The sequence below is a fragment of the Miniopterus schreibersii genome (assembly GCF_964146895.1).
Source record: "Miniopterus schreibersii genome assembly, chromosome: 7".
NCBI classification, from domain to species: domain Eukaryota; kingdom Metazoa; phylum Chordata; class Mammalia; order Chiroptera; family Miniopteridae; genus Miniopterus; species Miniopterus schreibersii.
In genome coordinates this window covers 27,834,585-27,906,673 of record NC_138108.1, presented here as the reverse complement: position 1 = coordinate 27,906,673, position 72,089 = coordinate 27,834,585, and positions in this window count along the sequence as shown.

Genomic DNA, 72,089 nt, shown 5'->3' with positions numbered 1-72,089 from the left:
ATATACAGTAAAGAATGATAGATTTAAGCATATTTATAGGAGAGTTGTGGTGGCTAATTGAATAAAAAAAAGATAGGAATACAGAATGACTGACACCAAAACTTTACTTACACTTCTACAAATTAATGGTGTTATGTAATTTATTTTCTGAAAAGAGACAATTTTATGATGAAAATCCTTTACTATTGCATCATATATACTATATGATATGTCAATTCATACTAAAGTCAGAGGCAATTTATTGGTAAGAGTTTAGTTATCCTGTTTTTCTTAAATGCTGAAATATTACCCTGTAGATTTCATTAATCTGTTCACTTACCTCTCATCTCCATTAATAATCTCTTAAACTATTCTATTATATAAGTATCTTATTTTCTTATCTTAACCAACCCTCTTTTTATCCTGAGAATCTAATTATCATTTAATTGAAAGGAAAAAATGGAAATTCAAAAGATAATATGTATTTAACTTTTTTATAAAAAGCTAATTCTTAGTTATTAGAATAAAATGGTATAAAAGATTTCAGGGAATGTGAACATTTATATATATGGATGCCAACTGCAGAATCATTTCAAATAAAATTAATAAAGAAACAAGTATTCTGCATCTGCTCATTTTAACCTGAGTTTGTTTTAAAAGGAAATGATAGCTACTTAAATGCTGTTAGGTCACTGAGTACATTGAAAACAGGGGTCAATGCAGAGCAAACAGCAATTCATTTTTAGATCAAGGTTCTAACACTAGGGAATGTTCCAAGAAGCATTTCATTTTCAAATGAATTCCTTCCACTTGGAGCCAAAGGTCAGCAAGCTAGCATTAGTTAAAGAGGTCTCAGCTGCATCCAAGTTAAATAACAGCCAAAAGTCACCCACCGCAGTGTCTCTCTAATCCATAGATCTGTCCCCAAGGGCGTCAGGCCAAAGAAGAAAACAGGGATTTGTTAAAGGTGCAAACAATAAATGCTGTGATCAGCCAGCATCTTGGTTGGAGAGCTGAGGATAAAAAGCTTTTTTGTTTCCCTCAGAGAGGAAAAAAATTCTGTGTAAGCACAGCTGGCTGTTGAAGTCAATGTATATATTCAGAATTGATCAATCTATATAAACAACATGGCCAATTATAGTAATGCTTAGAATCCAGACATCTCACAGCAAACATAAGAAACTTTATATTCTTTTAAAACGTCTATTGTCGTGATGTAAGAGTCAACCCAATGCATACCTTGCCTTTTAGGTGAGTTTTTATAAAAAGTGAAAAGTCTTTCAGTGAAAAGCTTTTGCATACTGTTGAAAACATCAATACCACAGGCCTGGGTTGGTACTCTGAGAAAGCCAAATATTGATTTCCCTCCTCCGTCCCTTACCAATGGTAGGCAACTGCCTTTATTGCTCTGATTCTCTTATTGTTTTTCAATTCACAGATTCTGTTAGCATTGGATTTTTACTGTTTCATTTTTCTCTCTTCTCAAAAAGACATTTGTGGTTTTTGTGTGTTTTTTTGTTTTTGTTTTTGGTAATAAACCAGACAGAAAAGTAAGGCTGAAATTAATGTAACACTCCTTAGACCATAACTCCCTTGTCAAGAAAGTATGACTTATCTAATTTTGGCCTTACTCTCACTGACTTTGCAAGAATTTATTGAAAACTAGGCTGTTTTTCTATTTCATTCCTTTTAGCAAATCAGACTACAAAATTATGCACATTTATGCAATGATTAATTGAAAGCAGAGGCTGCTCAAAATATTTCATGTGAATGAGTTTTAACATCTCATTATTTACTTGATTACTGACAATTGTTATGTGGTGCTTTGTGTAGACAGGTGCTGTGGCTATAATTAATGTTAACTATCTTTGACAAATTAGCCAATGCAGTCCAATATGTGCATGGACAGTGACTTGACCTATTGGCTTTTTTTTTTTTTTTTATCACCCTTGTATGCAAATCTGACAGAATAGTTCAGAATAAATATTAAAACAATATTGATCTAATTCACTAGACTTTTATTCATTTATATGTCAAAGGGATGAGTTCAGGGATCCATTCAACTGTGAAATGACCCAAAAATTATCCAATCACAGAAAAAAATCAATATACTGTTATGAAAATATTTTTTAAAATATCCAGCTTTAACAATTTTAAAACAGAGACATAAGCACTCTTTATGAAAAAGTTGTTGCCATTCAGTGTAACATTGTAAATAGAAGCCCTCATTTTTTCCCCCCATGAAGAGTGTATCATGGGAGAAATAGAATTACTGAGAAATAATTTTATAACATAATCCTAGAATGATACCTGTGGCTATGGGAACTGAGAGGAAAAGTAGGATTTCACAAGTACTCTCTACAGCTATGAAATCATTTTCTCTATTCATTTGAATATGGAAATAGGATAGGCATAGAATAGACATTTCCATTCCAAAGGGGAGAAATTGGGAAGAAGTGAGGGACCATGGATCCCAAGAGAGTCCAAATCTGAGCAGGGGAAATTCTATTAGATTTTAAGGCTGAAGTATCATTCTTGTCCCGCATTCCTGGGCCCCTGGTGGCAGTGGCAACCTTACAAAGTTCTGAGCTCCTTTGGGGGTTATTCTTCCATTTTCTTGAAGGATAACTCATAGCCAGATCTCTCTATTGGCTAACCTTTGTGAACCCAGGAGTCCAACAGCCTTCCTTCATTTTGTCCCAGGTCTGTCCTCTTCAGGCTAAGCTGGCCAAGTTTCTACTGTTATAAAATTCTTAAAACTTGGTGACTTCCCATGCAAATCACACGGTTCAGACCATCAGACAAAAAGGTTCTCCACTGATCTTTCCTAAGTCACCGGTCTCTATTCCCTGTTGATTGGATCCATGAGCCACACCTATAATCTCTTTAGCCAGTGAGCCAGGCCACAACCTTGGTGTTCTCTTCAGAACATTCTTTCTCCTTGTTTGCAATATGGATGGGCTGCAAATTTTCCAAATCTTCGAGTTCTGGTTCTTTTTGGCTTAGCAATTCTTTATTCAATTTATTTCTCTCCTCTCACCTTTTACTATAAGCAGCAAGGGGAAACCGAGCCATGTCTTCAACACTTTGCTTAAAAATCTCATAGCCACAGACAACGGCATGGTAGTTACCAGATGGATGGGGAGCTGGGGGGTGGTAAGGGGTAAAGGGGGTCAAATACATGGTGAAGGAAAGAGGTTTGACTTTGGGTGTTGGGCACACAATGTAATATACTGACGATGTATCATAGAACTGTATATTGAAAGCCTGCCTAATTTTATTAACCAATGTCACCCTAATAAATTTAATTTAAAAAATTTCAGCTAAGTATCCAATCTCATCACTTATAAATCCTACTTTCCACAAAACACTACAACCCAATTAGGCTCAGTTCTTTTCCACATTATAAGGCAGGTCACCTTCCCTCCAGTTTCCTATGACACATTCATCTACCGAGGGGAGACCTCACCAGAAGGATCTTTAACATTCATATTTCTACCACCTATCTGTTCATGATGTTATGTACATTCTCTACAGCGATAGAAGCATTTTCTATAGTTCCCCTCTTTTCTTTATGAGACTTCCCCAGGATTACTTATACTTTCTATATTTCTACCAGCAGTCTGTTCAAGGCCAGCTAGGCGTTTTCTAACAGGCACCTTCAAACTCTTCTGGCCTTTACTCGTGGTGCAGTTGCAAGTCCGCTTCCACATGTTTAGGCATCTAGCAGCACTTAACTTCCTCCTACCAAAATATGGGTTAGTTTGCTAGGGCTGATGTAACAAAATATCACAGACTATATGGCTTAAACAACAGAAGTTTATTTTCTCCCAATTCTGGAGAGTAGTTATTGTCAGGATTGTGACAATAAGAGTGTCTTGAGGCTGCTCTCCTTGCCTTGCAGGTGGCTGTCTCCTCCCTGTGTCTTCACATCATCTTCTCTCCGCATGTCTGTGTCCAAATCTCCTCATCTTATAAAGATACTAGTCATAGTGGATAAAATATGTATTAGTCTGGGCTCTCCGGAGCAACAGGAGCAAAAAAATTGGTGTGCATGTAATTGTGAAATAATACAATGTATAAATAAAGTAACTATGTTGCTGGCCCAGCAGGCCGCTTTTTGCTTTAGAGTATGGAAAACACACAAATGTGGATGAGATCATTACTTTCAGGGTACTTGTTAGTCATTGTTCAGAATTTATATAGACAATCTCATTTTTTATAATCAATCTGAAAAGTAGATAGTTTTCTTATTTTTCAGGTGAAGAAACTAAAGTTCAATAATTGTATATACTTTTTTCTCAACACCAAAAGAAGGGGGAAAGGCACGGCTGTTAGGCATACAAAACCCACAGTCTCTGTCTGCTAGAGCTGGTAGGTACAAAGATAGAATTTTAACGTATTTGGATAAAAATTCCATTAGAGTTTCACTGAGATTTTTCTCATGGTCAACAACTGCTAATCAGTTTCTTTTCCAGTTGAGAATTAAGAGTTTTGTCTGCTACCCACTGCAGCTCAACTGTTTTCCACAACGAAGTTTTGTTTTCAAAATTGCAGTATAAGTGATATATTCTTACTTTCTGATAGATTCTTACATTATCTTACTTTCAGTCATATAACATAGTGATTCAATATTTGTATATATTGTGAAATGATCACCACAAGTTTAGTCACCATAAAGTTACAATCTTTTTTATTGTGATAAGAACTTTTTAAGATCTACTTAAAGCTATTTTAGCAAGTGTTAAACATGCAATACAGCATTATCAACTGCAGTCACTATCTGTTCTCTGTATGAGTCTTTTCACATTCCACATATAAGTGAGATCATACAGTATTGTCTTTGTCTATTCAGTGAAGATTTGACATCAACATATATTTGAATCTGTTTGACAGTAAGAATCTTAGTCTCTGCAGTAAATGAGATACCAATAGTCATGTGTATATATGTTGATAAGAAAACTAATAGGGTAGTAAATCACTGTGAGAAGAAATTTTCTTTCTAAGAATGCTCTTGACGAGAACATTAACCTTAGTATGTTGTTAGGAAAGCATTCTGATGAAATCCTTAATCACCGAGTATAGTATTTCATTTGAAAAACAGTCCTCAAGATGTCATTGAAAATGAATAATATTTACAATTGTAATTTAATCACCCTATTTCCAATGTTATTCTATCTCCATAACTTTTACTTGAGAAATCTTTTTATAACTCATAAATAGAGATATACCTTGACCTTACATTGTCAGTATAGCTCATGAATAAAGGGTACAAAGTAATGTCATTTCCATTCCAAATTTCCAGAGCCAATATTCTTCTCTCAACATTAGTCCCTCATAATTTCTGTAATCTAGTTTAATTTGATATATGCAATACCATTCACAAGTTTGCAATTATTTTTTCTAATTATTATTAAACTCAGCATGACTGAGAGAGGGGGGATTAAAAACACAAACATTTTCTACACTTAGATCCATTGTTTCCAGTGATATATTTAATAGTCTGTAACATAAGGCATTCTTGATCTCTCCAAATAGTGTTTCTGAAACCACAACTTGCTCTGTCAATATAATTGCTATTATATTCACAGTACATTAGGAACAATGTGAATAGATATAATGGTCTTACTGTTATGGGTTGAATCATGTCCTCCTCAAAAAGATATGTTGGAGTCCTAGTAGAAACTACCTTGACCTAAAGAATATGACTTATTTGAAAACAGGATTTTTGCAGAAATAAGTAGTTAAGATGAGGTCATACTGGAGTAGGGTGGGCACTAATCCAATACGATGGATGTCCTTAAGAAAAAGATAGTCATGTGAAAAAACAGACTCAGGGAGAATGCCATGTGACTATAAGGACAGAAATTGAAATTATGCAGACACAGCCGCCACGGGACATCAAAAATTGCTGGCAAACCAGCCGCAGTTAGAAAGAGGTAAGGAAGAGTTCCTTTACAGGTTTCACAGGGCACATGGCTCTGGTAAAGCTGTGATTTCAGACTTCTAGTCTTCAGAACTATGAGACAATACATATCAGTTGTTTTAAGCTATGCAGTTTGTGGCACATTTTTACAAGAGCCCTCAGATACTAATACACTATTGTAGAGAGCATCAGAGATATTGGACTTAAAGCTCAACCAGACATGGCTCTTTTTAAATGTATTCTTGAAAGGCAATGACTTTCTAGATTCTCAAGTATTAACACTAATAACTGTAGAAGGTTTGTAGTCAGTCTTGGTACAATGTCAATGCTCATCAAAAGTCAAAGGGCGTGTTGAAGCACACATGACATTATATCATAACTTTCCATAAAATCTTTCAATTTATTTATTTATTTTTAGGATCTACTTCCAGCTTATTACCATGGCTTATAAAATTATTCAATTCTTGGCTCTTTTAGTTCTATATTCTCACTTTCTAATATCTTCCTGGGCTGTCCTGTGGTGAGTTCATCAAGTTCCCTTTCAAGCTCTAGCCTTTAAACATTCTATTCTTTCTTGCATAGTCTTTCCTCCCTCTTCACGTGGCTAATACCTGCTAAAGAAAAAGCTATTCAATGATGTTTGTTAACCATAGTGAAGCAGGCTGCATCCAGGACCATCATGGCAGGTATAGAGACCACTACAATGAAATTGCATGGTAGAAAGCAGACATTGGACTCACCTTCGAATCCACCAGGAGCAAGTGGGAATGTATAGTGATGAAACAGGGTGGATGTCAGGGATGGAATTTAACTAAGAGGAAGAGTCAGGGAGCTGTTGCTAAACCAACCTAACAGGATTCTTACTGACGGCCCAGTGCAGTGATCAGACACCCTGGGTGGAGGTGGGTGAAAAGGAACCCGAAGAGATATGGAGGGTGGGGAAAATATGTTGGGGTTTCTGACTGGTATTGCTGAGCAGTGTTCTTGCTACACCCTGATTTTTCAAGGAGTGTACAGATGGGCTTTGGAGAAGGTTCAGAAACTTGACTAAAGTTTGGTCATGCAAAAAATTGTTGTTATACCCGTGCACTCAACAGTCTCTGTTTAAATTTTTTCCCTCAGTGAGGGCTTTCTTAACCACCTTTTTCCTTCCTAACCAGGGGAGGTTGTTCTCTTTTTATATTCTCTTGTTATGTAGCTCTCTTGTAACTTGTTCTTCCTCTCATGACATCCATCACACTTTTCACAGCATATGCATTTCCATGACAAGAGGATATTTTTGGTCTTACTCAGAGATGATAATTTAGTACCTTACAAAGTTCTGGACACATACTTACATGCTCAAAAAATATTTGTCAGTTTAATGAAAATTGTGGTTCTAGGAAGAGATTTTCTTCTAATATCTTTAGGTAAATGTGAAAATCCTTAAATATCTTTTAATAAAAAGAGTCATATGCATGAAAATATCAGTTCTGGCACAACAGTATTATTAAGAACATATATTTATATTTTAACACAATAGATAACATAAAGAAGATTCATAATTATCATAATTATATGAATAATATAAGTAGTAGTTACATACATTTATGTTTATTTAATTTAAATTATAAAAATTATCAGGATCTCAAATGGGCAATAATTTTATAAACCCTCTCCTTCATTAATTTATATATCAACATTAAAACTTAACATACCACACTATCCCCAGTATTAACAAATTTGCAAAATGGCCGTTTGTAAGTATGAAAGAAAAATAATGACTAGACACATTTTTTATTCTGACAGTATGAATGCATATAGTTATGTGACAAACTGCTGACCAATTAATTTTACAAAAATTACCCAAAACACTATTAGAGGATTTTTTTTTTTTTAGTAATGTTTATACTGTATAATTCCCTAAATTATTTTCATATTATTTTTTTAGTCCAGGGGTCAATATATCTTTGGGAGCTAATCTTCATTCCATTTTCTTCAAATACAAATTTTACATGGGTTAAAATATACATTCACTTATTTTAGAGTGTGTTACCTTACTGATTTTATTATACTCAAAGCTGATTCCAGAAACTCAACTAAATCTTGGAGTACCATATCATTTGCAATTTTTTTTTTATGATTCATCTTAGAAAAAAAACCTACCTCAAAACATTAAATAGGAGTACAAATAAAAGAATCAATAAAGTTCTCTTTTTATTTTCTTAGAAAAAAAAAGTAAAAGAACCTGCCATTTTCTTTGCTTAGGGATTCATATTAATTGTAGAACAAAATCTAAAAACTGAACCTCAAAAATGGTTGAAAGTTACATAATGACAGTAAATAACTAAAAGAACATTTGCTTATATAATACTATTTTATTATAGCATTCCCATAATATGTTTAAATCAGCAGCTTGGTGTTTAAGATGCAGTTAGGTTTAGGTTTTATGACTACTTAATCTTGAATGCCCAACATTTTGTCCACTATAAATTGCTTACTCTGTAATTCGGGACCTTCTCATCAAACAAGGGAGCATGCTGCTCTCAAAACCAATGATATGCATTTGAGTTGGTCCTGCACATAAATGAAGCACATATACGGAGAATATCTTTTAATAAAAGGAACCATTTGCATAAAAACATAATTCTGTTTTTAATACAGCACAATAAAGGAAGCCTTGATTTATTTTATTTCTTTAGTATCTAGGAGAGGAAGGAACAGCAAAATGGTGGATAAGAGAACACGCTACACACATAGAATAACCCTACACCAGGAATTAGGAAAATTTATATTATAGTAATTGCCTAAAGTTACTTATAAATGTCTTTAAATTGTGAAATTCCATCAACATTAAAAAATCCCAATATATTCTTTGTATTTAACAGAACGTCTTATTCAAATTAAGGACTAGTCAAACCCAACATTTTTCAAATGTATCTAAAATTTCTTCACTCATTTTAGCTGGTTATTTTATTGGAAACATCAGGAACACATATTCTAAGCAGTGAATTTCAGAGGAAAGAACCGCAAACTTTCAATATTAAATTAAATTAAATTAAATTAAAGCATCAGAACAAGCTAATATAAAACAACAAACATTGCCCTTATGGCATTTCCCTCTCTTTGGACAGAATGGACAGAAAAGGCTTGGGACCTAAAACCTAACAATGATAACCTTCAACACAATGAAACCAAATTCTGGAGATCTGTGGATTACTCTGTTCCTCTTTGCATCTCCTGCTCTTGAAAGAACCATAACAGTAACTCATTTTCTATAAAGTTCAGCATAAATATAAACAAGACAGAGGGATTATTCCATTCTTACTGGAAATGAAACCCAGGCTTCCTCTCCAACCTGTTATAGTATGCTGGTTTATGATTAGCATGTTCTTTAAAAATGAAAATAAATCATTTCTATGGGAGTTGCCCTCATGTTTATTTCAGATGGCAAAATTCTGAGAAGAACGCGATGTGCGGTAATACACTGTGGTTACGTGGCTGAAATTGGGGAAAACTTCCTTTTGTTCAACAGCAAATCACTATTGCATGCATTATTGTATGATTCTCTCTGGTGTATTCCAGTAGCAGAAGATTTGTGTAGTCAGTGTGGTGGGTTAATGAACTAAAGTCTCACATTAAGAGATCAGAGTTCAACTTGGCTGTGCACTGTATATTTTATGTATTAAAGTAAGTAGATAATTGTTCTGTGCTATTAAACTGTCTCTTCATTCTCAGTCAGCTTCCGGGGATGCCTAGCTCTTCAGATTGACATGTTTATCCACATTTAGGCATAATTGAACCTTATCACTTTGAAATTTACAGCCACATTTAAGTATTTGGGAACTTACACTAATGATACTTAGAGAAATGAGGCTTGAAAATAAAAAAGATTATGTTTTAAATGAGATTCTTATGGTCATAAAATGGTTCTGGAAAATAACATTTAGATAAGATTCACATGAGTACATGGGTGAGAAACAAGTAGTCTTTCTTTAAAAGTTCTTTTAATTTAAAGTTAGTGACAAGTGGTTAGGAAATGTTTAAGAATTTGCTTAACATAAATGACTCAAAAATATTTTCAACATTGCTGATGATAAAAATCTTCCACTCACTAACAGATGAAATTGTATATGCATAAATGTATGTGAAGCTAACAAAAATATTACTTCAGTTTGATATTATTATTTCTTCCATGAGAAATTCATTGTCTTTATGTGTGTTTTAATATAAAAAATACTTACACACAGGATGGATGAAAAGAACACAAAGATAAGTTATAGATGATATTCTTAAAAATGATATTCTGTTATAGATGTTAAATAAAGGAGATTCATAGCATTCAAAGGCTATTTTATAAACCCTAGAATTCTGTGTAAGTCAATTTACTAGATTCTGACTACTATAAAACATGCTCTCTACACTTTGGCAGTTACAATCTATGGTACTTTATTGGTGGAGGAAAATGGATTATAAAAGATACAACTGCAAAGAAAAAGTATTCACTTTCTTGGGGTGGAATACTGTTTTCTTACTCAAACATGTAAGCTTCAGATTAACAAGTAAAAACTTAGTACCTACTATGAACATAATACCAGATGAAAGGTAAAAAATATATGCCAAAGGAAATCTGAGGACTCTTATAAGCAATTCACAATCAATTTGAAAATGAAAAATTAAATTAACCAAAACAAAAATAAAAGTTTTATTAAGAAAATGAAAAGCCAAGTCACAGACTGAAAGAAAATATTTACAAATCACATCTGATAAAGGACTTATATCTAAAATGTAAAAAAAAAAATACTCCAACTCAGTATTGGACAAACAACCCAATTTTTAAAATGGTCCAATGTTTTAGTACACATTTCCCTAAATAAATTATATGAATGGTTAATAAACACATGAAATGGTTCTCAATATCATTAATCATTAGGAGAATTCAAAGTAAAAAACAATGAGCTACGATTACAAACCCATTAGAATGTCTGCAATCAAAAAGGCCCATTATATAGTGTGTTAGAGATCCCAAACAAAGTATCACAAACAGGGTGTCTTAAGGAAAAGAGAGATTGTCTCCCAGTTCTGGCTAGGAGTTTGAAATCTGTTTCAACAGGGTTGGTTTCCTTTTATAGCTATGGGAAGATTCTGTTTTAAGCCTCTCCACTCAGCTTTTAGATCTTTGCCTTCATCTGCACATGTGTTCCTGTATGTGTCGGTCTGTGTGTCCAAATTGCCATTTATTAAGGATATCAGTTATATTAGATTAGGGCTCACTCTATAATTTCATTTTAATTATCTCTGTGAAGACCCTATCTCCAAATAATGTCACCTTCTGAGGTGCTGGGGGGTGCTGGGCGTTAGGGCTGCAACATATCTTTTTGAGGGGAACATAATTCAATCCATAAAAGCAATGCTATTAAATACAGTCAGGAACACTTATGTATTTTTGGTTAGAATGTAAATAGTACAGTCACTTTGAAAAATATTTTCTCAATCTGTTAAAAAGTTAAATACAATCTGATCTTATTATCCAGTGATTTCACTTCTAGGAATCTATGCAAGATAATTAGAAACCTATATCCACACAAAGAACTTGCACGTGAATACTCAGAGCAGCATTACTCAAATTACACACAATTTTTTTTAAAGGTTTCTTAAAATTGACTTTTAGAGAAAGGAAAGGAGAGGGGGAGAGAGAGATAAACACTGATGGGAGAGTGAAACATGAATTGGCTGCCTCCTGCACACTTCCTACCGGGATGGAGCCCACAAGCCAGGCACTTGCCCTGGCCAGGAATCAAATCTGTAACCTTTCGGTTTTTATCCCAACCAACTGAGCCACACCCACCAGGGATACGCAAATTTTTATAGCAGCCAAAACTGGATATTATTCAAATGCCCAACCAAAATGTGATATATCTATACAGTGGAATACTATTCACAATAAAAATGAACACAAAACAACATGGAGGAAATTTTAAAACTATGATACATGAAATAAGCCAGACACAAACCTTGTAAATCCATTTATGTTGAAATTCAAAAAAGAAACTAATTTTATAGAAACAGAAAGCAGATCAGAAGTTGGCTGCGTTGAGGTAGGAGTGGGAATAGACTTTAAATAGGCACAAGGGAACCTCATGGAGTGATGGAAATGCTAACTGGATTGTGGTGATGGTTTTAGAACTCTATAAATTCAATAAAAATCAATGAACTATACACTTAAAATGAGTGAATTTTATGCTATGTAAATTATAGCTTCATAAAATAGAAGTAAGTTTATTTTAGTACTCCAGACAAGCAATGAAAGTTGCTTGGACCAGGATATTGACAGGAGAGATGTACAGAAGTGGATACACTTGAAATATATTTTGGAAATAAGATAAATGGAGTTTTCTGAAAGCTAGACATTGGATAGTGATCAAACATGGAACTTGCAGGTGTCTGACTTAAGAAAATGGGTGTAGTGATCTCTTTACAGAGATGGAAAATACTTATGAATTATTTATGTGTTCCTGAGTAAGGAAATGGTATACAGAGAATGTTGTTACCACACTAATGCAAAATATTAGTCGTAGGTGAAACTGAATGACGGGTGTACAATATGCCCAAAGACACATGTGCTACCATTGTAGCTTTTCTGCAAATCTAAAACTACTCTAAAATAAAAAGGTTATTTTAAAACATCTTTATGGACAAAGAAAAAAAGAATTAAAAGACTATGAAAGTAAATTATTTTTCTTACATTGCACAAAAATGCAATGAATTATACCTATCAAGCACAACTAGGGGTTTGAAGTTATTGATAAAGAAAATTTAGTCCTGTCAAATTAAACACTAAATGAGGTAAAGCAAAAATATTCCTGTTTTAAAAACTAAGGGAAAAGGAAATATTCAAAAGAAAGAAACTGACAGTCAATTAAACATAGTATCTAAAAGTAAAAACAAAGTTTAATCTTTCCTGAAAATATTGGGTCACTGTATTAATATCAAACCAACTGAAAGAAAAAGAAATTAAAATAGAACATTTAGACAGATCAAATAATTATTTAAACATAATAATTTTGTTTTATAATTCTCAATCATGGGCCATAAAATAAATATGTCACTAATTACATTCAACTCCAGTATACGACTAATTCACATGTAATGACTGAAAAATCTGAAGCAGATTTTTTAAATTAAATATTAAAAACTGTTTTAAAAGTTTATAATTTTATGTTGGCTAACCTCCTCTATAAGAGCTTATTTATGTTTTGGGTAAGTTGTAAAAGACATTAAACTTCTGGTTTAGTTTAAGTAATAAACATTTATTATTTTAAAATTCCAAAAAGAGAACAAAAATCTGTTATAGGATGTTTACTATTTACTGTAGGGGTGTTTTAGATTAAGGTGGGTGAAAAAAATCAATTCAAAACATCTCAGTGGTGTAACATTTACTGGAAAGTCTTATTATTTCTGTATATAATAATGATTCCTCTACAATTTAAAATGTGTTTAAAGTTAACAGTAAAGTTGACATCAACAGCAAAGTGAGAGTAATTGATATTGAGTGCTAAATGATTATTGAAGTCTTTTTAGTGCACAGATCAGGAAGCCTTTACAATGATAACCTTTTGCCTTTGTAATAAGCCACAAATGCACCAGACAGAATAAGCAAAAATCAATTTAATAATTCAAAATGAGTCAAATATTTTAACCACAGTTCTTATGGGTGCATTAATTGATTTTTTTTAAAAATGGCAAAAACGCAAACTTAAACATTAACCCAAAAGGATCTGAGGTCATTTCCAAGTCAACGTGATAAATGATGTCAGGTCCATCAGTACTTAAATATGCAAACTGGGCACGTTGTGCTACAAAATTAAAAATGCTAAAGCTGTCATATTTTATCTACAATTTTCACTCTTCATTTTGTGCCTGTTTTTATTCTTCCCTTCTTAAATAGTTCAGTGGCTCCCCATAATTCATAGATTGATTTTTCGACTGGGATTCTAAGACCTCTATTGATTCATGGAATTATTCTCAGATCTTCAGGAATTATCAAAATTATTTTTGTTTTTGCATGTGAAAAAATTATTCTACCCCCTGACAAGACACACATCTTATAACTAAGTACAGTATATAATTTGTATGTCTAAATTTACATTCACATTTAAAATCACATTGTCATCAAGTAATATTTCTTTTAATTGGCTAGGATGTTAAAAAATGAACATATATTTAAATACCTGAATGCCATATATAGTTATATATAATTTATTCAACATTATGTTGAATAAAAATTGGTTTGACTGATACATGAATAGGGGAAAGTGATAGTAAAACTGAGGCATGTTAAAAGAATGCAGAAATGTAAGCATTTCAATAGCAAACTACTTACGTATTTTGTTGGACATTTATATTTTAAAAATATATGTCACAGAGACATAGTTCTTGTACTTGTCAATTTGTAAGAGTTCATTAGTTCAGCAACAAAATCTCAATGGAAATTTTTCTACAAATGACTTATTTAATGTACGCTGTTTAGAGATTACCCATTAAAACAATGGCTTTGTTGTTAAGAACAATTTTTTCAGTGATAATCATAATGTGTCTAGTAATAAGCTGAACTGATAGCAATAAAAACATATATTTCTACCTTAAATACAACATTTGTAACTTAGTTTCAATAACTCAACTTCAACTATTAAAATAAATCTATGTTGCTAAATTCTATTTCATATGAAATTTTATTTACCTTTAATTTATGGTATGTTTAGTTTATAGTTATATAAGAACTATATTCATAGAAATTTAAAATAAAAATTTGTATGCATATATTTATGTAAATTAAATACAGTATTATGGCAATATTAGGAAGTCTATATGAAGTACTATTTCACTCACTCAATGACTTATAAAGAAAGGGCCTTTTTTGAAATGTATACTTACTATTGGTTGTATACTTCATTCATGGTTGTTGCAATAATCTCAAAAAGAAAACCAATGAATCCTATTTCCATTCTCCATTCGAGAGCTGTTTTTGTCATCAAGTACCTCATTTTTCATCTACAATTACATGTTTTAAAAGGTTCTTTTTTAATCAAAATTAAATGATGAAAATAATTGTCACACTTTTAGTTTCTATCTTGCTGGGATCTAATTCGTCATTTTGAATGTGTGTGTTCTTTTAAATATATCTTTAATGATTTCAGAGAGAGGAAGGGAGAGAGAGAGAAATAGAAACATTAATGATAGTCACTGATTAGCTGCCTCCTGCACACACCCTATGGGGGATGGACTCTGCAACCCGGGCATGCTGCAACCCGGACAGGGATTTGAACCAACATCTCCTGGATCATAGGTCGATGCTCAACCACTGAGCCATGCTGGCCAGGCAATTAATCATTTTTAAAAATGACCTCTTGTTTAGTTATATATATACAGTGTATTATTTACTTTAAAATGGAAGCTTCTGCTTCTAGCCATAATGGAATAACTAGATTCTACTTATCTTGGTTTTCTCTTTTTTTATGTAAGCAACTTGAAAACATGACAAACTATATGACAAATGTTTTTAGACATTTGATAGCAGGCAGTAAAAATATGTGATAAATGAGAGAAGAGAAACAAATAAGAGCCCTGAGATGACCCCAGTTTTCTGCCTAGAGACAATTTCAGCACTAAGATGCACATAGAGGGAGCACAGGTGATCTCATCCAGTTGAGGAGACAGAATTTAAGTTGAGGGACCTTGATATGCCTGAAAATTAAGGTGTGAGAGCATGGGAAAAAGACTGGGTTCCATGAAAATATCTAACGATTCTTCATGGGGTTGGTTCTCTTAAGTATTCAGCTGAATATTAAACCAGCCATAGGGTAGAATTACGTATTTGGTGAAAAGAATGACCAGATACCTATAAACTTATAAAATAAGCTCTAGAAATCCCACAAGCAAGCTGACACTAGATATTCAAATTCTGACAAAGAGGAGACTCTAGGGCATTTAGTAAGGACTCAAAAATGTTATACCTTAATATAAGGGATAAAATGACCCCAGAGTGAAAGCATCATTAAGTCCACCATATAAAAGCTTAAAAACACATTTTGAAAGGCCCAAACTAATCCATAAGTAAAGTATGCTACATGCCAGAACAAAGCCCACTCCTCTTTGAAGGACAACAATGGAATCCATCCCACAAAAAATAAAACACACAACGTCCAGCATGCAATAAAAATAAAGCATTGCACATTTCAATAATCAGGAACAAGGGAAAAATATCTAGAAAAGTCAGTCAATTAAAAATACTCATAAATGATAGAGATGATTGAATTAGCAAAGATTCTAAAAATAGATTTAATATAAATTTGCTTAAGGAATTATAATAAAATGTATACAATGAAAAGATATATGTGTATTAATCATATTTTTGTTTTCTATATATTTTGATGTTTTGATATCATAAAGCAATCTTTCTGGCTGGGGAGAGAATGCCCTTCAAAGAGCTAGCCACTTCTTAGACATAGCAAAATGCCCCGCCCAGAGTAAGTCTCAGCTACAGACAACTCAATCTAGAGCTGTGCTTCCTCTATCTTGCCTTACACCCCAGGAGGCAACATTCCTGTGACTTAATCATTCCAGGGCCAGGGCCCCGGCAAGCAGGGCTCTCCCCTCTGGCCTAAAGCCCACTGAAATTATCATCCTGCCCTGTTTTGCCTTTCCCTTGAAAACCTCAGTAAAGGCTGTGGCCTAAAATTATCAGTTGTTCCAGCTTCTGCTTCCTGACCAAAACCCGATGTGTCCCCTGTGTGGGCAGCCTCTTGTTTCTAGAGGAACTGGGAGTAACATTAAACTTTTCATTCAGTGACACTGAACATTTTGTGTCATCACTAAGTCACCTTTATAAATTAAGATCTGAACACAGAACAGAGTGAAATATGTAAAAAATCTAAATGAAATGTGAGTGGTGACCCCCCAAACATATGCGGAAAACAATAGCAAAAAGACTTTACAGTTTAATGAATGGATTTTTTTTTGAATAAATGAAGAAAGCATAAAAATCATTTTGTCTTGTTTTACAACTTTTGGGGCAAGTTTCTGTGAATCTAATTATTTATATCTGCAGAGTGTAAGGGCTTAAATTGCAAACATACTATAACAACTACAATTTTGTTAAACACTGCTTTAATTCTTGCTGCTTGTCTACATGCTCCAGAGGAAAGAGAATGTATTTTCTTCTTTATTATAATTAGGGAAATGCTCAAGTAAGGTTACTGATGATAATGGTGAGCAAATTGAAGACGTACACAATCCCATTGCCAGAAGTTTCCTCTTTTTTATTAACCACTATAGATTCCCAGTGTCCAGTGTTTATTGCTTCAAGTAAATTTTATCTATTACCAAAAAAAAAAAAAAAAAAGAACTTTAGCTAGAGAAATATGAACTATAATAGCTGAAATATTTTGCCAATGTTTTATTTTAAAAATCCTATTTACATAATCTCACATGTATTATTTAAAGTACACTTTCATGTAATAACCAATATTTTTCACTAGCTGGCATACCTACCTAATTAAAACATGTGGCAACTTCTTCACCTCCGTCAGAAAAATAAATCAATTAAATAGCAAACCAGTGAGATATGAATTTCACAACAACATTGTTTATTAACTAAATCCATAAGCAAGCAGAACTGCCAAGGCTTTATATTTTTTTTGGTCCCATAAGCATATTGAAATAATAATTACTTCAAATTTCCAAAATTATACTGAAGTTTTCTGTAGGTTATTTTAAATATGGCATAACCATTAGAACTGCTCAGCAGTGGCTGAAGACAGTATTTTCTCTCCCTTTTCCTTCTGTTTCCCTGAACCAAGGATATTAGATGCTGTTTTAGTGGGTGGAACCTGCAAAGGAGTTCAGCAATGAGGAAACGCTTTGATCTCTAACTTACGAGACAGGAGTGATATATGGGCTGCACTGTTCTCTCCCCTTCCATGTCCTCTGTTGGCACTTGCATGTAGCTGGTGAGACTGTATGCTGACTCTTAGCAGCAGGTATCCCCCTCCACAGGCTTTCCTCAGGTGAGAATGCGACATCTGAAATTATGAACAGATCAGTTTGAAGTTGTGAAAAATGGACTTCCATTTCCTTTTATTGTGGGTCACTTGGGCTTGAACAAACTAGGCAAAAGTTCTTCAGGTTGTTAACCATGTGCACTTGACTACTACATTGGGGACTGGGGATAAATTTCCCCCGAGTAGTAACTGCTTTCTCCTTTGTAGTTATTTGCCTTATAGATCCTGAAGACATGAACTGTGAATGGGTATTCAACTGTAGGACCAGCTATTTCTGGGTTCATAGTACTAAAAGTTACCCTAGCACCATTCCCAATATCAGGGAGTCTGAACAACTAGAGGAAGATGCAAAACAACTAGGGTGTGGAATCCCCACAAAAAAGAAAAATAGTTTTTCTCATTGCAAAGCATATCATAATGCTTAAACCTTCAATGGCGTGTGTCCAGCTAGCAAAAATGTAAAATTGAATTCATTATGAGGACCAGGGAAGCTTGTTTGGAACTTGAATTTACCATTCACAGAACCTATATAAATCACTATAAATTCCGTATGAAGTAAAAAGGGAAACAGGACATGCTACTTGGGCTTTGGGGTAGGTGCTAGCAGGCAGGGGGTAACTGATTGCCATTCTCTTCGCCTTGTCATTCTCTTGACCTAGTCACTTAACTTCAATAAACTCTTAATTTGTTTTCAGAATGATCTTTATTTACTTCCCTTTCCACTTCCATATACACACAAATTTCAAGTAACAAAAAAGCTCCCTGTGCCAATGCAGCCTGTATTAATCACCATCATCAATCCCTTTAGACATCCCAAATAATTTTAAATTCTCAGGGAGTAACAAATGCACTATTCATGCACACCCAAGCTTATGGCAGAACCCCTAACCCCTACTTTGAACAAGCCAGTCACCTCTAGATACATCCTTCCCAGAAAGTTTGGAACTGTCAGTACATGGAGCAGCTAACCTTTGAGGACCTGCGTGACTTTTCCACACTTCAGAAGTGATACCTTCCTGTGCTTTTAGGTTGGACTGGAAATATTATATCCATTTGAATTTGAACCTTGTTTGTAAATAATCAGAGAACAAGATCATAGATTTTTCTGTAGAGAACTAAAATAGTTCATCATTAAACAAACAAGCAAGATAGGAGTTGACCTCTACAATGGTTGTATTATTGCCTTGTGTCGAGATGAAACAAATTTTCTAGATCTACAATTGGTAAAGTATGCCCTTAGGATATCCTGTGTCTAGTAATCCAGCTCATTAGAAAACATGGGAAAAATACAGTGAAAGGTAAATGGCTTTGTAGTTTATTGTGTAAACAGAAGGAACTATTTCTTGATTTTTCTGAAGGAAATTTCTGAATCTTGGGAATGTGAGATCAGTCTAAAGACTGATTGATCTTGTCATCAAATAAAACTGTGGGGGGGAAAAAAAAACTTTTAAAAAGATAAAGACACCCAGAGTCAGCCAACAGTAATTGTGTATGTAGAGTTAGAGAAGGAAAGCCTTTAACTTTTGCAGTACAATGTAGTTTTAACACCTCGGGTCATCCTAGTTGGAAAGAGTAGGATAAAGGAATTGAAATTCTAAATCAGTACTGATCAAAATTTAATGTGAATATGAATCACCTGGCGTCATGCTAAAATGTTTATTTTGATGCAGAGCTTGATATTCTATATTTCTAATAAGCTCTCAGAAGATGGGGATGCTGCTGGCTCCCAGATAACCCTTTTAGTAGCAAAACACCTGAGGAGATACAGAAAAATGGTCAGTGAACAGAATGTAAACAACTATTACCCAAGGTCTTAAGGCTTCAAAAGGGAGAAATGGTATGGTTTTGAGGATGACTAGCCAAGTGAGGATCTATTAAACTCCGGGGTGCCCTAAAGCAGAGGCTTTTAGATTCATTCACCAGAATAAGTACCACTTCTGTGACTTTTCTGTTTTAAATATACTGTATTAGTAGATTTGAGATATAGAAAGGCCAAGAGATCAGGAGACTATTACCATCGAAGAGACAGTTTGTTACTCACAATTTCCAAGAGGAGGTGCATGTGTTATTTTAAGTCTTCCCTTTGCCATAGCTCAAGAAGCATGAATAATTAACAGAAAATTATGGTCGCTGCTGTTCAATAACTTCTCCAAAGCAGCATTTTTATTATTATCTTACTACATCAAAAAAGCAGTAAATTTACTTTTAAAACATTTTATAGACAATGGAAGAGAAACAGTGAAGTTAGATAAATTTAGCCATGTCAAAAGACGTATTATTAGCAGATCTACACTCTGAGCAAAAATACAGGGTATGGCAAAAGTAGGTTTACAGTTGTTATATGTGAAAGGTTATTTTTGTATTATTATTTATTAATTATTATACTATTTTCCATACAAACAACTGTAAACCTACTTTTGCCCCACCCTATTGTCTAGTCAATTTCCGAGTGATAGACTGAATGCTAAGGATTTTTGGCTCCTATATTTGATATCATAAGTATCAGGAAAGCTTTAATTACTTTCTCATGGTAAAATATCTTTAATAGGACAGATCATATGTAAAGTTAAATATATACCAGAGAAGACTTGACAAGTAAAAGACCTCTTTTTGTTTTGGGTTGTTTTTGGTTGTTTTTGTTTTGTTTTGTTTTATTTGTCTAACTATAATGAAGTTGGGTTGATATTCTTATTACTGGATGTTTTAAGATTTATCACAGATAAGTTTGCTTCTTTTAATCTCCAAATAATATACATTCTAGCTTTATAATTTGGATAAAGTGAATTATTTGTTGAAATATTTCATCTATAAGAATAGATTTGAAAATTATTTAAATACATAAAATTGCTTGTTAGGGGTTTTAACCCATTTTGCTTTATTGAAAAATAATAATAAACTATTTTAGTCTCCCTCCAAAGTCCTATAAAGTGAATAGTCAGAAATTTCCCAAGAGTATCCTATGTCATATCCAATCCTTATCTTTTATTAAGTAAAATGCCTGTTTGCTATGTCTTAAATAGTAAGAATATAATCAAACTATTTTGTTCTTACTAAAGTGATTGGGTCATTATAGTTTAAAATTATATGAATAATTATGTTATTTGAAATAATTAGTAAACAGACTTTTCACTACAGAATCAGAGATGAAGTATCCAATGTTAAAAAGTAAAAATTTAGCAACACCAGAATATTTTAAGTTAGTTAAACAAAATTGTCATCCCTTGTCTTTTACCATTTTGATTCTGTGTATAGGAACTTGTCACACAGAAATAATATGAAAAATAGGAAAAGCCATATGTATGTTCATCATGTCCTTGTTTATACCAACAAAATCCAGTGATATAGAAGTAGTTACTTAGAAATATAGAAATGCATCCAATAACTAAAACAGTTAAGCAATATTTTTTAAAGCAAGATACAAATGTGTAAGTAGAAATTATAACTATAAAGAAAATATGCATACATGTTAGTAAAAATCAGAAGAAATTAAGCAAAAAAAAGAAAAATAAATAAAAGTGATCTTTCATGGAAGGAGGTTGGAGATATTTTACCCAATATACTTTCATATTTTTCTTATATATGTTGTATTATGTTATAATTTTGAGGAGGATATTCCTGTTATTTTTAAGATTTAAAAACATGCATTTTATAAAATAGTAAGTATACAATATATTGAAAATATATATAGGAAAATATATTTACTCTTTCCACAAATACTTCCCACAAATACAAAATAAACTGCATTTTCTTTCATTGAAATTAGCCATTGAAAATATGAAGGACTAGTCAATCCATCTCTCCCTGCCCCAAAACCCCCACAAGATTTATTCAATTATCTCAAGAGAAAGTGGAAGAAAAAAAGATAAAAAGAAACATCTTGAGCTCCATTACTAAATATGCCTGGAGTATGGAAGAAACTGAAGGTCTTTTTGATTAATTTTTAAGCAATGTACCCATACAAATGTGGGAGAATGCAAAGGAAAAACCAGCAGACAGTGACAGAGAACCTATTCACCACTAATTCACACACCCAATTATTGAAGGAACACAACCTCACAGAGCACTGACTATTTAGTAAGATTGGGAGGTAAAACAGGGGAATAAATCAATACTTATTGAGTATTTATTGAGTTCCTCCTTGACAGAGTAACGCTCTTGGTTTTCCTAACACCCCTTTAGTGCAATAATCAACCTTTGTCCATTTATTCCTTCTTATGATAGTTTATTCAACAGATCTTTAAAGAGTACCAGCTCTGTGCGAGCCACTGTCCTGGGCAATGGGTGCACTGCAGGGCCTGAGTTAGATATGCTACCTGTGTGTCCTGAAAAAGTTTACATTTTTTATTGGAGAAGAAAGGCAATAAGTAAGTAAATAAATAAATATAATATAGTTGTTGATTCATATGATTTAGGAGGGAAGGTGAAATAAAAGTAACTGAAGTACGTGGGGAGGGTTCAGTCAAGTCTCAAGGCATACAGCATTTAAACTAAGGCATGAAGGATTTTCCTACGGTTCCAGAGAAATCTTAATTGAATTAAGCCACCTTCGCTTGTGCAAGCACTTAAAGCCACACATGTATTAGACCTACAAATAATGTGTTTTTTATTTATAAGTTACCCTATAACAATGTCTAGATCAGACAGGAAGCACACTTGCCATTTTTTACAGTAAAACTTCAGGGGAGAGACCAAAAGAAAAGTAGGAATGCCTCTTCATCTATAGATATTCAACATAGACTTGAAATGACAATATCAGATATAACCAGCCAGAGTCCGGCATTGCACACCTTGTCACTTTTATTACTTAACTGACGATCTCCTGAGATCCCCCTCCCACATTTATGCTAGCAAGCATTGTAATAATCTTAAAAGTCAACTAAACTCCTCTCTTTTATAAACCCGGTCCCGAATCTCAGATTGTTGGGCTCCTTTCAGTAAACATTGGGTGTCCTAGAGATATATTGTGCCCCAGGCAGAAGACTTGTACTTAAGCCTCACTAAGAGACTACCATATCCCTTCCCGTACCCCACACACACATACCACAGACCTCCCGGACATGACCTGGGAGTAGGAGAAAGGGAAAAACCTCCCAGGTTGTGAATTTTCAGTATAATAGGCAAGGCATCATTGCTTCTTCCCCCCTGAAAAACCCAAGTGAACAGGAATCCAAGTGTCTCTAACAATCTGAGGTATTTCACATTTCATTTTCTAGCTGGACAGTTTCTAGAAAGCAAAATCATCGATCTGTCTGCTTACCTGAAAAAAGAAGAGAGAACTGAGGAGAGATGCTGAGAAAAGAGACGGGGTGGTACATGAACAGTCTCCACTCCCACAGCTCAGAGCAACAGAGATGAGCAAATTTCCCAAAGATTAAGTGGACCAAACGTGAGTTATACTTGCACAGCACTGCCATTCCGAAAGGGGCCTTCGGCAGCAGGCGCCCAGGGGGCCTTGCTGAAACAGGACGGCTGAGTGAAGAGCCTAGAACTGGTGCTGTGTTTTTCACATGCAGTCACCATTCAATGACAGCACTATTGCAGAATCTATACGAGACACCCATTGGAGACACCCAAAGTCACCCATTGACTTTTTGTTTATCCACAGGCAAAGACGAGCAGGCGATGGTCTGATCAGCAGCAACTATTGAAAGGTTAACTATTAAAGCGCAAATTAAACCGGAGGTGTCTGTCTTCTTTCCACGCCCTTCCTGCAGTAAGCAGCGACCCCGAATCAGCGGAAGGGTGGGGACACCTCCCCACGGTCTCACCAGTCCTCCTTCCCACGCTTTGACAGGAGGGCAGGGTGAGATATGGGAGGAAGACCATATCCCATTTCATTTCATTAGAAAAAGCTTCTTATAAAAGGGAATTTAACATTCCTTGGCTCCAGCAGAGCAAGATTCTGGATACAAGTATGACAGGATCAGCTTTGAGCCAGTCTGAGGTTCAACACATCTCTAAAAAGGAAAGCCCTTTCTGGACTGCTGAGAAATCAACAGGTCATACGTTGAAAAGAATACTGAAGGAGTGATCAATCACCTGCAGCGGCAGAGTAGTTAAACAGTATAGATAGTTTGAAATAACTTAGAGGTTATAGCAAAAACTACAAACTTGCCAAAAATGTAGAGAAAGACTTAAGGAAGTGATAGCCTGGCTTCTAATTTTCAATATAATTCCACTATTTTCTTTCTTTTTTCTAAAAATGTCATTTATTATATAAGTACAATTTCTGATGACAGAGGCACATTCTGAGTTTCCCAAAACAAGCTCAGTAAGATTTTTTTAGAGCAATAAAATGAAATGAAGGTTGAGCCCTAAATGTGGAAAAATGCTAAAAGAAAATATTATTTTGGTCATGGTAACCTTTTCTTGTTGGTAAATTTTAAATTGGAAAGAAGAAAAATAAATACAAATAACTAAAGCCAAAGTAAATATTTTACTCAAACCTTCAAATGTAAGCATTTTAAAAAATTCTCTGTGCAATATACAACATAATTATTATTTCTTTATAAAGAAATACTAATCTTTGTTTAACAACAAAAGCATACAAATTAAATATTTTGAACATTGAGCACGTATGGATATACAATGATATACATTTTTACAGTGTAGAATATTGGGGTATTTTGTATCTGTCTAATGTTTTAATGATCAAACTATATTGTAACTGCATCAGAAGAGTCTCCAATAATTAATTTATTCACTCATTTCACAAATGTTTTTTAATCACTTCCATGGTTTCAAGCATTTGCTGTACTGAGCACTGAGAGTAGAATGGTGAGGAAAACAGATTAACTCCTTTCCCTTGTGAAGCTGACATTTACTGGATATAAAAATGTATCAAGTCAATAAATTGTTTTAATAGTAGTATATGTGTGTGATAAGGGATTACTGCACTCCATTCTCACTTCCCTTAACAAAAACTCCTCAAAATAGTTAAATATATTCCTGTCCTACTCTTTTTCAAGTTCAATTGTTTTTCTCAAGGCAGGTCAGACAGGCTTTAAACCCTGCTCCACTGAAACTGTTTCAGTTTCACTCATCACCTTTTATAGTATTTCATCTACAAAGCCCTGCAAAGATTTTTCTGAGGGTTAACTTTGTGTTAGGATAGTTTAAGTTATGGATTAGTTATAGCTGTTATACAGATTTATTCCTACCTTCCTCCAAATTTTTTGTTGTTTACAGAAATTGTCTATAAGAAAATAGCAGTGATGTATGAGGGGAGGGAGAGGGAGTTTCCAGCAGGGAAATGAGAAGTGGCCGATGCCAGAGTTGGGAGAAGCATGCGGAGTGTGAACATTAGAATTAACTGCCCGGTGAGCCGTTGGGGAATGACTCTGAGACAAATTACCCAATGGACTATCAGGTGCTCTTAAATGGGGTGACTGCAAGGGACATATGGGTGACTGATGGTTATATGCATATTTAGATAGTGCCTATATATGCTCAAGTTTACAAAAATTTTTAACAATTCTTGCTCTAGAAATCTCTTACACAGAATATTCACTTGTCAAATCTCAGCTCCCTTAATGAAAACCAGTAACACTTTCACTTGCTCACATAGCCCAACTTTTATATCCTAGTCATAGGGTCCATCACTTGACAATATATATTACAACCTGTCCATGTTGTAATTTATGAGCTTCATAGAACAGGAAACTTTCCATTCACAGTTAAATTTCTTAGTAAAAATATCTTCATATATCGACAAAGGCAAATATTAGCTTACTCAAGGTCTAATATTTAATTTTTGAATCCCAAGAGATAATACACTACCTAGCATAGTAAATTTTTCACTAACTTATGCTGAATGAAACAGAAGGAATTGGCATTTTATAACTAATAAAAATAAAATTATGTGATCATAATCTTTTATTCATACTATTTTTAGTTAGAATCTCAGAAACCTTTGATTCATAGGATTTTGAAAACATTTGAGTTACTTGTTACTCTTAGACAACTAACTATGTTGTATCACCCCTTGATACTGCAGATGATTTTATTTGAAACTTTTGCTTAGAAGGAGCTTGGATCATCAGCCTCAGAGACCTGGTACATCAACACAGTGGAACATTATCTGTAATAAACAACAAGGGAGATGTTTATATAATAATATGGAATAACCTCAAGTATATATTTGTCTGTGTAAAAAAGCAAATTACATAACACTATGTGTAATATTTTACCATTTTAAGAACAAAGATGACACTATGAGTGTGTATATTTATAGAGAAATGTGTGTGTATTTATTTTACTTACAAAAAAATGAAAAGAAAACCACCAAATTTTAGTAAATGTATACTTATTAGAAGAAAAAGAACTGGGTGAAAAGTACAGGGATAAAAGCCTAACATCTCCAAATATATTTTGATATATATCTTACTTTGTAATCACATATTTTAAAATGCAAAATGTAAAATTAAAATAAAAAATAATCTCAAAATATTGATAATAAACTAAAATTAATGAATTTCATTGTGCATCAAATTACTGACATAACCACACTGAAAAAATAATTCTTTCTAATGATTTTAGATATAATTTTAACTATATATCTTAATAAATATATATATTCAAATACAAATATAGCTGCAAAATATTTTAAATTTTAATTTATTAGTCTGATCATTAGAAACATTATTAACATTAATATTTCAAAAATATTTTATAAACTAGGGGAAGTATAAATAAATAATTATACTTGATAGGGACTAACACATTTTCAGTAAAAAATGAAAAATGTAGACATAATGAATAAAAACTAAGAAATAGTCTACTGTTAAATTTGAATTAGAAATATCACATAAGAATTCATTAGTTGTTTTCTTTTTAAAAGTACTTATCTTTTAATTTTATCAAATGAAAGAGTCTAGCAATGGGAACATAATAAAATGTGCACACTTAACATAGAGATTGTTTTCTCTATTACTTCCCTTTAAAATGAACTAAGACAGAAAGAAGATAACCTAATCCAGGCTGGGGCAGGAAAGATACAAAAGACCCAGAGATATTTTTCTGTAGGAGAAAAAAATAAAGCAAGCAAAGACTAATGGTGTCATATACAAAACGAGTGAATTTGAAGCCTCTCATCAACCAAAGGTGTAAAAAATAGAGCATCAAAAATTAACAATAATGAATTGATCAAAATGCACTGAATAAGAAAAAAACCCCATGAGTTCATATCAATACACGTAGAAGAGAAATCCAAAAATCCAAACACCACCTAGTTGAGGAGCAAAAACCTTCCTTTATAAATGCACTCTAACTGATAAATAGAGAAGGCATAATTAAATTAGAAAATCAACATCTTACAGCCCTTGATACAATAATAGATTTTGGTAATGCCTATCAGTGTGTGAAGTTACTAGAAGGAAGCTGAATGGGAAATTTTGCAATGGATGAAAATGGATGTGGCCACTTCAGCTCACTGATCAACTTTTACCAAAAGTGGGACAAGACACTGTGTGTCCCTGAGGAGGATACAATAGGAAGTATACGGCATGAATTATTCTCGCCCAGTGGGACCCAACTCTGATGAGGCCTTTGGAACAAACGCCCAGAGTGAGAGAGGTACACTAAAGTACGCTCCAGGAAAATGACAACCTGGACACTGGACGATTCAGCCGCAGCAGGGAGGGAACGGGAAGAACAGACAAGAGGGAGAGGGGAGAGAGAAGCCCGACAAAGCGACAGTCGATGAATTTAGGGGGTGGGTGTTGGGAGTTACTGCACAAATCTCCCTAATTTATAGTATGTTCGGAGTACTTCATAATTAAAAAAAAAATAGCGAGCACTCTGAGAGTAAAGGAAGCCGTTTTGTGTTACAGAGTATGGGCGGGATATGAGATTTTCTTTTAGAAATGATGACTGTGAGATTTCAGCAGAGTTTGGAGTAATGTCAAGTGAAAAGACTGAAAAAGTTCAGCTGAAGCTTATCAGTGAGTTTGAATCTTGGCAAGTAAATAAATAAATAGAAAAGAAAAGGAACTGTCCTAGGTGGCCAGCACTTTGTTTGGAACTGGGTTGATATAAATCTAAAAGTTCCTGTTGGATATAGGGATAGAGATATGGAAGCCTTCTCACAGAAATCAGAGTTAAGCATTTTCTAGTCCTTGACATTTTTTCTTTTCTTTTTTTAATTTGTTGTTTTTGCATTTCAGTAAATGTCTGAATAAATGATTGTTCCGTAATTAACTCAAACTATTGAAAGTATTTTCTTGATTTGCCTCTAATGTCACTTTATATAATAAATGTATATATAATATCACTTTATAAAGAATTCCTTGAAAATATATTTTGCTTTTTATCCAATGGTCACAGAATACTGAGCTAATACTTTCATGATAGTGAACCCATATTTCGCATCCCTTAAATAACCAGATATAAAATGAACTCATATTTTTCTGAAACAGACTTCAAAAAATTCTTGTCAAACAGAATAGAAATAATGATATAGAGGAAACCAGATGGCGGCAAAGGTACCAGCTGCACCCGCCGCCTCCCGCAACCACATCAAAATCACAACTAAAATAGAGAACCACCATCACTCAGAGCCTCCTGAGACCCGGCTGAGCAGAAGCCCCACAGCCAGGGACCTGAAGCAGCACCGAGACCCGGAGGAGGGGGAGACGCGGGCGGGTCGGGGCTGGATCCCCGGGAGTAGGCCACGGGCCCACACCCGGTGCCGCGGGGTAAACCCCGGAGGGAATCTCGGCGGTGGGGGTTTCCTGGAGGAGGGAGGGGTCCCAGCCCCACAGCAGGCCCCCAGCCCAGGGCTCCAGGCTGGGAAGAGACGTCCCCACAACTCCGGGCTATGAAACCAGCGGGGACTGTCCCCGAGGGTCGCGGGGGCTGCGGGAGCCCCAGCAGCTCCTCTAAAGGGCCCGGCACAGACTCACTCAGACGCTCCCTCTGAGACCAGCGCCGGGCAGCAGCCTGAAAGGACCCGGGACACTCGGGGAGGAACTAACCTGCCTGGAATCCGGGCGAGAGCTGGAGGGGCGGCTTCCTCCCGGGCAGAAGGGCTGGCGGAGGCCATGGCTCCTGTGGCGAGTCCTCCCCGCACCTGACTCGCACCTTTGGCCCCGCCCCGTGATTCCCGGAGGCCCCGCCCCTCCCCACCTGCAGCTCATCCAGGCCATTTCCAGGGGCTTTTCTGTGCAAGTGGCCTCTCGAGCCCCATGCTTAGGACTTTCCTAAAATCTCTCAAACAAGCAGCAGCGGGCCCCATATGGCTTGATAAGTGGCCCTAGGCCTGGCACTAGCGGCAGCTGCATTGGGTCATAGCCTGGCCTCTCCTGGGCACCTCCAAGCCCAACACAAGCAGCAGCCAACTACTGTTTGCTGTGTAGCTCATGCTGGGTGGCCCTGGGCAAGGCACTGGCACAGGCTGACTCTGCACCTCCCGGGAGGCCCCAGAGACAGTGCATCTAGTGGTCAGACTCAACCACACTGGATTACAACCCTACAACAACCATGAGTGACACACTCAAGGGGCGCACTTGGTGAACACCAAAGCCCCACTGAAGTAAATCCTGCTCCATAGGGGTGTCTCCAGCACAGCAGCTCTTTGGCTGTAGTTGCAGCTGGTCCTCACAGCTGATTGGCCTGGGGGTCAGTTCCCCCCAGGGATGCCAACAACAACCAAGGCTCAACTACAACAGGACAGTGCACACAGCCCACACAGGGGAACACCTAGAAGGCCCAGCTCAGGGGACTGGGGAGGCTGAGCCACTGGACCCTACAGGACACCTACTACACAAAGCCACTCTACAAATTCCAGGAGACACAGCAGCTCTACCTAATACACAGAAACAAACACCTGGAAGCAGCCAAAATGTGGAGGCAAAGAAACATGTCACAAAGGAAAGAACAGAAGAAATCTCCAGAAGAGGAACTAAATGAAATAGATCCAAGCAAGCTAACAGATACAGAGTTCAGAATCTTGTTTATAAGAATGTTTGAGCATGTTATTATGAAAACAACTGAGAAAATCGATGACATAATAAAGTACCAATTTGAAATGAAGGCTACATAAACTGAAATGAAGAAGAATTTACAGGGAATCAACAGTAGAGTAGAGGACACTGAGAATCAAATCAGCAATTTGGAACATGAGGAAACAAAAAACACCCAACCAGAAGAGCAAAAAGAAAAAAGAATCCAGAAATATGAAGATAGTATAAGGAGCCTCTGGGACAACTTCAAGAGGCCCAACATTAGTATTATTGTGGTGCCAGAAGGGGGAGAAAGAGAGCAAGAAATTGAAAACCTATTTGAAAAAATAATGACAGAAAACTTCCCCTACCTGGGGAAAGAAACAGACTTACAAGTCCAGGAAGCACAGAGGGTCCCAAAAAAGAGAAACCCAAAGAGGCACAAACAAGACACATCATAATTAAAATGCCAAAGGTTATAGACAAAGAGAGAATCTTAAAAGCAGCAAGAGCCCTGACAGGCATGGCTCAGCAGTTGAGAGTCAACCTAGGATCCAGGTGATCGGGGTTCGATTCCTGATCAGGGCACATGCCCGGGTTGTGGGCTCGATCAATGACTCTCTCATCATTGATGTTTCTCTCTCTCTCTCTCTCTCTCTCTCTCTCTCTCTCTCCTTTCCTCTCTCTTAAATCAATAAAGATATATTTAAAAAGTAAAATAAAATAAAATAAAATAAAATAAAATAAAATAAATTAAAATAAAATAAAATAAAAAATTAAAAGCAGCAAGAGAAAAGCAATTAGTTACCTACAAGGGAGCACCCATATGACTCTCAGCTGATTTCTCAACAGAAACTTTGCAGGCCAGAAGGGAGTGGCAAGAAATAGTCAAAGTGATGAAAGAGAAGAGCCTACAACCAAGGTTGCTCTACCCAGCAAAGCCATCATTTAGAATTGAAGGTCAGATAAAGAGCTTCTCAGACAAGGAAAAGCTAAAGGAGTTCATCGCCACCAGACCAGCACTACAGGAAAAGTTGAAGGGTCTTCTTTAAGAAGAAGCTAATGAACAAAAGAATCTGATGAACTAAATAGATCCAGAGACATTGACACATGCAACAGATGATCATATTTCAGAGGGAAGAGGGAAGGGGGGTGGAGGGTGGGAAGAGATTAACCAAAGATTTTATAGGCATATATGCATAACCCGTGGACACAGACAATAACGGGGTGAAGGCCTAGGGATGGGGTGGGAGAGAAGTGGAGGGGGTCAATTGTGGGGAAAAATGGGACACCTGTAATACTTTCAACAATAAAGATAAATTTAAAAAAAAACTAATATAAAAGCCTAAAGTGATATAATGAATGACCATCGTCATTCTTGCCCTTTACAGAATGCATTTCATTATACTTACAGATATAGAAATCTGTCTGTTACTTAGGTATCTAATCAAATTGACATTTATTTTCTTTAGGATCTGCATGGATAGCAAAATAGATGCAGCCGTTGCATCAGCATTCTAATAGTTGCTGAAACTAGACTTCTGAGTGACACTTCATAAAGGGTAAGCCTAGATTGCAGTCCAAGGAGGTAACTATCAAACTGTACTGTGGTCAAACTGTAATTGCTAAAAGGATGTCAGAGGAAATATAATGGAGAAAAAGAAAGCAAGCATTATTTCCATATGGATTTAGTTTCTTCAATTTATTTTAAATGGAACTATTCAAAATATAGGCAAATCAATGAGCATTAATTGCCAACAATAAAGACTCAAGTGACAATCATTTTAAAGTAAAATCTATACTTCTGTTTAAAATATCCTGTAACCTTTAAAGCCTTTCAATTGACTGAATTTTGTACTATGTAATATAGTACATTAATGATATAATTTAAAAAATTAAATTAAAAAAACAAAAGCAAAATAAAATCCATTATTGCCATTATGAGTGCAAATTCTCACAGGTGAAACTATTCCATGTCAATATGCAACAGAGAAGAGAAAATTTTATCCACTGAGCAGTTGTATTTTCAAAGTTGTGTATTTTAAGCCATTGAAAATGTTAGCAATATTTATACCAACTACATAGTGAGTTTTACTGCCACAAAGTTCACTGCATTTGAATTATATATGTCCTCTAGGTTTATATATTTTTAATTCACCCTGCAAAGTTTTTACTCAATTCTGCATAGAAAACCTCAAACCAAGACTATTACTGAAAGGTAATTAAAGTTTTCAGTATGTTGTTTAAGAGCATGGTGTATGTTCACAAATCCTCATTTACAAAGGTTTATATTCCATATTGATCTCTCGAGCAAAAATTGGAAACTTTTTTTTCTGCAAAGGACCAGATAGTAAATATTTTAGGCTTTGTGGGCCATATAGTTTTTGTCATAACTCTGCCATTGCCGAGTGCATAGACAGTAAGTAAATGAATGGGTGTGGCTGTTGCAATACAAGCTTATTTACAAAATTAGACTGCAGCCTGGATTTGCCCAGCTGGCTGTAGTTTGCCAGCGCTGCACTGGAAGAAGGAAGAGTGCTATAATGTGATCATGAGTATTAAACACTTAAAGTTCCTCCCAAGATGGGGGTTGTCCAACATAATCAATTTCAAAGATCACAAGGTATTTCACAATTTTTCATATATTCACACAGGGGAAGCATTACCTAAAACAAAATGTACAAAGTTAAATATACCCAATAATTTCTATGAAGAAAAGAAATCACATAAACTAAAAGGAATGTTGATTTTATAAATATGTATTCAATTATTTTAAATAATTCTGATATCAGTAAAAATTATATTTAAAATATGTTGTAATCACATTTAATAATTGTCCAACATAATATATGATATATGGTGTGTGATATATCACATATTATATATTCCATGATTCATCCACAACATCATACACTTTTACTAAATTCACAAAATAAAGTATAGAGCTTAAAATCAGAGTCATTTTTTGTATACTGATCTGTGTTTGTGTGCGTAAGTTAAAAAATCTGTTGGGGCCCTTATGATAGTAGTGGCATTTACTTTTTTTCAGATAGTGCATATACCTGCTTTAGATTCCCAATTTCTTTGGAGAAAAATACAGTACCTAGTGGACACCTGGTGGCTCCAGAAAGCAAAAACAGCTGCAGCAAAACTGAACATTACTTTATCTTACCCCTTGGTTCTCTGACTTTAAGCTGTCAATGGCATCTTTCTCAAAAAATGGAGTCCTGCTAGGGTAGAGAAAACAGCAGCCTCGCCATAACAGAAATATCTTATTCTTAACATTTTTGTCACCATTTCAGCAAAACTAGTGCTATAATCAATAGTCTTTTTCTTAAGAAACTGTTTAAAGGTTGGAATCTCCTGATTCTTGACTGAAATTCATAGCCAGTAAGACATGCACATCTGAGGGGAAATTCACTGATAGGCTGTTCTCAGTGAACAATCTGCTTCTAGTTTTCTCATTACCAAGAAAGCCTGTAACTTACATTAATTTAAAACAATTTTTACAGTGCATAGAAAAAATAAAATTTTGAAAACAAAAATGCACACACAAAAATATCTGAGAAGGGAAATCCAAACATTAAAAGACTACAGTATAATATTTACCGAGCAACTATTTATTGAATAGCTAAAGGAAATGTACTGAGGAAGCTAGAAGATGAATTGCCAAAATCTATTTGATTCCCACTACAGTTGACCCTTGAAGAACATGGGGAGTTAAAGGGGCCAACCCCTTGCACAGGCAAAAAATCTGTGTATAACTTTTCACTTACCAAAAACTCAACTAATAGCCCACTGTTGACCTTATGAATAACATAAACAGTTGATTAACACACATTTTGTATGTTATATACTACATACTGCATTCTTATAACAAAGTAAGCTAGAGAAAAAAAAACGTTATTAAGAAAATCACAAGGAACTAAAAGTATATTTTATAGTATTTATTGAAAAAATATGCATATAAATGCACCTGTTCAGTTCAAATTTGTGTTATTCAAAGGTCAACGGTATTTCTATTACTATTCTGTCAAGAGATCCCACCTGTAGTCTCAGGTTTGTTTTAATTTCTAAGACAACTTTGACAAAAGCAGGAAGTACTTAGGTCTCCTTAGACCTGATGCAATATGGCTTAGTATTAAATAAACCCTTTGGGAAGAGGGCTTCCAGTAACAGTGAGGTCTTGGGTTATGCATGATTTACCATCAAGAAGTGCACTGTTCTGATAACAGAGTTTCTGTACCCCAAATCTTTAATTTATCTTTCCAATTTGTGACCATATATATAAGATTAGCATCTACCCTCTGAACCACAAAATAGTGCCTTGAGTTTTGGTTCTGTCTTTTGTGAACAGATGTCTCCTATGCTCTCCTGGACTTACTCTGTTGAATTTCTTTAAGGAATCCAGTTTATTATTACCTTACACCCCAATGCTGACTCTTTTTAAGCTCCCTTAGACACTGTGTCATGTCTTTACAATTGACTTGCAATAGCTTCAATCTTGCAGTGTAGGAGCAAATCCTGGGTTAGGTGTCAGGTCAATGTCAGCCTTAACCCTTGCTTCTCTCCACTCATGCCAACTTTACCAACAGATTCCTAGACTGAGCAGATTGTTGCTTACTAAGGCAAAATAATTTATCTGAAGTATTCTGATTGCAAGTAAAAAATATATATAACTTAAGCATAATAAAAAGAAATTACTGGAAAAAATTGGGGGCTCCCAAATAATTGAACCAAGAGTTGTATAAATAATGGAGCAGGAAGGTGCTTAGGTAAATATACAAATGACTATTATTTCACATTCTAGTAAGCTCGGTGACATAATAGAGTTTATATGAATTGAAGGCAAGAGCAATTACACTAAAAAGTAAATAAAGAAGAGAGAAGCCTGAATGGGATTTCCATAGGTTAAGATGATATATTCATGATCAAGGTCCATGGCGTGCTTTGGGAGGGTAAAGATACAAATAGTCAAATTTGCCTACAGTGAATGGAATGCCTGGACACCCAGATTGGACCTTATGGTGGAGGATCATGATTATTAAACTAAGAATGCTCTTTTCAATTTGCTAATCATGAAGAACCAATGATGTTTTTTATTATGAGAAGTGATCTCATCAGAACTGTATTTTAGGCCACTGTAAGTGTGATAATTTGGAACAGAAGAAGTAGATGACTCAGGGCAAACAGAGTTACTGCAACAATTTAAGCAAAAACTAAGACCAAACTTGGATACTGTCAATGGAATTTTTAAGGTGCAAAAAAAATCTGAAGTGTGAATGCAACTGACCGAGTAAAAAAAGAGGAAAAATGATCACAGATGATTCTAGGCTGGAATTGTACTACATACACATGTGAGATATGTCACCTCACAGTACCACAGGGAGAAAAAAGGTGAGTGCAGTTAGATATTTGAGAGGAAGACCACGTTTACATAACTTTTATTAGAGTATGTTGTTAGAATTGTTCTATTTTGTTATTGTTAATCTCTTACTGTACCTAATTTATAAACTTATCATATATGTATGTATGTATAGGAAAAACATAGTGTATATAGGGTTTGATCCTTGGGAAAAAGAGAGGGATTCTGTCTTTTCTTTCCCCTAAACAGTACCATCCCAAGTTATTATTGGGTTTATGGGAAAAAAGAAAAGAAAAAGAAAAAATATTAAATATCAAGAAAATGAATAAGGCAAAGAAATTCAGTCACAAAATATTTTGAAGTTCAATATATAATTATTTTGAATTTGGTTATTAAATATGTAATGAAAGGAATAGTTTATATAACTCTGGCATCTAAAGTTGAATCTTTACACTGTATAAGTACTTTATAAGAAACTAATACATTAATGAAGTGCAATTACACAAATATACACTAATGAATGCAGATGATAACAAATCAGCTTGTGATAGTGTAATAAAAGGAGATAATTTTTCCAATGCAATAATAATATTTGCAAATACATTAATGATTTTTCTACTACATCATGATTTTGAAGTTACTAATATAATAAAGCCCATAATGTCCAAAGCAATTAATATATTTATTAATTAGCTACTGATGCAATAAAATTATAAGGGAAAACATAGTTAAATAAAATGACACGTTATTATTTAAGAATATTTTAAAAATAAAGTATCTAAATAACTTTATAAGGGTAAACAAATGCTTTCTCACATTTAACTCAATATTCGACCAGATTCATTTCCATTTAGCAATTTTACAGTTTTGTTTTCAATGTAGCTACAATTATTATTCTATATCTTCAGCACCTGAAACACTGATTAGTACATCATGGATGGTACACAACAAATTCTGTTGGAAAAACATGAATGAATAAAGAACTAGAAAATCAACTCCATTTCCTTCCCATTCCCTTGGTTTCACAGCGCTACCTTGTACCGCTTTTCTTTCTTTCTCAGTCTTTCCTCCCCTTTCACTATTAATTTATTTTCTGAGGACTCATCCTTACAGATACTGCTTTAAATTGCTCTAATTGGTCTAATGTAACCATTGGTCTAATGTAAGCAATTGGTTAAATTGCTTTTAATTGTTCTAATGTAACAATTTCTACCATGTTTTTATTTTAGTCATTTCTAACAGAGGAATCTGATCAGTGCACCTTCTGTGGCTCCTTGTCATTTAAGAGTAAGCTTGACCAAGTCAATTAATTTTTCTGTGCTTGATCATTTCTACTGGTAAATTTAAACTATACTTGCTCTATCTATGTTGCTGCACTCCTTGGATCCATAACCAATAACTATTATAATTTAATAATATGAAGAAAAAAAGCCCTGGAAGTTCCAATATTATTTTTAAAAAGAATTCAACATGTTAATTTAAGAGTTTGTACTACTCAAGTCTTAAGTTCAGATATGTTATTAAATCGTATAATTATATCGTATACTTATTTATATATCTACATGTAGGCATTTCCATATCTTTCCTTTAGTTTATGACTGCTAATGCCCTCCTGGTTTTGTAAATATGCTTGCTTGTTATTTTATACCTTTCCTTCCCTTTTTCAGATTGTTCTTGACTATGATTAGGTTTGCCAAGCTTAGAGATTCTCACTATGGCTTTTTAGTTAAAACCTCTAACATGTTTATCCTTGGTTTTTCTCCTACTTTTTGGTTAGAAAGTGTGCTAACGTCTTTTGAATGACTGAATGAGTGAGTGCACACATACTGGTAAGTCCTGTCAGTATCCGGCAACCCTGTCATGACTGATAAGAAATGAATCATAGACGTACAGCGATATGAGGGCAAAGCTCCACTTTAGAAGCAAACCCTTTCTGCTGTGTATATTGGGTTTCTGAACAACAGAACTAAATCACATCAGCAAGATGTTTCAGAGTAACAGTGTGTTTAGGCTGGTGGATGAGAGAAGGTACCCACCAGCTCATAAAAGGTTTATAAGTCATAGGATGATAAAGAAATATTTTGTAAAAGAAACTTTTTTTTTTTTTACCATTTGGACTGAAGTGGTATGTGGCTGAGACACAGTGAAGTGCAGTAGAAAGGACTGGCCATAAAAACTGCTTACCAATCTTTTCAGTATATTTCAACTGGTCAGTAGTTTGTTGAGTCAGTTCAAAGGGGGAAAGTATATAGAAAGTCCACGAGTATAACAGTGGCCAGTCAACCTTGAACTGCGGGCACACACTTTTGTCCCAGCTCCAGGGAAGCTTCTTTCTCACTGCACCACAGAGGAGTAATTGTCATTACAAGGCCCCTTCTCAACTTGGGAGCCCAACAATAACAGGGTCTCTTTGGACTAAGTCTATCATTCTACGTTTTCTCGTTAAGAGACTTTACCACCAAAGTTTTTCCTATTAAACTTTCAGTAATACAATTGAATCTCCACCAGCACCACACTCATTTCATTCTAAAATATACGGGTTCAGTGGTAGCCATGAAGACAATGAAGTTGACTGAAGCCTAACTTTAATTTCAGCTAAAAGGACTCTGCGTGTATGTGTGTGCATGCGCACATGTGTATGTGCGGTTTGCATTCCTATATGTTTTTTAGTTCACACAGCTGAAACAGAAAGAATACAAACACAGGATACTAAAGGCTTTAAGATAACTATAAGTGACTTTGCCCTGTAGCATGGCCTCCTATTATCTGGGGCAACTTAAATACAGTATAAGTAGTGCTGTTAGTTTCAGGATATTTTTGGTTTTACTTGGTGTCATCTTGCCCCTAAGAAGTCCACTGAAGAGCAACAGCAAACAACTCTAAGGGGCCTGCTCACTCAGAACCTTGCAGACACCAGCTTACCCTCCACCCCCAGAGGTTCAAACATTTCAAATGCTGAGGGGAATGCGCATGCTTACAGTTTCCCTATGCCATTTGTGGGTGCGATTGTGTGCATTTCCTTTTCTTCAATTTGCTTATATTTAGTGACAAGTCAATTTCCAAGACAAGAATTAATTTGGTTTGGCTTCAGATGCATTAATCCATTCACTCATTAAGAGCAATTTACCTTCTATTGTTAAAGAATCTCTTAAGACCAAACTTTTTCTCCATTTTGTGTCTGTGATTTAGGGAGTTTGTTTTATAAAAGACAGGACATTCTTATTGGAGAACTCAGCTTAGATAAGTGAGTCTACAATTATTTCAAAATAAAAAAGTTTTTTAAAAAGTACTAAGATTAATAGTTCTATTATCTCCATTGTGATAATTTGTCATTTAGTTCAATCTACTATTTAGTTATTTTATCTTGCTTTTTTTCTCTTGGATTCTGGAATATAACCTTAGCAGTCATTAAATTGCTACCACTTATTTTTTCTAATATTTACCTCATTTCAAACACAGAAATAATAACTAATTATTATTTACTAAAGCCTTTTCTGGTTACATTGCTTTGATATACCTTTTTTCTTTATATGATTGTTTTAATAACTTTCTGATCCATTTCACTGATGACAATACTGAGGCTCAAGGTGAAAAGGGGCTATATGCAAGGTCGCATAACTGGTTAAATGAGGTAATCTAGATTCAAATTTCTGTTTTTGAAATGTACATTGCCAGCTCTATTTTCTGCATAAAAATAGAAAGGATGTTAGTGATCATTAAGGCCAAACATCTCATTATAATGTAGAAGAAACTGAGGTTCAAAGAGATCAAGTGACTGGACACTGGGAGGCTTGAAGCATAGCTTGAAAAGTCAACTAGCTGCCTCCCAGTCATTAATTGTAATAATTACTGCATGAATTAGTATGAATGCAGTGTAATTCATTTTTTCTCTCCTCATACTTGTATTCCTCGGCCAATCTCATCTTTCATAAAACATCAGTGTTCTCCGTTATGGTGGAGAGCAAACCCTCTTAGCATAAAGTTTCTAGAGACATGTGTGTGAAAGAAAATTCAGAGAGTAAACATTAGGAAGAAGTAAAAAATTAAGTCCAGAAAGTTTAACAGAAGTACAAAGGATGAGGGCTTTGCATTTGGTAGTAATACAATCTTTAGGCATGTCATTCTATCAGGGAAGCACAGAAAGGAACGAAATCATTGAAATGGGTAAAGAGTCCAGCAGTTTCCCCTTCTCCACAGGGGACACCTTCCAAGACCCCCCGTGGGTGCCTGAAACCATGGAAAGTACCGAACCTGATATATAGTAAGTGTTTTTTCCTATATATACATACCTATCATAAAGTTTAATGCCTTGCCATCTTAACTGAGCACTTAGCACACACTGTGGTCATAACTTTTGCAGTTTGAGGTGAAACAACATAACTAGCATGATTTCTTGTTTCTTTTCACAGTTTCACAGATAGATTTGTTCTTACCATAAATCTCAGCAACCTCAACCTATAATAGCTTATTTTTTTCTACTGCCAATTTTTTTTTTTTTTTATATTTAGTATTTCAAATGGCATAATAATATTCATGATTGTTGTCCTGTGTCTGGAAATTTAGGTTGATTTCTATTGTTTTGGTCTTGGTACTCTTAGGTTTCTTTTTTAGCTGCTATATTTAATCCTAAAACTAACACACTTGTTCATATAACTATTGCTTGGCTTTGAGTCTTTTGTTCCCAACATTCATGCCACATTTTAAATAAGTGCTAGTTTATATGACTTAATATTCTAAAACATATACCTTGCTTATGTTGCAAAAAATATTTTTTCTCCTTAAATAAATGTAATGTGAATACTTCATGGTAGCAGCAGATCTTGTAGCAAAGTTTTGATGCTAAATCCAATTAATTCTTTGCCCTTACTTGTTTATACGCAGACATAATTGTTGCTCTACAGTTTGGTATTATGTGCATCCAGACCAAATGCTTCACTTTAAAATCATATTTTAAATGCAAAATATATTAGGTATACTTCAGATGCCATATAGACTTGAAAAATGTAGGAAGTGTATTAATTCAATCTACGTTTTTTAAACAGGAGAAATGGTGTAATACTTGTCTTTTCAACCATATACTTTATTTCATTTGTATCTTCAATAGCCTCTATAATTTATAGATACATACACATAAATATACATATATTTGATATGTATGTATTATATTATGTGGGGAGCATGACATTTTTTATATTAAAATTCCTTTTTATCTAATTTTTTGTCACACTGTGCCAAATGGATTTTTATTCCCAAAAGAGACTGTGTTTGGAAAGAATAAAAAAATTTATGGCAGTGTATATTGGAATCCTTACTAACAATGCCACTTTCTATACAAATACATTCCTATTAAGCAGCAATTAACCAGTCAAAGCCCAAGAATGATGAACTATTTCTTATGTATTTTTGTTTTTGTGATGCTTTATAACAGATGGAATTTTATGTCATGTTCCATTAGTATACTGTTGAATTTTAATTTCAATGAATAATCATTACACTTTTCTTTTATACACACAAGGGATATTTTAGGCATTTACTTCCCTTCTAATTAGTTTTTATTGCTAAATTCATTCTGAACCAGGAAGTCATTTGATTTTGAAATATTCACTGCTGAATTTACTTATGCCCTAATAAAGTTAATTAGGGCTTTAAACAAAATATTGTGAAGTTTATATTTTCACCAATCTAGTGTTGAATTGATGATATAGTGATAGACCTATACCTAGAGTTGATGATAGATGGACAGATGGATGGATAGATAGACATGCAATATTCCTCTAAAAAACTCTAGTATATTATCTGACATGACTAGAATGTTCCATAGAATTTGTTGGAAATTTGTTTACTACCATTCCTATTGGCTGTGTGTATGAAAAACCTCTCAATATTCACTGAGAATATAATGTGCTTTCATATTTTTGGAAAAGTATTATTTTTTTTTCTTTAGCAAACTCCTAACAACTCCTCCAAACCCACTTCTAATAGCCTTTTCAAATGAAAGTTTTATAAAAAACAAAACCATTATATTCGATATTTGATGATGTAAATCTCTTAAGATTCTAAATTTCATTGGTAGGAAGTGAAATATAGATAGAATAAATAAAAATCAAGTTAGTTTAAAATCTAAACTTATGGAACAGTTTAAATAAAATAAAGTAGCATTCTTTTTAAATAAAATAATCACTTCAACTATGCTAATAAAATTTTCATATGTAATGCATTTGCAAAATGCAGATCCACCATTAAAAACTAATAAAAATATTAAGAAACATTGTGGGGTGTTTTTTATTGTTTTTTGATTCTTTGTTTTTTCAAAATTTAGTTTCTTGGCCCTACAGCTTGAAATCTGAACCCAGTGTCTAAAGAATCTGCACTTGATAATACCTCTCCTAATAATTCTAATCTCCAGTCATATTTAGAAACAAGTTTTCTGAGACATTTTTAAATGAATACATAATAAATATATATGTTAGTTAAAAGGTAATCAGCCTATAAATGAATTTCCAAAGAAGTACTTTTATACGGTTTGAATTACTTGAAAAGATTCCTTATCTTAATATTTCTAAGACTTGCTCCAAATTATTATATATATCAATTTCCTTTTTTATTATTCAAGTATTCATTATACATTTACAGTTCTGGGTCCTTAAGATACCAAAAGTGAAAAAGAAAGAGAGGAACAAACACAAAACAACTGCCCCTGGAATTTCATATTCTGGAAGTGTGTGGAAGGCAAAGACGACACACTGAAAGCCCTTTGTGATGAGCCGGGTGGTGAGGTCAGTGTCATGCAGCAGGTATTCCTCTAGCTACCCCTGTTCCCTCTCCCTGCCAGCTTCGTGTGCAGACAGCGGGCTGGGACCGTCACAGAGCTCCTGCCCGCAGCAGTTACAGCAACCGGGTGATTCTCATGACAGGGGAAGAGTTTCGATAAGGAAAAGTGTAAGTGCCTTATAACCAGAAACAAGGGGCAGGAATCAAACTCAGAAGAGAGCCTGGGCCTGGGCCTCGGCTGCACATAGGACAGTTCACGGACCATGTGGAGGCCTCAGAGCCCGGGCTGCAGCCGAACCAGGCAGATCAGGGGCTTCCAGGCACCAGGCGTGTGGAGGTCCAGGGGCTTCCAGGCACCAGTCGTGTGGAGGTCCAGGTGCTTCCAGGCACCAGTCAGGTGGAGGTCCAGGGGCTTCCAGGCACCAGGCGTGTGGAGGTCCAGGGGCTTCCAGGCACCAGGCGTGTGGAGGTCCAGGTGCTTCCAGGCACCAGGCGTGTGGAGGTCCAGGTGCTTCCAGGCACCAGGCGTGTGGAGGTCCAGGGGCTTCCAGGCACCAGTCGTGTGGAGGTCCAGGTGCTTCCAGGCACCAGTCAGGTGGAGGTCCAGGGGCTTCCAGGCACCAGGCGTGTGGAGGTCCAGGGGCTTCCAGGCACCAGGCGTGTGGAGGTCCAGGGGCTTCCAGGCACCAGGCGTGTGGAGGTCCAGGGGCTTCCAGGCACCAGGCGTGTGGAGGTCCAGGTGCTTCCAGGCACCAGGCGTGTGGAGGTCCAGGTGCTTCCAGGCACCAGGCGTGTGGAGGTCCAGGGGCTTCCAGGCACCAGTCGTGTGGAGGTCCAGGTGCTTCCAGGCACCAGTCAGGTGGAGGTCCAGGGGCTTCCAGGCACCAGGCGTGTGGAGGTCCAGGGGCTTCCAGGCACCAGGCGTGTGGAGGTCCAGGGGCTTCCAGGCACCAGGCGTGTGGAGGTCCAGGGGCTTCCAGGCACCAGGCGTGTGGAGGTCCAGGTGCTTCCAGGCACCAGGCGTGTGGAGGTCCAGGGGCTTCCAGGCACCAGGCGTGTGGAGGTCCAGGGGCTTCCAGGCACCAGTCGTGTGGAGGTCCAGGTGCTTCCAGGCACCAGTCAGGTGGAGGTCCAGGGGCTTCCAGGCACCAGGCGTGTGGAGGTCCAGGGGCTTCCAGGCACCAGGCGTGTGGAGGTCCAGGGGCTTCCAGGCACCAGGCGTGTGGAGGTCCAGGGGCTTCCAGGCACCAGGCGTGTGGAGGTCCAGGTGCTTCCAGGCACCAGGCGTGTGGAGGTCCAGGGGCTTCCAGGCACCAGGCGTGTGGAGGTCCAGGGGCTTCCAGGCACCAGGCGTGTGGAGGTCCAGGGGCTTCCAGGCACCAGGCGTGTGGAGGTCCAGGTGCTTCCAGGCACCAGGCGTGTGGAGGTCCAGGGGCTTCCAGGCACCAGGCGTGTGGAGGTCCAGGGGCTTCCAGGCACCAGGCGTGTGGAGGTCCAGGGGCTTCCAGGCACCAGGCGTGTGGAGGTCCAGGTGCTTCCAAGGACAGCAAAGCACGAAGCCTGCTGGCTAGGGGCGAGGGGCGGCATTCTGGAGGCCGCCTGTCTGTCCGCCTCTGTCCACAGGTGAGCGGCCAGCTGAACCACGGTCAAGATGAAGGTGGGGAGTGGGGGGCAGGACCTCTGCCAGGAGGAGGGAAAACGCCGCACCAGGAGCGAGTCTGAAAGTGGAAAGGTGCCGGCTGAGAGTGACAGGCACGAGTCTGCTGTGGATGCAGGAAAAAGAGAATAGACGACCTAAAAAATGGCTCTTCAGTGTATAAATTTGTCTCCAAGTCAGTGGTTCTTGAGTGTTTCTGTGCTTAGGAATCACTTTGGGAAGCTTTTTAAACATGCAGATTTCTGGATTCCTCTCCCCGGAGATTTTTATTCCTTAGCTATGGAATGCGGCCCAGGAGTGTCAACGTAACCTAAACATTCCTATATCATTTTCATGTATGTCGTGTGGCAATACATTTAGAGGAAAAGGGAGAAGGGCGTATTTTAGGTCTGCTTTTTAGGAAGACTTCAGGGGAAAGAATGGATTTGAGAAACAACACTAGGCTGGGTGGGCAAGAGGGGACTGAGGCTTGGGTTCGACTGGTAGCAATGGAGAGAGAGCAGATTTCACCTTTAGTTACTTTTTTTTTTTTTTAATCTTTTTAATTTTTTTTTTTTTAAGAATTGACATTTTTAATGAAAACAATTTAAATACCAAACATTTTCTTTGGTGTTATGTATTAGTTTTTGTTTTTTTCTTTACTGTGAAGATACTCAATCCTTTAGTTTCTTTTAAGGTCAGCTCTTAATTATTCAGGAGTTAATTGCATTGCTAATTCGTTACCAGGTCCTATGCTACTTGTACATCAGCAGTCCTTAGAATGTCTGAATTTGGCTGGATATGGAAAGAAAACAATATGAATTGCACATTAACAGATGACTTTTTTGCTCTCCCTATAACTTGACACAATAGAGAGAAGTAATGCTAAATGATAGTTACTAGTTGTTTTTGTTTTGATTAGAACTAACAGTTTCATTATCACATCCAACAGTTCATTCTAAGAAGAAATCTTAATTAGATTTTAATTTTTATTCTGTTTATCCCGGCTTCTACTTTAGTTCTTCATCAACCATTTAATGTTCTAAAAGTTAGCACTTAAGTGCACAATAACGTATAATGTAAACACTCAATATTTTTGTAGAGCTTAAGTGATGATAAATGTTATTAAATACTTCCGTAGTAAGATGTAATTTTCATGTGTTTGATCCTACATATCCTACAATTTTAATAGGGAGGAAGAGTAAAACTTAATAAAATAAACTTTCACCCATTTGTTTTATATAACTGAAGCTCTTTTCTATAGTCACAAATAATTGCCTATCTCTATGCCTAATTTAACTTCTTACACATTTCTTTTCAGGATCCTGTGCTAGCAGCAATTTATTTTAACTTTGGTTCTCCAATGCTGTCCATAAATTCTTGTACCACATTGACATAATCATCTTTGTGATTTCCCATACCTAATCCTCTTAGAAATTTCACCCCTTATTCAAATCATCTTCCAGGTTACTCTTTCATGTTGTATTTTTTGGGGTATAGTTTATTTCCTTGCCCTTATTATTACATCTTAGAAACTGCTAGCTTCCAATTTTGCTATAGACATTCTGTCAATGTGTTCTTTCCTACCAGTTGTGTGAGCTTGCTGATACATACATTTTTAAAGTCCATTTTCTTGGTTCTTTCATTCCCTTCCAATTTATGATTATTATCTCCTAAATTGCCTTGCACTATTACATTTTCAGCATGTGAAATATAGGTGATGAAAAACGTTGCTAGCATTTGGTCATCTATTTTGAAATTTAGTGTCCTTAGAAAAGTTTTAAAAGCTAAATGTATTCTTCTTTTTATAATTTGACAATTTATTTTAAAACGAAGTGATTGGTGGTTCAAAATATGTTCAACTAGTTTAAAGGTGATCCATTTACTTAGCGACATTTCTTTTCGAGTGCTTGAATTTGCTGAAATATCACCTTATTTGGGATTTCTTACGAAAACTGCCCAATCTAGATTGGATATTTCAGTATATGTTAAAAAAAACCAAACTGATGTTAATTTTTATCAGTTTGCCTTGGGTCAGTGTTTGCTCTCACTTATATATATATATTTTTCTGAAATGAATTTTGTGCTTATCAACCAATTGTATCACTTGTTTGTATTTAAATCTAATAGTTATTCACTATGATTACCTAGCAGTTTACAGGATAACTGTGCTCTACAAAAGTGATATTGGTATATATGGCTATTGATAGTGACGAGGTATTCACTTATGAATTTTGATAAGTGAACTAACTTTTCATTAAAGTCTGGATTTCACACCACAGATATCTTTCATAAATCATCTACTGGAATACTACAATAAGAACAAAAATATTTGTTCAATAAACATCTCTATTTTTTTCATATCTAAAATAGGCCTCTACATCAACATACATTTATACTATTAGTGACTTTATTTTAACCTTATTTCCAGCTGCCACATGCATTTTCAAAGCATTATGATGTTAATAATAGGAATACCGAAATGGGTATTTAATTTTGTTTCGAATTAAAAATATTATTTCCTATGAAAAATATTAACTTGAGTAACTTTAATATAATTGCTTAGGTACTTTTTGGTTCAAAGGGATTCTTGGAAACATAGCCTAAAGCGGCAATGTTAAACTCAGCATGAACTATGTGTTTCTGGAAAACAACAATGGTTAAGAAATCTCCCACACCTTTTGTCCTCCAGGAAAAGGCTCACTGCACAGAACCATTCCTCCAGGAAAAAGCTTACTGCACAGAACCGTTCCTCCTCAGTGACATAGTTAACATTCCCTGATGGCCCCTTGTTTACTTACCACACGAGCAGACACAGATCTGCAAATCCCATTCTTTGTCTCATAAATTATTAGCTGAACAGTCTGTACCCTCTAACCGCTCTGGACAAAATACGTGTTAACTTGACCAAATTTTAATTAGGTTTCTCTCCATCTTTCTGATGCCTGAGCTTTGGCCTCCCCCCAGCCTGAACCAATATTAAAACATAAAAAACAAATAAACAACCCTTCCTATAAACCCCTCCCAAGAATTGCTGAACACAAGCAAAGATATTTCCTGGTCAACTGTGTGATTACACCACCCACTCCCCCACACTGGCTTCTGTCTTACCTTGTTTTCTCCTTAATATAAAAGAAAAGCTTTTTGTGCCAGACCTTTGAAACACTTGCAAGTCTCCTGGCCGGAGGCTGATCTTCTGTCCCATTGTAACAATAATCCTTTTAAATAAAGTTTCTCCTTAACTAGGCCTGGATTTGTCTTTATTTAACAAAGGTAATAACAATAGGCTTAAGAAATTCTCACTTGAGTGGACCCTGAACAGGTCTGAACATGACATTTGAACATAAATGTTGCTAACTATTTAAACTGATTTTATAATTTATGCTCGAGAGAGAGAATGTGTGTGTGTGTGTGTGTGTGTGTGTGTGTGTGTGTGTGTGTGTGAAAACTAAGAACTTTTTTTAAACTGAATGTTGGAAAATATATTACAAAACACATTGGAGAAAAAGAAGGTAATTATATTATTACCTAACTTACTGTTCTTATTTATAACATGATTTCCTTAGCTTACTTAAATAATAAATTATGTTAATTGAACAGAATTTGTGTTTCAGGTACAATGTAAGGAACTGTAAATATACAATCAAGGGGAAAAAAGGAGAGAAAAGGAAAGAAAAGAAAAACTATAAGTACAGCCTTTCAAAAAATCATGGTATATTATGAAGACAAATTAGGTAAACAAGTACTAACTTATAATTAAATTGGAGTATATTATGATCTAATTTTTCACAGGATGCTACATAATTATAGAGAGAGGGCCTTTATCATCACGTTATATATGGGCCCATTAGGAAAGACGGCATTGAGACACCAGGGGGAAAGCAAAATAGAAATGGGGGAAGAAGAGACTGCAGGGAAGGGCATTCAAGGCTCATGGATATCCTACATAAAATTACCATTTTGAGGGAACTTGGAGAATCTGAGCTCTTATTATCTTCAATGTATTTTCTCAATTGCTGAGGGCTAGAAATGCAAAGAGTAGTTGCAGAAATACTAGCCCAAACGACCGTGAAAGGCAATTTTAGTATCTAGAGTTAAATACTTGTTTATAGATCATTATTTGTTTAAGTAAAATTAGCATTAAGTGAACTGCCCAAATCTTGAAGCATCATATTTGGTGAATTTAAACAAATGCACATACCTGAACAACAGGCACTCTTATCAATACAGAACACCTTTTCAAAAAGGTCTGGAAAGCTTTTTCATGCCCCTTTCTAATCACCCTCTAGTGATTTGAAATCTTTTTAGAGAATTTGCACCATAGATTAGTTTTATCTCCACTAGAACTTTATGTAAATGGATTATACAGTATTATACTGTATGTTCCACTTCTTTTGCTCAACATAATATCATAATGCCTTGAGAGCATCCATTTTTTTGCATATATCAGTAGTGCATTTGTTTCTGTTGTTGTTGACTAATATTTGATTATATTCACAGATATTTAGTATTCAAAATGCATTTATGCATTTTCCTCCTGTATAGCTTTGAATGCACATATTGCCAAAGGGCAAAGAACTGAAAATTAATGAGCTAAACACAGAATTTTGATACTTTAAAATGAATAATAGAATAAAAGCAATAATATTAAAGAAAATGAAGTAGTAAAATTAAAATGTATAATAAATAGTAACATATTTAACAGGAAAGATCAAAAAGACAAATGGCTAACTGAAAAGATTAGTATAAGGTACACACTTTTACTATGAAAAGTCAAGTTGAAAAGTCAAGAAGGCACAAATCAATAATGCAAGGAGAACGATGACAATTCTAGAAGCTGTCAAAAGTATGAACAAACTTAGGCCATATAAGTGAACACTAGATAAAAGTGAATAGAAACCATTCATGTAAACTAATATTTTCTAATCATGTAAGATTTCACTCCTTTTTGTGGCCTCCTTTGTTACATTTCTCAATATCATGTATGTTAGTCATTTCAGAGGTTTTAAAGCTCAATAAATTCACTACATCACTAAAGACAGAGTCTCCAAATCACAGACACGCATTTACAGAAACAAACCGGATCAGGTTGGCTTTCTCTGTTGCTGCTTAAGTCTCGATCATATATCAGAAGCAATTGTGTGGCAGGGTCAACTGGATTGTTTCTTGTTTCCAATTGCTCGGCTGAGGCATCTATCACAGTGTGATCTAAGGAATGACTGAAGCTGCTGTTGGAGAAAGTCTGTGGTTGTGGATTTTACTTGCAAAGCATGTTTCTTTAGAACCTTTGTTGTGGGAGGTGAAGCATAGAGCATATGCTCAGAAGAATCTGCTGAATTTGCTATCTAGACAAAATGAGATATTGCCTAACAATTAAGGTAAATTAAGCAGCTGTTTCTCACTATATTGTGCTAATGCTTCTTCGAAATTGTAAATTGTTGATGGGAGATCAGAAGGAGAAGGAAACAATATCATTTCACATTTCTATAGCAGTTCATTTTATGCTTATCGTAAGAAGCAAGTGTTGTTGCAGCTGGTAGTGACTAAAATAATATATGACAACCCAAGGAAGCGTAAGCTGAATAAATAGTAAAAAGTAATAGAGTTAGAACAAGTCAGGCCCACTGAATTCTCACTTGGAATTACTGCAAGAGTTAATAGACAGTGACGTTAGGCATGTCCCCTTTTGCATCCGAAACAGAAGAATGTGAAAGAGTAAGCTGGAAAGTACGCTGCACTTTTTAATATCTTAGAAAGTAATGAGTACTCCAAAAAATTAAAAAGCAGGCCTACAGAACTCAAAAGTGGGTGTTTAAGATTCAATATTGAATATTTGAATGGAAAAGAAAAACAATTACTTTGTTATTATTTAATTCAGCTAGCTATCCTTTTTCATGTCATTTGAATGGCTTAAAATAATTTCTGAAATACGTACAAAAGTCTAGAAATTAAGAAAAGAAGAAAGCTTTGGAAAAACAAATGAGTTTTCCCATTATTGGCCTACCTCAAATGATTCATTTGTCTTAGACCTGTGTGATTTGTGTGTTTTTTTCCTTTTATTCTGCATTTTTTAGAGATATTCTTGAATTATCATGAGAAACTCTTTTTATTTACACAGCTGAACATAAAGAATAAAATTCCATGTCCAAACAGATGTAAATATCTCATTAAAATATTTTTCCATTTTTATTAAGAAACAATTGACATGAATCACTGTATAAATTTAAGATATACAGCATGTGGTTTGATTTATATATATTGTGAAATATATAGGTTTAATTAACCTGTAGGTTTACCACAAAAGGTTTAATTAACATCCATCACTTCATATTGATACAACAAAAAGAAAACTATTTCTCTTTGTAATAAAACCCTTAGGAGCTACTCTCTTAACAACTTGCCTGTATATCATACAGCAGGTAACTACTGTCATCATGTTGTACATCTCTACTACTTATTCATTTTATAACCGGTAGTTTGTACCTTTTTAAAATAAAATTTATTGGGGTGATATTGATTAACAAAATTATAGAGGTTTCCAGTGTACAATTCTATGATAGATCATCTGGATATTACATTGTGGGCCCACCACCCAAAGTCAAATCTTCTTCCAACACTATATATTTGACCCCTTTGCCCTTGACTACTCCCACCCTCCTTCCCTCTGATAATCACTATACTGTTTTCTGTGTCTATGAGTTTTTGCTTTTCTTGTTAGTGCATTTGTTGCTTTCAGTTTTATATTCCACACATGAGTGAAATCATATGGTTCTTGACTTCTCTCTGACTTATTTTGCTTAGCATGACATTCTCAAGATCCTTTTTGACCATCTCCCTCCATTTCCTCTCCTCCTACCTCTCCAAAATATTTTTTGTTCGCATATAATGATTAAAAGTCATTTTATAAAACAAATATATTTCTTTATACAGCACGGACAATCAATAAATACTAAGCGAGAAACAGGGGCAAATCTCATTCTTTAAATGTATTCTGGTTTATTTTGGAAACACATTTTTAGAACTTGCCAAGAATTCAAAAGTTTTGGTTTACTTTTACTCTCTCTTTTATTAATGTTTTTAAATGATATTATTTTGGGTGATCATATTCTTTTGTGCTACTTACCATCATTCTTTAAGGAATTTCAGTGATATTAAGGTTTCTGTGCAGTGGCTGAGGCATTCCCTTTGCAAAGGAATAAGATGAAACAGGAAGAGAATAGAAAATTATTTTTCTCTAGGTTGCAAGGTTACCCAGGGACAGAGCTCAATATAAATTCTCAAAACTTTGACTCATAGTTCTATGCTAGACTGCATTCCTAATATTTCCTATGTCTGTGGTGGTTATTTTATTGTATTTACTTGACGTTTGTCAAGTACCTTCCAGTCTTTCAGTCTTTTTCCATTCTTTACATGACCCTTCTGATCTCACAGTGATGGGTAAGGAAATTGAACCTCAAGTTATCAGATTAATTGAATTTGCCAGACTGAATCTCAACTCATAAATTTTCTTAAATTTATTCATGATATTAATCAAAATTTCTTAACTTCCTGACTTAACCTATTTTAAACTATTACAATCACAACCATTAATTAACATAAAATTTATAGTATTACAGAGTTTTTCCAGTAGATTTTATAGAAGCAACAGTGGTTGTTTAATATTTGGAGAGCTTTTTAGAGTTTAAAAGCACTTTTAATGTACTTTTCATTTTTTCTCACTTTGACCTAGTAGAGTGCCAGGACTAGTATAAATAAAATATGCCTGTAGACAGATTGGGGAAATCAAGCATTGGAAGAGTAATTGAATTATGTTTCTCAAAGGTAAAATATATTGTCTCTTGTTTATCAGGAAAGCACAATAAGTCTTAGTTTTTTCAGGATGTTTAGTACAAATCAGAGCATAAAGTACTGTGAACACACACTCACTTTATCTTGACACATAAACACAAACTTAAGGGCCAAGTTGTTCAATTGGGACCTGGTTTAATTAGAACTGTTAGATAGTTTCTTAGCTAGGCTATGAAGGATCAGGGATGAGGTCAGGAGGCTACTAATAACTATTACTTGGCAAAGGAAAAGGGATAGTTGGAAGACTTCAAGGGGAGTTGTATCTGCAATCTTTTAAAATAGCTCTATTACTATTTTTTCTTAAGTGAAGCATTAATTCTTATGCTGATGACAATAAAGTCAACCACAGTTTATTCGGGTATCTTTACATATGAACATTAAATCATTAAAACAAAATAAAACAAATTTAGTACCTATAAGTGACTGTGTTTTTATTACTATTCATGCCTCCAAATCAATTTTAGATAAAAGAGGGCAGGTACTATGAACTAAATTTGACATGACAGGACAGAACATTTTATAAAAATGTTTGCCTCCTTCCTTTTTAGCTCAAAAAAATTGGTCTTTGTTAAATGTGAAGCATATCCTGCAACCACTGGATTACAAATGTTTTATTCAGTTATTTACATGGCCCTAAATTTATTTGTTTATTTTGAGTTTGTGGGTTGTTTGTGTAATTCTGTTTTGGGATAGGCTCCACTGATCGTATTTCCTCATCTTGGATTAGGGCCAGAGAGACAATTAAATATTAAAATTTCTATCAATGTGATTAATCCAGATCAGCGTGTGGGGAAGATCATCAAGGAAGGATAAACTAAAAAATACTTAGGAGACTCCAGAGAGTCCTCGTGGAAATTTAGAAAAGATGACATGCTTTTGTGTGGCTGCGTTTCATTGGCCGTTCCTGAGAGGAATCATGGTAACAAGAATAAACCTTGCGCGATGTTTTTTTGTGCTTTTAAAAGTGGATTAGGTCTCAGTGAAGAACATTAGCTTTTGTCCACTCATGGAAGCCCCCTGCTCAGATTCCTCATTGCAAAGGATAATAGAAATTCCAATAAAAACTATTTCAGTGCCTTTTCTGTTTTCCTCTCCACATCTACCTGGGGATGTACAATTCAACACTCGGAGTCCTCAAAACAAATCTATGCCCAGAGAACTTGAGCGAGCAATGCCGATTTACCATAGATTTTTATGGGAGTACCAGGAAAATTTACATGAAGCCCATTATAGAAAATGACTTCTAAAGTGTACTTTGGATATTTTGGTCTATAAATTTTCTTCTTAGCCGATGCCACAATTCCTCTCCCAAAATTCCTCACAATTTTACAGCTTCCATCCTCCAACTTCTTTCATGTTTTGGTTTATCAGGATGGTCAGATTTATTTAGTAAATCACACACTTTTGAATTCCTTTAGAACAAGGATCTGCAAACTATGTCCCTGAAGGACAAATCTGGCCTTTCTGTTTTTGTAAGAAAACTTTTATAGGAATTCAGTATGGTCATTTATTTAAATATTGTTCAAATATTTCTTGCTTTCACGCTACCATGACAGAGATGAGTAGTTGCAACAGAGATCTTATGGACTGCAAAGCTGAAAATATTTACTATCTAGCCCTTTACAGAAAAAGTATACCAATTCATTACTTAGAAAATAATTGAGATTGCAGATAACAATTATTTGTTGTTTTTAGGTGGCATTTATGTACTACGCATCTCTATGGTCATTAAAGACATGCACACACATGCAGGCACACATCCTCTCGCTGTTTTGGTCTAAGAAGAACTGATTAAGGACACTAAGGTAGAGTTCCTTCCTATCTGACATAACTTGGGTGTCAAATAGTTTCACAACCTTAACTTCAAACATTACTTTGTCTTAAATAGCAATAAAAATGTAATTATTTTTTAAAGAAAATCAAAGTCTTATAATAGTCTTAAACTCTAATAATATAAAGTAAAATTCTAAGTATATATTAAATAGTTTAGTTCATAAAGAGTTAAAGGCTCATATTTCAATTCTTAAGAGACTGTGGATGACAAATGGCAGAACTATATCAAGATTAAAGTGTTACCCTAAAGATATCAAACACCAGAAAAGAGTCTTCATTTCTATTTTAAGTGATTAAATAACATTTACAGTTTCTATGTGAGTGAGCATTCATTTATCAGAAAAAGACATTTAGCTTATTTAATTCAACACTTGGCTCTGCAATTTTAGGGCAGCTGAGAAGAATTTTCTTTTTTTTGTCCATGGAAACGTTTAAAAGGCTAGGAAATACAGAATATGCTGAACATCATTATTAACAACTCCTAAAATTTCATAATGAAGCAGTAATTGCCCTGATTATAGATTCCTTTATCCCATCTTGCACTGATACTGGAAAACTAGTAAAATCTGAAGTAATTGAAGCACAGCAGGTTAGAGTAATTAATATGTTCACAACCTGACAGTTTCATGTAGTGACAATATCCAGAAAATAAATACTTCAGCAAGGAGGCAAAGGGCATATTTACTAAGATTGTTGTCCTGCAGTTTAACATGTTGAGAGTTGCAATTCACCTGTAGAGAATCTATCCTACACATAAAATTTAAATACAGGGTGTCCCCCCAAAATGTATACATTCTTTAACAGCTAATAGCTCAATTGATGTTTCTTTCTTTTCAGATTTAACCCACTGGAATTAATAACTATTCAAAGTGTGTATGCATTTTTTGGGACACCCTATATATAATATACCAAATAGCTAAAGAGGAGAGCAGATTCATGAACATAAACCCAAAATTAGAATCTGTGATTGGAAACTTTTGTTTAATGACAAACAGCTAACGTTTGTCATGGCCTATATTGTTAATCATTGTTTTTATAAAACTGTAGTATTTATATTAGCTGTTACATCACAATATTGTCACAAATTTAACACATTTAAACAACACTAATTTATTTTATAATTTATTATTTCTATAGCCCAGTAGAGCCACATGGCTTAGCTGGGTCCTCTTCTCAGGAACTCACAAGCTTGCATTCAAGCCTTCAGCCAGGACTGCAGTTTCCTGCAAGGCTCTACTGGGGATTGATCTGCTTTTGAGAAGACTTAGGTTGTTGGCAGAATTCAGTTCTTTGAATTGAGTTTTAAGTTTTCTCTGCTGTGAAACAGAAACAGCTGCAATTTTGAGAGGCTGCCCACAGTTTTTGTGTACCATGGGATTTGCCAATGAGGCTGCTTCATTCTGCAAACCTAGTGAAAAAAAGAGACTTCAAAAGTTTAGGCACTATAATCTTAAGTGTGTAATCACACGCATCCTGTCATCTTTGCCGTAGTCTCCTCTTTGGAAGCAAGTCATGGGTCATGTCCATACTCAAGGGGAGGAAACCACACAACATCATGAACATCAAGAGGTAGAGATTTGGGGGGAGGGGGGGAGATGCTATTATATATTAACTACTGTATCTTCTTATTTTCAGTCATCATCCCTATCTTACGATCATGTGTTTTTAATGGATTTTGACAATTGAAATGCTCTCTATACTGCTCCCTCAGGACCAGAGAATTAGATTAAAGTTAAATAATCATAGTACCTGGTATTCCTCATAGCAGTGATAGGTTTAAGCATGCTCTCATAACTCAAGTCAAACCAATCAGAATCATTCCCTAAAAATGTTTTTTTTCTATAGCTTGTAACAAGATCTCTGTTTCCTTTGGTCTATAAAGTCCTTATTTCTGTAATAAAAGGAATCCAAAGTGAAAGTAATTAAACTGAGACTTGTTGAGTTCCACTTTTCTCAGATCAGTTTCAACTGAAAGAAACTTCAAGGGAGATAAATATGATGATTCTGGATTTAAACAATCATAACTATAGTGCCTGCTCCCCAAAATGAGTTGAATAAAAGTCAAGTGATATTTTACTCATAGACAATACCTGGGGAAATGTTTTTCAATTGGCGATGTGATGTACAATTTTGCTTACAAAATATTTTCCAAATACTTCTAGTCTTTAGAAATACTAGTTGGCCCTGAATTTTGCTTTTCCATGGCTCACATTTATTAATGGTATGTCTCCTGATCTGAGACAGGTTCTTTTTCATTTGCCAAGGTTTAGAGAACACAAACAGTGGAAGCATATCTTGGTCATTTCTAACTCATCCCATGATAATGCAACTGGGAAATGCTAGAAATATTACTTCTAGATTATTGATAAAAATCACAAAGGAAATATAGAAAAGTTACATTCAATTTTATCTATGTTGGCCTAGGAATGCCACCTCTCACTATCATTCACATCTAATTGGAAAAGATTAATCTTATGGCTCCCTAAACGCTACCTGAAGGACTGAGATATGTAAGTACATCAGCATGTTTTGCAAGAATTGGAGAATATTTGTCAACAGTAGCAATCTCTATCATTGAGTCTAATTCTCAGGGACTGACTCATGACATCCCAATTAATGAGAGATATATAAAGTAGGATGCCAATTAATTAGCACTGAAAACATATTGTGACAGGTACTAAATATAATGTCCCCATAATCACAATTAATTTTTAATGAGACCATGTTACCTTAGCCTGGTAAATCCTAATGAATCTATCTCACACTGAAGATATAACTTCCTCCTATGCCTAAATGTTTGTGCTCTGGGGCAAGGATTTCAGTGACTGATGAAGATCTTTTTGAGTGATAGATTCTTTCCTTGATAGATCTGGACACTCAAATAGCAAAGACATTTGACTAGCCTAATAACTATTCTATATCTTTAGATTTTTTTTTATGTTTTCTCCTTTGTTCCAATATATATTGATTATAAATCAAACTTTCATATTTGCATTATTTTCAGTTTTGGAATTAGATAATTTACTTTGCTCTGTGACTAACAAAAAGAATTAATTAAAATAAGTATTGTTTGAAAATTCTATTATAGTTTTCCCTTTACATAAATATTTTCAGAGCCATTATATTTTCAGTAATATTATATAATTTAGTTATTTAGTTATATTATTTGTAACAACTATAAGTAATACTAACAGGAAAAGTAACAAAAATAAAACTAGTGTTCTCACTTTCTAAAATGGAACTTCAATAACTCTAGTTTTTAATAAACGATTGACAATAGCATCTTCTTCAATTTCCTTTTAGATGTTATCAGCAAGTCCATCTTCATCTCCAGTATTATTCATTTAAAACCTCAATACATTAGATTTCACTTTGGATACAAAATTCAGAGCCAATAAAATATACTGAAAATATATCTCTTTCAAAGAAAAGGCAAATGTTACATTTTTCTAGTTCAATTTAGAACTCAAAAGAAAATGAAACAGATTTTAAAGGACTGATGATATAAAATAACACATCAAACACTTTCTAGTCTGTTGATTTTAATAATTCACAGTTTTCTCTAAACTATCACTCAACTAATATAACACGACTTTCAGAATAAAACACTTCTTTATGTCTATTCATATTTATTATTTAATAAGACTTTTAAATTAATTTAATCAGCTGTATATGAAAGACCATAAGTGATTTATCTCTCTTTATACATTTGTTTATAGCTATATAGATTTATAGATTTATATTTGATTTCTCTCTCTCTCCTGGACAAAGTTCAAAATTAGTTTATTTTATCTAGTTCCCATATAAAGTTGCTTTCTAACACAAGGTAATTTCCTATTGAAGACAATAGTGTGCTGAAGGCCTGGGGTGAGGGGGTAGGTGCAGGGTAGAAGGGGTCAATGGGGAAAAAGGGAAAAGTCTATAATTCTTTTAGCAATAAAGATAAATTTTATAAAAAAATATTATTATTGTTTCTGTTCTTATCAATAACTTGACAAAATAAAGACATATCAATTCACATTTAGTATCTGTGTCAACAGACTTATAGGTAATCCCAAATGATGCTGTACACACCCTCAGGGTTGACCAGAGTTGTCTCACTAGAAAGGAGCTGAGCTGCAAAACCTTCATGGGGAGAACTGGAGCTGCTGTGTCCCAAGGCTGGCTCCCAGCTGTGCTGTCCCATAGCCATGCTGTATCATAATTGAGCTGTAACACTATGAGCTGTCCCACAGCCATGCTGTTCAACACCGGAGCTGTACCACAATTGCACTGTTGGCACTGAATAGTCTCCTCTCTTCTCCAAATTGGGGGCCCCAATTGGTGTTGAATTGGTGGCAACATCCTTTGGTTGGCATTAGTCAATAGCTTGATCTGTGACACTTCAAAATCATGTAAAATACATATCTCTCAGGATTGGTATGAATATTTATGTCCTTATTTTAAAATAAGAGCATTTATCTCCAGCATATTTTCTGTTAAAATATTTTTAAAAGAAGTGGCATTTACCCTTTTTCACAGGTAGTTCTCAGTTATTAAAAAGTTGCAAATGCATGACTCTTTCCCAAAACAATTTTGCCAGTTTACAGTTAATACATTGGATATTGAGCTAAGTTCAAAATAATTTTGGTTCATCTAGTTACAATTTTGCTTTATTATATTTTGCAAATTAAACCAAAGACATCTTGCTTGCAGAATATTTAACAACTGTCTCCTGATTTTTATTTTTTATAGTATAATGATTGTCTTTCCCCTCCACTTTCTCCTTACTGAAACTCTCATTCCTTAAAATTCAGTATGCTGTACATAATAGTTTCACTTCTTTCTCCCAGAAGAAATAAGTACTTCTCTATATTTTCAAAATGTTATCAACATAATTCTATAAATTCAATTTCATGCTAATGGAAGCTCAGCTTGGAACTAAGGAGTGCCACATTCTTCAACATCTTAGATGATACGACAACCAAGAAAGAAAAAAGAAATGTAAGACATAGAAGTTAATTATACTTTTGTCAGCTTTGAGAGGATAAGACTAAGAAAATAATCATAAAATGAATAATCTATAACTACATTACACAGCTGTGCATATTTACAAGCAAGGAAGATGATGTTTATTTGACTTTTGTCTCGGCTTCTTATTTTAAGGAAGCAAACTAAAAATCTAAAATAAAAGTATTTTGGAATATTGATGTTCTTTCTTGATTCTGTGTGAACCATTTCCTTCATACTTGAGGATTTTACTATCTACCCAAAATAGAAAAAAGAAATTTGAAAGAAAATACAGGACTAATAATTAAAAAGGAAGATCAGAGATAAGACTTCAGCAATGGAAGAGGGAAGACATCTATAAATTTGTTCCTCAGTGAAAGGAACATTGCAGATTTCTTTTCAAAGAAAACTTTTGCAGAACTAAGAAACTAACTCAAAAAAGAATGCAAAATTATAATAAAAGAGTTGAATTGGAACAATAGAAAAAATAGTTTTAATACAAGGGAGCAGAAATGAAGTACTAGAGGAACAAAGATATAAGGTATAATAAAAACAAATAGTAACATGACTGATTTCAAATCCTACCAAATCAGTAAGTTTGTAAAAATGAATTTAATATCTCACCTCAATAATGGAAAGAATAACTTTACAAGAGATTACTAAAGATATAGAATATTTGAAGAACAGTGTAAGTCAAACAAGTTCAGCAATTCTGCAGGATACATGGTTGATATACAAAAATTAATTGTATTTCTATACATTAGCAATAAACAATAAAAACATAAAATAAAAATTTATTTATAGTAGCATTGGAAAGAATAAAATATGTATAATTTTAAAAAAGGAGTGCAAGAATTCTACATCAAAAATACAAAAAAAAATTTGAATAAGTTAAAGAAGATCCAAATAAATTAAACAACATCTGATGTTCGTGAATTGGAAGACTTAAGTTGTTCAAATGGCAACATTAAACAAATTGATCTACAGATTCAACACAATCTTCGTTAAAATTCCAGCTGGCTTCTTTGTAGAAATTGACAAGCTAATCCTCAAATTAATATTAAAATACAAGGGACCCAGAATAATAAAAAATCTTGAAACTTAAAAACAAAGTTTTCCAAATCTTTAATAATCATGACAGTGAGATACTGGTATAAAAAATACCTATATAGACTGAAAGAAAAGAGTTGAGAGTTCTGAAATAAAACTTTACATTTATCATGAGTTGATTTTTGACAAAGGTGTCAGGACAAATGACTGAAAACTTTTGAACATATATTCAAAGGAAATAAAAACATTAACTGGAAAAGATATCTGCATCTGCATGTTCATAGCAACATTATTTACTACAACTAAAACACGGAAAAATGTAAGTTCCCACTGATTGATGAATAAAGTTGTGATAAATATAAATATATAATTGAATATTATTCATTTACAAAAAAATAAGAAAATCCTGCCATTTGCATCAAGGAAGAACCTTGAAAGCATTATACTAAATAAAATAAGTCAAACAGAGAAGGAAATACTATATGATCTCTCTTATATGGGGCAACTAAAATTAATAAATACCTACTAAACTCACAGAAAAAGTGATGAGATTTGTGGCTACTAGAGGTATAGAGCAGGCAGAGTGGACTTAGAGGAAGGTGTTGAAAGCTATAAATTTCTAGTTATCAGATAGATAAGCACTAGGGATGCCACGTACAACATGATGACCATAGTTAACACTGCTGTATAATATATAGAAAAGTTGTTAAGAGAGTAGATCATAAGAGTTCATCACAAGGGGAAATTTTTTCATTCATTTTTATTGTATCTAATGAGATGATGGATGTTAACTAAACCTATTATGGCAGTTATTTCACAATATATGTAAATTAAACCATAATGCTATGTACCTTAAAGCTATACAGTGATGTATGTCAATCATTTTTTCAATAAAAGTGAGTGAAAACAGTTTTTTCCACAAATAGTATGGACATAACTGCATTATCCACAGGCAGAAAAACAAACAAACAACAACAACAAAACAACAACAATGAATTTGGACCTCTGCCTCAAAACATAGACAAAAATGAAGTGTAAATTAATCATAAATCTAAAAATAAGAGTATAAAATTCAAAATTCTTAGAAGAAAACATAGGAATACATCTTAGAGATTTTGAGGTAAGTAATGATTTCTTAGATATAATATCAAAAGCATAAATGACAAAGAAGAAAATATATTAAATTAAACATGCTTTTCCTGCAAATGGTATCATCAAGAAAGTGAAAAGAAACTCAAGTGGGAAAAAATATTTGCAAATCATATATCTGATAAGGGACTCACATCTACAATATATAAAGAACTCTTAAAACAATTAAATTAGACAAAGAATTAAATTTAAAAATCAGGAAATGATATGAGTAGACATTTCACCAGAGAAGGGATACAAATGACCAATAATCACATGTAAACATGTTCAACATCTTTAGTCATTAGAGAAAGAGAAATGAACACTATGGTGTAATGTTACTTTACTCTCACTAGTATGACTAAAATGAAAAAGACTATAACAAGGGTTGTCCAGAATATAGAGATATGAGAATCTTCACACATTACCAGTAAGTACATAGCATGGTACAGCTTTAGAAAACAGTTGGGCAGTTTCTCAAAATGTTAAACATAGAGTTACGTTATGGCTCAACAATTCCACTTGGAGGTATATACCCAAGATAAGTAAAAATATATGCCTACACAAAAACTTACATAGATATATTCCTAGCAGCATTATTTATAATAGCAGCTTTGCTTTACTTCCTACCTTTTTTTTCCCAACCTTTTTACTTGACTAGTTGTTTCTCAAGATTCTACCTTCTTCTCACATGAAATTTCATATGTACTAATGTAACTAGTCAAGTCCCTTTCATATGAAAAAATATTGCAGACATTCTAATTATTACAGAATACTAAAAATATATTAAAGTTTATTTCTCTCCTGGGGCTCAAAATTTTACAAGGTGTGGGATGGTTGGGTGGCAGGAAATGACCATGGTCTGCTGCATGCTTCCTGGAGCTATCTGCTCCCCACTTGCTCTATGACAAGCTGGGGCCCTCCAGAATGAGTGTGAAATGTAGGAGGGGTGTGATGCAGAAAAACGTGGTAGTATTGCCTCTGCTTTATGCCCTACTTTTTCTTTCCAAGTCTTCTCACTGTCTGAACCCCTTATAGAAACAGCCAAGGGGAAAATGAGAAGCCGCTGCTCTCACTGTCATTCAGTCTCTCTCCTTCTCTGTCTCTCTTTGTAATCTTAAGGATTTTCTCCTCACAGTAGAATATAATTCTGCTTTATTATTTTATCTTTATTATACTTTTTTTTTGTTTTTGGGACTTTGATAAAATCGACACAGAAATAGTCCAATTATAACATCCCAAATAAAAAATTTTCTACAACATAAAACATACACCCCTACACACACAGAGAGGCAGCTCTCTATAATTTACCATGACAAAGTAGATCTATCAGCACGGTAACCATCACGAGTTTAAAAATGGCCTAAGATTCTGAAAAGAAAAAAGAAAAAAAAGGCAAAGCACAAATGGAGAATCAATACTGATTTATTAGGATAGTGTTGACCATACTGTGAGGCAAAGACCACATGAAGACTCAACAATGGTAATATTAATACGATGCTGAAGCCAGGTGAAATAACTGCCTATAAAGTAAAACTACCAAAGAGAAAACAATCACGGCACAAAAAATAAAAAGGCTTAATTTTTAAAAAGCAGGGCAATAAAGCTCTAGGAATATTCAAAAGAATACAGACATTTATTCTTTCTACTATATTCTTCTGATTCTTTGTCCTTCAACTTACATAATATTAACACTTATCTAGGTTTTCATTTGGTATATATATAAATAAATATATGGAATTAAAAACAGTCTGGCTGGCATGGCTCAAAGGTTGAGCATCGACCTAGGATGCAGGAGATCTTGGTTCGATTCCAGGTCAGGCCATGTGCCCTGGTTGTGGGCTGGATCCCCAGTTAGGGCGTGCAGGAGGCAGACGATCAGTGACTCTCTCATCATTGATGTTTCTATCTCTCTCTCACCCTCTCCCTTCCTTCCTCTCTCTGAGATCAATAAAGGAATATTTAAAACAACAACAACACTAAAAAACTAAAATAATCCCTGTTTTCTTTTTAAATTCTAAAAATCCATTGACTGACATGAACAATAGCAACAGAGAAAAATCAATTGAACTATGAACCCGTACACACAGGAACTGCATTGTGAATGCTGTGTAGTGTGTGTCGTGTCAGATGAAGCCTGTCTGATTAGGTGACTCATGTCCCACATTTACAAATTAGGAGGCAGTGCCTGGAATATGTGAAAGGTTATTTTTGGTCTCTGATTTGTGGCTGTGCAAAGTGAAAGTCATTGTTGTCTTTTTTTCCGCCAAGCAAAAGAAGAGATTATTAGATAAAGTACAATTATTATAATGCCTATAATTAAGGATATAAACAATACACAATTCTAGAACAATTCAAAATGTATTAGTTTTGTTTAATTCTGATCTTGTGGGGAAATTCTGAAGTAGAAACCAATAAGTTAGAAAATTGACAGGTATTGAGGAGTTAGAAGCTGATTAATTTTAGATCATTGTGCCTAGAAGGTGATTCATAAAGGAAAAGGAAAGGATTCCTTAAATTACATAGAGGAAGAGCAGTGCAAATAGTTAAGTATAATATATCAATTTATAAAATGTTGACATGCAGTTAACAGTACCATTAACATACTACTACAATTAAATTATCATAAATTTTGACAGTATTCATCTTTTAAAAATAATTTTTCTAATATTAGAAAAATTGTGTATAGAAAACCCTAAAGACTTCACCAAAAACCTACTAAATCTAATGAATGGATTTGAAAAGTAACAGTATACAAAATTAATGTTCAAAAATGGGGGACATTTTTATACACCAATAATAAACTATCAGAAAGAGAAATTAAGAAAACTCCCATTTACTATTGCAACAACAAAAAAGCTACCTAGTAATAAATTTAACCAATGGGCAAAGAGGTGACTTAAACTATGAAAACAGAGTTAGTGGCTCCAGGACCCCCATGTCTGGTAGGAGAGACATCTGGCTTCTGCGACCCGCAACAAGAGGCCTCAAGCCTGGAGAGAATGATTTAAGAGAGAAGGAGCTGTCTATGGGACCTGATACCTCCGAGGGGTCTAATGGGCTGCTGCTGGAAAGACCCTATGAAATTGAGCAATATGGAAAACACTGGCGACACCTAGCTGGAGCATATTCAGCGTGATGGGAGGGCCAGGAAGGCCACTGGAATAGCAACAATAACAAAAGAGCCCAGAAACAGGCTTCTGTGCCTTTGAAAATTTCATACATGATGGAGGATACTTTACCAGTCAGCAGAGACAGGGTCTGCCACCTACAAAAGAAGCTGGTGGAGATTATCCAGCACTGAAAAGAAATGAGCTAACAAACCGTGAAAAGGCATGGAAGAACTGTCAGTGTTACTACAATGTGACAGAGGCCAATCTGAAACGGCTACATCTATACAATTCCAACTTTATGACATTCTGGGAAAGTCAAAACTATGGAGACAGTAAAAACATCAGTGGTTGCCAGGAATTGAGGGACAGGGTGAACAGACAAAGCCTGGAGCATTTTTAGGGCAGAGAAAGTACTCTGCATGATAACATGATGTCGAAAACATGACCTCGTACATTTGTCCAAACAGAATGTTCAACACCAAGGTTGTCCCTAAGATAAACTTTGGACATTGTTGGATAATGAAGTGTCAATGTAGGGTCATCAGTTGTAACAAATTGGTGAGGGACATTGGTAACTGGGGAGGCTGGGTGTGTTTGAGGGCAGGGGGTACATGGGAAATCTCTGTACCTTCTTCTATGTTTTGCTGTGAACCTAAACTGCTCTAAAAATATAAAGTCTTAAAAATATAAAATAAATAAAAATAAAAATATTTTTTCTAATTTATATGCTCAGGATAATAAATCATATTTTATTTACATATACCAAAATATGTATTAAGTATATAAATAAGATTTGATCTCTATATAATAAATTAAACATTATATATAGAAATTCATATCTATGCATAATGATACTTCAACATTAAATACATAAAATTTTCATATTTCCAAGTTTCCAAACAGAAAAGTTTAAAAAGAAATGTTGAATCTGAATGAAAGATAGAATTGAATGTAGATACCTTAAGGACTTTGAATAAAAACCACTAAAACATGCTGTTTAGTTTAGAAGGCCAATAAATTAGAGTGGATTAAGGAAGGTTTAGTTTTAGAGTCCAACCTTTTTGAGTTTAAATTTAGACCAATTCTGTATAACAGTTGGAAAATTAACTTCTCAATTTATTCCTCAATTAAATTAATATTAGAATTCTAATTTCATAACATTTTGAAGAATAGACAATATAAAGATATAAAACTTGTCATATGCATACTGAAGTTCAAAGAACTTAATAAATACTAAGCAGCACATAAACGTTTACTATCGTTATTATGAAGTTTTATTTTGCTTTGTTTCTAACTAGGCTCAAATCAAGCAAGCATGCAGTGATAAAGATAGACACTAAATGCTTATTTGGGTGAAGGTTTTGTACTTTTGCACTATGTGGTAAATGTTTTAGAATTTTATTAAACTAGCGAAGCACATTTAAAAGTACAGGTTTTAAGTGTAAAGGTCATATATTTATTTATTCAACGAGGTGTTTTTAACATCTCTCTTATGCTAGGCATAAAGTAAGGTATTGGGGACAAAACAGTTATAAAAATGGAGTCCTTACTATAATGGAGTTTATAATGGGGATATTAATGAAACAATTACAAAAATGATGTGAATTTCCCGGTAAATAAACATACTGAAAGAAAAGTACATAATACTAGGTGAATGATGAAAGATTTGACCAAATCAGAGAGGTCGTGAAAACTCCCAAGAATATTATAGTTAAAATACCATTTTAGATACTTATAATTAAAATAGTTAGTGCTCAACATAAGGCACATCTGTAAAACGAGTAAGGGAAAAAATTCTTAATAATATCAAAGGATGTTTCAGTTTAATTTGGAAGGTAAAGTAAATTAAACTGTAATTTTCAAGTATAAATTATTACATACAGATAAACATGTTGTAGGAAAGATACCTGGATAAGGCTTTTAGATGACAAAATCCAATTCAATTCTCTCTCTCTAACAGGATTTTCTTTGAGGAAACTTCAATATGTTCACTTCTCATACAACATAATTATTTTTAAATTGAAGTAGTGCTTGGGTTCTCCGTGAAATAAACTTGAATGATTATGTCTTATCCAGATTTTTTTTGAAAAGAACATTTTTAAATGTAATTTCATTTAAAGGAAGTGAGGATATTACAAAAGTAACATCTGAGAAACGTTACCTGTGTAGTTATTTGCCCTCCTAATGTATAAATCTATAGCTCTAAACTGGACTATAATGAGATAAATCATAAAATCAAAAAGCATGCTGAGTTGCATACTACATTGTACTGGTGAGCAGGGATCTACTGTGTTAACTATGTCTGTCCAGTGAAGATAAGCGAGCCCTTCTTTCATCCCTGAAGTACAACTATTCCCCTTTTCTACAGTGAGAATTCAAGCTTGAATTTTGAATTCAAGACCTAAAGGAATATGGTGCATTATTTACTTTCTAAGTTTCCTTCATATGCAGACTTCAAAAATCAATAATGCTTCTTAACTTTTTTGAATAGCATTACTGCATCTATATCAAGGAAATTGGCCCTGATAAATGCTTACATTCCTCATGAATATATGCAACAAATATATATTAAAAGATACTTGTAAAGGTGGGGTAAGAACATAAGTTCTGCCTGATTTGGATCTCCTCAAAGGAGGAGTTTTGCTGGCCCTAGAACCCAATTTACCCACACCCAGCAAGCAGCTGAATCAGAGCCCACCTGCTGTGGAGCGTGTCTCCGAGCCCCATCGGACCAGAGAGGCTGGTGACAACTCCCGGAATCAGCGTGGCCTAGCACTGCTCAAACTGAGGCAAGCGGGAAGAGCTGATGGCCCCAGAGCACAGGTGTGGAGCATTCATAGCCAAGGCTTCGGGTAGCTCCTGGTCCCTTCCAACAGAGAGTCTGGCAAATTGAGAGAAACTGAGAGTAGCCTGTAGCAGCGCCTCCAAGTTCTGCTCAACCAAGGGAGCTGCAACATAGCCCAGGGGCCTGTCAATAGCTCCTGGTATCTATGTGGCCCAACAGCCCTCCAACAGAGAACTGGGCAGTCGGAGCCAATAGTTTGCAGAGCAAAGACAGTGGCCCTGCTTGGACAGGGAACTTGGGGCGGGGGTCAGCTTGGCTTAAGACAACAAACAAAGAGCTTTAGCAGCTTTCCAGCTGTTTCTCCCACTGCGGAGCACATGGGAAACTGCAGAGCACAGTGACGCTTAAGCAGAGAATACAGCCCATGGCGTAGCCCATTTTCAGAGCAAAACCAGTGCACTCTCTAGCCTGACTCATCAAAGCCCTCAGAAACATCCCTGGAATTACCTGCTTAATGTAAGCAAACTGAGCATTTTGAAACTTGCTCCTAAGGGCATATGGGCCATTTCTAAGTTTGAACTGAAAGCACTTTCCGCAGGTTAGATGATCTGTAGGGCCCTTGGCATAAAGCTGCTTCTCTCAAGAGTAACTACAACCTTCCCCCGTACAAGATGCTCAGTACAGACCTGAGCAGAATCTTGAAAAGTCTGAAGATCCAGAGAGCCCTCTGAGCATCATGAAAGAATATTCATTGCGGAATCCTGAAGAATCCACTGAAAAACCTGAGAATCATGTTGAAGCTAAACCCATAGGCAAAGGTCATGCACTGGAACAAGCTTCTTAGCCAGGCCCAGGACCACAAGCTCTGGGTGGGTAAAGCAGCGGCGCTAGAGGGCAAGTCGGACGACAGGGGGTTCCAGGAAAAGGAGCTCATGGTGGGGACAAAGGGAATGAGGGCTGTTGGCCTTGCGAAGCGGAACAGGCCTTTGGTGGGAATAAAGGCTGCAGCTACCAAGACGCCAGCTGCTCAGGAGCCTGCAGAAAAGAAACCCACCAGAGAAGAAAAGAAGCCGGTGGCAGAAGGGGAAGGGGAAGGGGAAGGGGAAGGGGAAGGGGAAGGGGACACGGGGGAGGGGGGAGGGGGAGGGGGGAGGGGGAGGGGGGAGGGGGAGGGGGGAGGGGAGAGGGGAGGGGGAGGGGGGAGGGGAGAGGGGAGGGGGGAGGGGAGGGGAGAGAGAAAGGGTGAAAAAGGGGAGAGATGAAAAAAAAGAAAAAACAGGCTCTTTCATCACTGGACTAAATTATACTTTCTCCTAACAAAGCAGGCTGAACACTTACACTATGCCGATTTCTTTCCCTTTAATTATCAAATTTCACTGTAAGAATCTGGTATAATAGTGATCTCCAGTGGGTGGCGTATTTCACAAAATACGTTCATAGATTTATATTTACTTAATATTTTGCATTCAATTATAATCAGTGCTATACATAATATATATGTTATCATTTTTCCCAAAATTCTCCAGGGAAACTTATCCTTCTCTAAGGTTTGTAATGCCTTGAAGAATGATAATACCTTTTGTTTGGATCATAGTGATTTATACGATGTTGAGAAATTATTTTATCTTTAATGTCTTGGTGATATTTGCCATAGCAGGTCCTCATTTTGTATCATTTAACTCCTGAGTGCATTTCACCACAATAAGCTTCATTCAGAAGATACATTTTGTTTGCTACCTTTGAAAAGGGTGATTCCATTTATTCTGTTCATGGGCCCACAGCTAGCAGGCATGACTAAAACGAACTGATTTTAATGACCCATATCCTGCGTGTAAATTCCTATTTTTTTCCTCAAGGATCCATCCTGCAGGCTTTTTCGTTCTAATCTTTAGGAACACTAAGAACAATTCTTAATTTCATGTACTAAATCAGCATTAATTTTCTATTTTATAACTTTGCAATTTGAGTACATCAACATACACTTAAGTTTCCAAGCTGCATTTTCTAAATGATTTATTTTTTAAAAGGTAATTTATACACATACCATCTCTTCCAGGAAACACAAAAGCTTTTCCCTTGAGTGTTGTAGAAGCAGAAAAGATGGCAGCATACAATTTTCACAAATGAACTTTTAATAAGAATGCACTGCCAAATCACAACGATTTATATGCAATTGTAAAATATAAATACTTAATGTGGTTTTTAAGGCACAGACTTGTATTGAATCAGTCACCTCCATAAGTCATGGGTGTTGATTTTTTAAAACATTATTGATTTGTTAAAGAGAAAGGTATCTTGGGCCCATCATTTTTCTCATTACGAAGCACTAAGTAGCCAGAGGCTTTTGCAATAGCGGTTCAGTGTAAGAGAAGCTATTTTTAAACGATTAGCTTTGAACTCTTCCAGAGCATCTAGTCACAATCACTAGGACTGTTTGGAATATAATTGAAAATATGCCTTTTGTTTAGCCAGCCTTTATTAAATTGGTTCCTGTGTGATTTGATGATGTTTGGCAAAGGTGGTTCACTTGGGACACTAAAGATAATGTGGACATATTAATAACACCATAAAACATAATTTTTGTAGCCTCAGGTACAGAGAATTTAGCAAAGCCTACCTCCTGCAGACTCTGCATTATCGCCACGTTACAGTGTAGGGCTGTCATTTTCTTTCTTTCTCATTCATCATTGATCTCACTCTCTCCCCCACCTCTACTGCTTCATCTACTTTCATATTATTAAAGTATTGCCATCATCATAGGAAATGTGTGAAGAGCTGTAAGTAACAGACCCCAACATAGGAGATTTGCATTTGCCACTGGGAGGGCGTGATCTGGTTAATGCTTATCCGTCTTATGATCCATCATATTTAAGATTCTGTACCAGACAGTGTGCTATGAGTTGATTCCCTTCCATTTTCTTTTTAATATTTGAAGTTTTAATCCACAGTTACTCAGGATGTAAGCTAATTTGGAAATAATGTTGATACAGATGTAATTAGCTAAGGTGAGGTCATACTGGAATAAGTTGGGCCCCTGCTCCAATCTGACTCTGGTATCTTTATAAAAGAGAGAAATTTGGACAGAGCCACGGATACCAGGCTAATTCCAGTTATCTATAAGCCAAGATGACCTGGAAGAGATCTTCCCCTCACAGTGCTCAGAGGGAACCAATCCTGCCAACACACCTTGCTTTCAGACTTCTAGATTCCAGAACACAAAGACAACAAATTTCAGTTGTTTAAGCATCCAGTTTGTGATATTTTGTTCCAACAGACCAAGCAAACTAATACACACTATTACTACATTTTTACAAAGGTGCTAAAATAGATGAGTCAATAGGCTATAATTATTTTAAAGAAATATACAGGTAAATAATACGTTATTTTCTATTCAGCTAGGGCAAAACATAATACACTTGTTTGCGACATGGTGACTCCAATTTGGACTGACACCTGCCTGTATGATTTATCTATTTTTATTTTATTATAGACTATAGCCATGGATGTCTCCACATCATTGACTCTAACTGTACTTTGAAGTATCTGAAGCTACACTGGCTGGCGTTTTCCCAGGCTGAGAGACAGTGTATGTGCTGTGTTCAGGAAACTCTCTCTATGGTGTTCAGAAGCAGTATTTGCAGATAAAAGATAAAAACTGCCAACTCGATGGGTCACCTCAGCAAGCTTTCTTTTCACTGTATCCATGGCTTTCCAAACAGTTTGATGGATAGTGGATATTCATCTTCTTTACATGATTGGCCAATGTAATTAAATGAAAGTAATGACATTTCCATTGTGTTAGGTAGAATGTTAAATCAATATTACACTGTCACTTCACTTGATTCTTAAGATGACAAAAAACCTAGTTTTATAAAACCAATTTTGGAAATTTTGATTTTACTTGAACTCTATAATGCAGATTTTTACCCCAATTACTTAAACTTCATTTTATTAATACACTGGCAAAGATTTTAGAAATATCCAGTGCCACTTTTTAAAACAATCTTATAGGTAATAATCTACTCAAATTCAAGGCAGACATTTAGTTATAAATTTTTATATTTCTACCAAAAAATTATGTAAAATTATCTGGGGACATCTGGAATTGAGTCAGTAATAATCCCATTTGGTATCCTAGTATAATGTATAAAGGATTATAAGCAAAGCAGCAGAGTACCACAGACAATGCAAAGTTCTTTAAATCATTTATACCAATTTCCTAAATGAGCTCATTATTAATTTCCTGCTAGGAAACCACTGCCCTAAACAATGTACATAATTCTGATATGTAATTATCAACTCTTTTATAATGGCAGCTGAATGAATGGAAGATTTTTCCCCCCTCATTTTAGGACATAAAGAACTGTGTTAAGCATTTATTTTGAAGTAAAATGCACTGTATAATTATGTATGAAATACATCACTCATTGCAGAATTGGTTTATCTTCTCAAGAGTTTTCCTGAGCTGCAATTGATCATACATATTTCATACTATTTTAGATTTGTACATTTTGTATTTGGTATAATTTTCTCCTAACTATGTTAGAAAACAAATATCAAATATTATTTGGAGGCAAACAGGGGGACAAAGTGTTTTATCTAGTAAACTAAAGTGCTGTGTCATTAGTCATGTTCTTTCACATTATGCCCCTTTCCCCCTAAGACAGATTTGCATTAAAGTCATACAGGAAGGATTGTAAGTCAACACCATATTTAAAGTGAGAAAGCTGGACATATTTAGTGTTTATTTAAATTTTATTGGTCTTTATTCTATCTTCATTCTAGCTTGATTTTGTGTACTCTAGAGGCTAGAAAGTTAACAAAGCAGCATATCTCAAACTCATTTAAAGCTAAGGTTCTTCATGGAGAAGCATTCACATGAGACTTGCAGAAAGAAAAGAGAAATGTGATCGAATGAACCGGGGAGGGGAGATTGTGTCTTTTGCTCCTTCTCTTCTGCAATAACTGTGATGGATATTCTAGAATGGGGGTCTTCATTTCAGGTGGCTGCAGCACAGGTGTTAGAACAGCGTGGTTAGTGTTTCTTCTGGCCATGCCTTGCTGTGTATAATCCAAGTCTTGTTCTCTGGTATGTATCTTTTAATAAATACTTGCCTTCTTAAACTAGCAAGAACAAATTCTATTTTCTGCAGCTAAGAACTCAGGCAGCAATTAAGACATTAGAATCCAAGGGCCATGTAAATGAGGAATTGGCGGTTTTCTAACTAGAATGGGTTTAAAAGCAGTGAAGTTCAGATTAGAATTAGAGGAGGGAACACAGTGTCAAAATACTTGCTTAATCTATTACCCTTTGAGACAACATGGAAGGACTTGGAGAGTATTATGTTAAGAGAAATAAGATAATCAGAAAAAGATAATTATCACATGATCTCACTCATATGTGGAATCTGATGAACAAAATAAACTGACAAACAAAATAGGCTAAAGTCATGAAAGCATGCAACAGATTGATGAATCTCAGAGGGAAGTGGGGGAGGGGAGGCAGGAAAAGATTGGTCAAAGAATTTATATGCATATATGCATAACCCATGGACGCTGACAATAGTTCAGTGAAGGCTTGGTGGGGGGAATGGGGAGGAGGGAGTCATTGGGGGGGGGAAAGGGGGACATCTGTAATACTTTCAACATAAAAGATAATAATTTAAAAAATACTTCCTTAAAATTGTGT